We start from the raw sequence: 72089 nt of genomic DNA, 5'->3' as shown, positions 1-72089 counted from the left end.
GCGATTTCAACGATTTCACTTTTTCCTATTCAGCCTACAGCTATTTCAACTATTTCACTTTTTCGAATTCAGCGTACAGCGATTTCAACGATTTCTCTTCCTTCTTATTCAGCGTACAGCGATTTCATAGATTTCTCTTCTTTCGTATTCAGCGTGCACCCATTTCAACGATTTCACTATTTCGTGTTCAGCGAACAGCGATTTCAACGATTTCTCTTGTTTCGTATTCAGCCTACAGAGATTTCATCGATTTCATTTTTTCGTATTCAGCGTACAGCGATTTCAACGATTTCTCTTCTTTCGTATTCAGCCTACAGGGATTTCAACAATTTCACTTTTTCGTATTCTGCGTTCAGCGATTTCAACGGTTTTCTCTTCTTTCATATTCAACCTACAGCGATTTCTACGATTTTATTTTTTCGTTATCTGCGTACAGCGATTTCAACAATTTCTCTTCTTTCGTATTCAATCTACAGCGATTTCAACGATATCTCTTCTTTCGTATTCAGCGTACAGCAATTTCAGCGATTTCACTTTTTCGTATTCAGCGTACAGCGATTTCAACTATTTCATTTTTTCGTATTCAGCATACAGCGATTTCAACGATTTCTTTCGTATTCAGCCTACAGTAATTTCAACGATTTCACTTTTTCGTATTCTGCGTACAGCGATTTCAACGATTTCTCTTCTTTCGTATTCAGCCTACAGCGATTTCAACGATTTCACTTTTGCATATTCAGCGTACAGCGATATCAACGATTCACTTTTTCGTATTCAGCGTACAGTGATTTCAACGATTTCTCTTTTTCGTATTCAGCGTACAGCGATTTCAACGATTTCTCCTCTTTCGTATTCAGCCTACAGCGATTTCAACGATTTCACTTTTTCGTATTCAGCGTACAGCGATTTCAACGATTTCTCTTCCTTCTTATTCAGCGTACAGCGATTTCATAGATTTCTCTTCTTTCGTATTTAGAATACAGCGATTTCAACGATTTCACTTTCTTCGTATTCAGCGTACAGCGATTTCTACGATTTCTCTTCTTTCATATTCAACCTACAGCTATTTCAACGATTTAATTTTTTCGTTATCAGCGCACAGCGATTTCAACAATTTCTCTTCTTTCGTATTCAATCTACAGCGATTTCAACGATATCTCTTCTTTCGTATTCAGCGTACAGCAATTTCAGCGATTTCACTTTTTCGTATTCAGCGTACAGCGATTTCAACTATTTCACTTTTTCGTATTCAGCATACAGCGATTTCAACGATATCTCTTTTTTCGTATTCAGCCTACAGTGATTTCAACGATTTCACTTTTTCGTATTCTGCGTACAGCGATTTCAACGATTTCTCTTCTTTCGTATTCAGCCTACAGCGATTTCAACGATTTCACTTTTACATATTCAGCGTACAGCGATATCAACGATTCACTTTTTCGTATTCAGCGTACAGTGATTTCAACGATTTCTCTTTTTCGTATTCAGCGTACAGCGATTTCAACGATTTCTCTTTCGTATTCAGCCTACAGCGATTTCAACGATTTCACTTTTTCGTATTCAGCGTACAGCGATTTCAACGATTTCTCTTCCTTATTCAACATACAGCGATTTCATAGATTTCTCTTCTTTCGTATTTAGCCTACAGCGATTTCAACGATTTCACTTTCTTCGTATTCAGCGTACAGCGATTTCAACGATTTCTCTTTCGTATTCAGCCTACAGCGATTTTAACGATTTCACTTTTTCGTATTCAGCGTACAGCGATTTAAACGATTTGTCTTCTTTCGTATTCAGTCTACAGTGATTTCAACGATTTCACGTTTTACTATTCAGCGTACAGCGATTTCAACGATATCTCTTCTTTCGTATTCAGCCTACAGCGATTTCAACGATTTCACTTTTTTCGTATTCAGCGTACAGCGATTTCCATGATTTCTCTTCTTTCGTATTCAGCGTACAGCGATTTCAACGATTTCACTTTTTCGTATTCAGCGTACAGCGATTTCAACTATTGCTATTTCGTAATCAGCCTACAGCGATTTCAACGATTTCACTTTTTCGTATTCAGCGTACAGCAATTTCAACGATTTCTCTTCTTTCGTATTCAGCCAACAGCGATTTCAACGATTTCACTTTTTCGTATTCAGCGTACTACGATTTCAACGATTTCTCTTCTTTCCTATTCAGCGTACAGCGATTTCATAGATTTCTCTTCTTTCGTATTGAGCCCACAGCGATTTCCTCGATATCACTTTTTCGTATGCAGTCTACAGCGATTTCAACTATTTCACTTTTTCGAATTCAACGTACAGCGATTTCAACGATTTCTCTTCTTCCGTATTCAGCCTACAGCGATTTCAACGATTTCACTTTTTCGTATTCAGATTACAGCGATTTCAACGATTTCTCTTCTTTCGTATTCAGCCTACAGCGATTTCAACGATTTCAATTTCTTCGTAGTCAGCGTACAGCGATTTCAACGATTTATCATCTTTCGTATTCAGCCAACAGCGATTTCAACTATTTCACTTTTTCGTATTCAGCGTGCAACGATTTCAACGATTTCTCTTCTTTCGTATTCTGCCTACAGCCATTTCAACGATTTCACTTTTTCGTATTCAGCGTACAGCGATTTCAACGATTTCTCTTCTTTTGTATTCAGGCTACAGGGATCTCAACGATTTCACTTTTTCGTATTCTGCGTACAGCGATTACAACGGTTTCTCTTCTTTCGTATTCAGCCTACAGCGATTTCAACGATTTCATTTTTTCGTATTCAGCGTACAGTGATTTCAACAATTTCTCTTCTTTCGTATTCAGTCTACAGCGATTTCAACGATTTTCTTCTTTCGTATTCAGCGTACAGCGATTTCAACTATTTCACTTTTTCGTATTCTGCGTACAGCGATTTCAAAGATTTTTCTTCTTTCGTATTCAGGCTACAGCGATTTCAACGATTTCATCTTTTCGTATTCAGCGTGAAGAGATTTCAACGATTTCTCTTTCGTATTCAGCGTACAGCGATTTCAACTATTTCACAGTTTTGTATTCAGCATACATCGATTTCAACGATTTCTCTTCTTTCGTAATCAGCCTACAGGGATTTCAACGATTTCACTTTTTCGTATTGTGCGTACAGCGATTTCAACGATTTCTCTTCTTTCGTTTTCAGCCTACAGCGATTTCACCGATATCACTTTTTCGTATTCAGCGTACAGCGATTTCAACGATTTCACTTTTTCGTATTCAGCGTACAGCGATTTCAACGATTTCTCTTTTTCGTATTCAGCGTACAGCGATTTCAACGATTTCTCTTCTTTCGTATTCAGCCTACAGCGATTTCAACGATTTCACTTTTTCGTTTTCAGCGTAAAGCATTTTCAACGATTTCTCTTCTTTCGTATTCAGCCTACAGCGATTTCAACGATTTAACTTTTTCCTATTCTACTACAGCGATTTCAACGATTTCTCTTCTTTAGTATTAAGCCTACAGGGATTTCAATGATTTCACTTTCTCGTATTCTACGTAAAGCGATTTCAACTGTTTCTCTTCTTTCGTATTCAGCCTACAGCGAATTCAACGATTTCTTTTCTTTGCTATTCAGCGTATAGCGATTTCATAGATTTCTCTTCTTTCGTATTCAGCGTACAGCGATTTCAACGATTTCATTTTTTCGTATTCAACCTACAGCGATTTCAACGATTTCTCTTCTTTCGTATTCAGCCTAGAGCGATTTCAACGATTTCACTTTTTTCGTACTCCAAGTACAGCGATTTCAACGATTTCAATTTCTTCGTATTCAGCGTACAGCGATTTCAACGATTTCTCTTTCGTATTCAGCCTACAGCGATTTCAACGATTTCACTTTTTCGTATTCAGCGTACACCGATTTCAACTGTTTCTCGTTTTTCGTATTCAGCCTACAACGATTTCAAAGATTTCACATTTTCGTATTCAGCGTACAGCGATTTCAACGATTACTCTTTCGTATTCAGCCTACAGCGATTTAAACCATTTCACTTTTCCGTATTCAGCGTACAGCGATTTTAACTATTTCTCTTCTTTCGTATTCAGCCTACAGCGATTTCAACGATTTCACTTTTTCGTCTTCAGCCTACAGCGATTTCAACGATTTCTTTTTAGCATTCAGCCTACAGCGATTTCAACGATTTCACTTTTTCGTATTCAGCGTACAGCGATTTCAACGATTTCCCTTCTTTCCTATTCAGGGTACAGCGATTTCAACGATTTCACTTTCTCGTATTCAGCCTACACCGATTTCACACATATCACTTTTTAATATTCAGCGTACAGCGATTTCAACGATTTCTCTGCTTTCGAATTCAGCCTTCAGCGATTTCAACTATTTCACTTTTTCTTATTCAGCGTACAGCGATTTCAACGACTTCTCTACTTTCGTATACAGCCTACAGCGGTTTCAACGATTTCACTTTTTCCAATTCAGCGTATAGCGATTTCAACGAATTCTCTGCTTTCGTATTCAGCCAACAGCGATTTCAAATATTTCACTTTTTCGTAATCAGCGTACAGCGATTTCAACGAATTCTTTTCTTTCGTATTCAGCCTACAGCGATTTCAACGATTTCTCTTCTTTCGTATTCAGCCTACAGCGATTTCAAAGATTTCACTTTTTCGTATTCAGTGTACAGCGATTTCAACGATTTCTCTTCTTTCATTTTCAGCCTACAGCGCTTTCTACGATTTCACTTTTTTCGTATTCAGCGTAGAGCGATTTCTACGATTTCTCTTCTTTCGTATTCAGCCTACAGCGTTTTCAACGATTTCACTTTTTCCAATTCAGCGTACAGTGATTTCCACTATTTCTATTCTTTCGTATTCAGCCTACAGAGATTTCAACGATTTCACATTTTCGTATTCAGCGTACAGCGATTTCAATTATTTCTCTTCTTTCGTATTCAGCGTGCACCCATTTCAACGATTTCACTATTTCGTGTTCAGCGAACAGCGATTTCAACGATTTCTCTTGTTTCGTATTCAGCCTACAGAGATTTCATCGATTTCATTTTTTCGTATTCAGCGTACACCGATTTCAACAATTTCTCTTTCGTATTCAGTCTACAGCGATTTCAATGATTTCTCTTCTTTCGTATTCAGCCTACAGCGATTTCAACGATCTCACTTTTTCGTATTCTGCGTACAGCCCTTTCAACGATTTCTCTTCTTTCGTATTCAGCCTACAGGGATTTCAACGATTTCTCTTTTTCGTATTCTGCATACAGCTATTTTAAAGATTTCTCTTCTTTCATATTCAGCCTACAGCTATTTCAACGATTTTACTCTTTCTTATTCAGCGTACAGAGATTTCAACGATTTATCTTCTTTCGTATTAAGCCAACAGCGATTTCAACGATTTCACTTTTTCGTATTCATCGTACAGCGATTTCAACAATTTCCCTATTTACGTATTCAGCCTACAGCGATTTCAATGATTTCACTTTTTCGTATTCAGCGTACAGCGATTTCAACAATTTCACTTTCTCCGTATTCGGCGTACAGAAATTTCAACTATTTCACTTTTTCGTAATCAGCGTACAGCGATTTCAACGATCTCTCCGCTTTCGTATTCAGCCTACAGCGATTTCAACGATTTCTCTTCTTTCGTATTCAGCCTACAGCGATTTCAACGATTTCACTCTTTCGTATTCAGCATACAGCGATTTCAACGATTTCATTTCTTTCGTTTTGAGCTTACAGCGATTTCAACGATTTCACTTTTTTCCTATTCAGCGTACAGCGATTTCAACGATTTCTCTTCTTTCGAATTCAGCCTACAGCGATTTCAACGATTTCACTTTTCGTATTCAGCGTACAGCGATTTCAACTATTTCTCTTCTTTCGTAATCAGCATACAGCGATTCAACGATTTCACATTTTCGTATTCAGCGTACAGCGCTTTCACCGATTTCTTTTCTTTCGTATTCAGCCTACAGCGATTTCAACGATTTCTCTTCTTTCGAATTCAGTGTGCAGCCATTTCAACGATTTCACTATTTCGTATTCTGCGTACAGCGATTTCTACGATTTCTTTTTTTCATATTCAGCCTACAGCGATTTTTAACAATTTCATTTTTTCGTATTCAGCGTACAGCGCTTTCACCGATTTCTCTTCTTTCGTATTCAGCCTACAGCGATTTCAACGATTTCTCTTCTTTCGAATTCAGCGTGCAGCCATTTCAACGATTTCACTTTTTCGTATCCAAAGTACAGCGATTTCAACAATTTTACTTTTTCGTATTCAGCGTACAGTGATTTAAACGATTTCTCTTCTTTCGTATTCAGCCTACAGGGAATTCAAAGATTTCACTTTTTCGTATTCAGCGTACTGCGATTTCGACGATTTCTCTTCTTTCGTATTCAGCCTACAGCGATTTCAACGATTTCACTTTTTCGTATTCAGCGTACAGCGATTTCAACGATTTCTCTTCTTTCGTATTCAGTCTACAGCGATTTCAACAATTTCACTTCTTCGTATTCAGCGTACAACGATTTCAACGATCTCTCTTCTATCGTATTCGGCCTACAGCGATTTCTACGATTTCACTTTTTCGTATTCTGCGTACAGCGATTTCAACGATTTCTCTTCTTTCGTATTCAGCCTACAGCGATTTCAACGATTTCACTTTTTCGTATTCAGATTACAGCGATTTCAACGATTTCACTTTTTCGTTTTCAGCGTAAAGGATTTTCAACGATTTCTCTTCTTTCGTATTCAGCCTACAGCGATTTCAAAGATTTCACTTTTTCGTATTCTGCGTTCAGCGATTTCAACGGTTTCTCTTCTTTCATATTCAACCTACAGCGATTTCAACGATTTAATTTTTTCGTTATCAGCGTACAGCGATTTCAATAATTTCTCTTCTTTCGTATTCAATCTACAGCGATTTCAACGATATCTCTTCTTTCGTATTCAGCGTACAGCAATTTCAGCGATTTCACTTTTTCGTATTCAGCGTACAGCGATTTCAACTATTTCACTTTTTCGTATTCATCATACAGCGATTCCAACGATTTCTCTTCTTTCGTATTCAGCCTACAGTGATTTCAACGATTTCACCTTTTCGTATTCTGCGTACAGCGATTTCAACGATTTCTCTTCTTTCGTATTCAGTCTACAGCGATTTCAACGATTTCACTTTTACATATTCAGCGTACAGCGATATCAACGATTCACTTTTTCGTATTCAGCGTACAGTGATTTCAACGATTTCTCTTTTTCGTATTCAGCGTACAGCGATTTCAACGATTTCTCTTCTTTCGTATTCAGCCTACAGCGATTTCAACGATTTCACTTTTTCGTATTCAGCGTACAGCGATTTCTACGATTTCTCTTCTTTCATATTCAACCTACAGCGATTTCAACGATTTAATTTTTTCGTTATCAGCGTACAGCAATTTCAACAATTTCTCTTCTTTCGTATTCAATTTACAGCGATTTCAACGATATCTCTTCTTTCGTATTCAGCGTACAGCAATTTCAGCGATTTCACTTTTTCGTATTCAGCGTAAAGCGATTTCAACTATTTCACTTTTTCGTATTCAGCATACAGCGATTTCAACGATTTCTCTTCTTTCGTATTCAGGCTACAGTGATTTCAACGATTTCACTTTTTCGTATTCTGCGTACAGCGATTTCAACGATTTCTCTTCTTTCGTATTCAGACTACAGCGATTTTAACGATTTCACTTTTACATATTCAGCGTACAGCGATATAAACGATTCACTTTTTCGTATTCAGCGTACAGTGATTTCAACGATTTCTCTTTTTCGTATTCAGCGTACAGCGATTTCAACGATTTCACTTTTTCGTTTTCAGCGTAAAGCATTTTCAACGATTTCTCTTCTTTCGTATTCAGCCTACACGATTTCAACGATTTAACTTTTTCGTATTCAGCGTACAGCGATTTCAACGATTTCTCTTCTTTCGTATTAAGCCTACAGGGATTTCAATGATTTCACTTTCTCGTATTCTACGTAAAGCGATTTCAACTATTTCTCTTCTTTCGTATTCAGCCTACAGCGAATTCAACGATTTCTCTTCTTTCCTATTCAGCGTATAGCGATTTCATAGATTTCTCTTCTTTCGTATTCAGCGTACAGCGATTTCAACGATTTCATTTTTTCGTATTCAGCCTACAGCGATTTCAACGATTTCTCTTCTTTCGTATTCAGCCTACAGCGATTTCAACGATTTCACTTTTTTCGTACTCCAAGTACAGCGATTTCAACGATTTCAATTTCTTCGTATTCAGCGTACAGCGATTTCAACGATTTCTCTTCTTTCGTATTCAGCCTACAGCGATTTCAACGATTTCACTTTTTCGTATTCAGCGTACAGCGATTTCAACTATTTCTCTTCTTTCGTATTCAGCCTACAGCGATTTCAACGATTTCACTTTTTCGTCTTCAGCCTACAGCGATCTCAACGATTTCTTTTTAGCATTCGGCCTACAGTGATTTCAACGATTTCACTTTTTCGTATTCAGCGTACAGCGATTTCAACGATTTCTCTTCTTTCCTATTCAGGATACAGCGATTTCAACGATTTCACTTTCTCGTATTCAGCCTACACCGATTTCACATATATCACTTTTTAATATGCAGCGTACAGCGATTTCAACGATTTCTCTGCTTTCGTATTCAGCCTACAGCGATTTCAACTATTTCACTTTTTCTTATTCAGCGTACAGCGATTTCAACGACTTCTCTTCTTTCGTATACAGCCTACAGCGGTTTCAACGATTTCACTTTTTCCCATTCGGCGTTTAGCGATTTCAACGAATTCTCTGCTATCGTATTCAGCCTACAGCGATTTCAACTATTTCACATTTTCGTAATCAGCGTACAGCGATTTCAACGAATTCTTTTCTTTCGTATTCAGCCTACAGCGATTTCAACGATTTCTCTTCTTTCGTATTCAGCCTACAGCGATTTCAAAGATTTCACTTTTTCGTATTCAGTGTACAGCGATTTCAACGATTTCTCTTCTTTCGTTTTCAGCCTACAGCGATTTCAACGATTTCACTTTTTTCGTATTCAGCGTAGAGCGATATCAACGATTTCTCTTCTTTCGTATTCAGCCTACAGCGTTTTCAACGATTTCACTTTTTCCAATTCAGCGTACAGCGATTTCCACTATTTCTCTTCTTTCGTATTCAGCCTACAGGGAATTCAAAGATTTCACTTTTTCGTATTCAGCGTACTGCGATTTCAACGATTTCTCTTCTTTCGTATTCTGCCTACAGCCATTTCAACGATTTCACTTTTTCGTATTCTGCGTACAGCGATTTCAACGATTTCTCTTCTTTTGTATTCAGGCTACAGGGATCTCAACGATTTCACTTTTTCGTATTCTGTGTACAGCGATTACAACGGTTTCTCTTCTTTCGTATTCTGCCTACAGCGATTTCAACGATTTCATTTTTTCGTATTCAGCGTAGAGTGATTTCAACAATTTCTCTTCTTTCGTATTCAGTCTACAGCGATTTCAACGATTTTCTTCTTTCGTATTCAGCGTACAGCGATTTCAACTATTTCACTTTTTCGTATTCAGCGTACAGCGATTTCAAAGATTTTTCTTCTTTCGTATTCAGCCTACAGCCATTTCAACGATTTCACCTTTTCGTATTCAGCGTGAAGAGATTTCAACGATTTCTCTTTCGTATTCAGCGTACAGCGATTTCAACTATTTCACAGTTTTGTATTCAGCATACATCGATTTCAACGATTTCTCTTCTTTCGTAATCAGCCTACAGGGATTTCAACGATTTCACTTTTTCGTATTGTGCGTACAGCGATTTCAACGATTTCTCTTCTTTCGTTTTCAGCCTACAGCGATTTCACCGATATCACTTTTTCGTATTCAGCGTACAGCGATTTCAACGATTTCACTTTTTCGTATTCAGCGTACAGCGAATTCAACGATTTCTCTTTTTCGAATTCAGCGTACAGCGATTTCAACGATTTTTCTTTCGTTTTCAGCCTGCAGCGATTTCAACGATTTCACTTTTTCGTTTTCAGCGTAAAGCATTTTCAACGATTTCTCTTCTTTCGTATTCAGCCTACAGCGATTTCAACGATTTAACTTTTTCGTATTCAGCGTACAGCGATTTCAACTATTTCTCTTCTTTCGTATTAAGCCTACAGGGATTTCAATGATTTCACTTTCTCGTATTCTACGTAAAGCGATTTCAACTGTTTCTCTTCTTTCGTATTCAGCCTACAGCGAATTCAATGATTTCTCTTCTTTCCTATTCAGCGTATAGCGATTTCATAGATTTCTCTTCTTTCGTATTCAGCGTACAGCGATTTCAACGATTTCATTTTTTCGTATTCAGCCTACAGCGATTTCAACGATTTCTCTTCTTTCGTATTCAGCCTACAGCGATTTCAACGATTTCACTTTTTTCGTACTCCAAGTACAGCGATTTCAACGATTTCAATTTCTTCGTATTCAGCGTACAGCGATTTCAAAGATTTCTCTTCTTTCGTATTCAGCCTACAGCGATTTCAACGATTTCACTTTTTCGTATTCAGCGTACACCGATTTAAACTGTTTCTCGTCTTTCGTATTCAGCCTACAACGATTTCAACGATTTCACATTTTCGTATTCAGCGTACAGCGATTTCAATTATTTCTCTTCTTTCGTATTCAGCGTGCACCCATTTCAACGATTTCACTATTTCGTGTTCAGCGAATTGCGATTTCAACGATTTCTCTTGTTTCGTATTCAGCCTACAGAGATTTCATCGATTTCATTTTTTCGTATTCAGCGTACACCGATTTCAACAATTTCTCTTTCGTATTCAGTCTACAGCGATTTCAATGATTTCTCTTCTTTCGTATTCAGCCTACAGCGATTTCAACGATCTCACTTTTTCGTATTCTGCGTACAGCCCTTTCAACGATTTCTCTTCTTTCGTATTCAGCCTACAGGGATTTCAACGATTTCTCTTTTTCGTATTCTGCATACAGCTATTTTAAAGATTTCTCTTCTTTCATATTCAGCCTACAGCTATTTCAACGATTTTACTCTTTCTTATTCAGCGTACAGAGATTTCAACGATTTATCTTCTTTCCTATTAAGCCAACAGCGATTTCAACGATTTCACTTTTTCGTATTCATCGTACAGCGATTTCAACAATTTCCCTATTTACGTATTCAGCCTACAGCGATTTCAATGATTTCACTTTTTCGTATTCAGCGTACAGCGATTTCAACAATTTCACTTTCTCCGTATTCGGCGTACAGAAATTTCAACTATTTCACTTTTTCGTAATCAGCGTACAGCGATTTCAACGATCTCTCCGCTTTCGTATTCAGCCTACAGCGATTTCAACGATTTCTCTTCTTTCGTATTCAGCCTACAGCGATTTCAACGATTTCACTCTTTCGTATTCAGCATACAGCGATTTCAACGATTTCTTTTCTTTCGTTTTCAGCCTACAGCGATTTCAACGATTTCACTTTTTTCCTATTCAGCGTACAGCGATTTCAACGATTTCTCTTCTTTCGGATTCAGCCTACAGCGATTTCATCGATTTCACTTTTCGTATTCAGCGTACAGCGATTTCAACTATTTCTCTTCTTTCGTAATCAGCATACAGCGATTTCAACGATTTCACATTTTCGTATTCAGCGTACAGCGCTTTCACCGATTTCTCTTCTTTCGTATTCAGCCTACAGCGATTTCAACGATTTCTCTTCTTTCGAATTCAGCGTGCAGCCATTTCAACGATTTCACTATTTCGTATTCAGCGTACAGCGATTTCTACGATTTCTTTTTTTCATATTCAGCCTACAGCGATTTTTAACAATTTCATTTTTTCGTATTCAGCGTACAGCGCTTTCACCGATTTCTCTTCTTTCGTATTCAGCCTACAGCGATTTCAACGATTTCTCTTCTTTCGAATTCAGCGTGCAGCCATTTCAACGATTTCACTTTTTCGTATCCAGCGTACAGCGATTTCAACAATTTTACTTTTTCGTATTCAGCGTACAGTGATTTAAACGATTTCTCTTCTTTCGTATTCAGCCTACAGGGAATTCAAAGATTTCACTTTTTCGTATTCAGCGTACTGCGATTTCGACGATTTCTCCTCTTTCGTATTCAGCCTACAGCGATTTCAACGATTTCACTTTTTCGTATTCAGCGTACAGCGATTTCAACGATTTCTCTTCTTTCGTATTCAGTCTACAGCGATTTCAACAATTTCACTTCTTCGTATTCAGCGTACAACGATTTCAACGATCTCTCTTCTATCGTATTCGGCCTACAGCGATTTCTACGATTTCACTTTTTCGTATTCTGCGTACAGCGATTTCAACGATTTCTCTTCTTTCGTATTCAGCCTACAGCGATTTCAACGATTTCTCTTTTTCGTATTCAGCGTACAGCGATTTCAACGATTTTTCTTTCGTATTCAGCCTACAGCGATTTCAACGATTTCACTTTTTCGTATTCAGCGTACAGCGATTTCAACGATTTCTCTTCTTTCGTATTCAGCCTACAGGGATATCAACGATTTCACTTTTTCGTATTCTGCGTTCAGCGATTTCAACGGTTTCTCTTCTTTCATATTCAACCTACAGCGATTTAAACGATTTAATTTTTTCGTTATCAGCGTACAGCGATTTCAACAATTTCTCTTCTTTCGTATTCAATCTACAGCGATTTCAACGATATCTCTTCTTTCGTATTCAGCGTACAGCAATTTCAGCGATTTCACTTTTTCGTATTCAGCGTACAGCGATTTCAACTATTTCACTTTTTCTTATTCATCATACAGCGATTTCAACGTTTTCTCTTCTTTCGTATTCAGCCTACAGTGATTTCAACGATTTCACTTTTTCGTATTCTGCGTACAGCGATTTCAACGATTTCTCTTCTTTCGTATTCAGCCTACAGCGATTTCAACGATTTCACTTTTACATATTCAGCGTACAGCGATATCAACGATTCACTTTTTCGTATTCTGCGTACAGTGATTTCAACGATTTCTCTTTTTGGTATTCAGCGTACAGCGATTTCAACGATTTCTCTTCTTTCGTATTCAGCCTACAGCGATTTCAACGATTTCACTTTTTCGTATTCAGCGTACAGCGATTTCAACGATTTCTCTTCCTTATTCAGCGTACAGCGATTTCATAGATTTCTCTTCTTTCGTATTTAGCCTACAGCGATTTCAACGATTTCACTTTCTTCGTATTCAGCGTACAGCGATTTCTACGATTTCTCTTCTTTCATATTCAACCTACAGCGATTTCAACGATTTAAATTTTTCGTTATCAGCGTACAGCGATTTCAACAATTTCTCTTCTTTCGTATTCAATCTACAGCGATTTCAACGATATCTCTTCTTTCGTATTCAGCGTACAGCAATTTCAGCGATTTCACTTTTTCGTATTCAGCGTACAGCGATTTCAACTATTTCACTTTATCGTATTCAGCATACAGCGATTTCAACGATTTCTCTTCTTTCGTATTCAGCCTACAGTGATTTCAACGATTTCACTTTTTCGTATTCTGCGTACAGCGATTTCAACGATTTCTCTTCTTTCGTATTCAGCCTACAGCGATTTCAACGATTTCACTTTTACATATTCAGCGTACAGCGATATAAACGATTCACTTTTTCGTATTCAGCATACAGTGATTTCAACGATTTCTCTTTTTCGTATTCAGCGTACAGCGATTTCAACGATTTCTCTTCTTTCGTTTTCAGCCTACAGAGATTTCAACGATTTCACTTTTTCGTTTTCAGCGTAAAGCATTTTCAACGATTTCTCTTCTTTCGTATTCAGCCTACAGCGATTTCAACGATTTAACTTTTTCGTATTCAGCGTACAACGATTTCAACGATTTCTCTTCTTTCGTATTAAGCCTACAGGGATTTCAATGATTTCACTTTCTCGTATTCTACGTAAAGCGATTTCAACTATTTCTCTTCTTTCGTATTCAGCCTACAGCGAATTCAACGATTTCTCTTCTTTCCTATTCAGCGTATAGCGATTTCATAGATTTCTCTTCTTTCGTATTCAGCGTACAGCGATTTCAACGATTTCATTTTTTCGTATTCAGCCTACAGCGATTTCAACGATTTCTCTTCTTTCGTATTCAGCCTACAGCGATTTCAACGATTTCACTTTTTTCGTACTCCAAGTACAGCGATTTCAACGATTTCAATTTCTTCGTATTCAGCGTACAGCGATTTCAACGATTTCTCTTCTTTCGTATTCAGCCTACAGCGATTTCAACGATTTCACTTTTTCGCATTCAGCGTACAGCGATTTCAACTATTTCTCTTCTTTCGTTTTCAGCCTACAGCGATTTCAACGATTTCACTTTTTTCGTATTCAGCGTAGAGCGATATCAACGATTTCTCTTCTTTCGTATTCAGCCTACAGCGTTTTCAACGATTTCACTTTTTCCAATTCAGCGTACAGCGATTTCCACTATTTCTCTTCTTTCGTATTCAGCCTACAGGGAATTCAAAGATTTCACTTTTTCGTATTCAGCGTACTGCGATTTCAACGATTTCTCTTCTTTCGTATTCTGCCTACAGCCATTTCAACGATTTCACTTTTTCGTATTCTGCGTACAGCGATTTCAACGATTTCTCTTCTTTTGTATTCAGGCTACAGGGATCTCAACGATTTCACTTTTTCGTATTCTGTGTACAGCGATTACAACGGTTTCTCTTCTTTCGTATTCAGCCTACAGCGATTTCAACGATTTCATTTTTTCGTATTCAGCGTACAGTGATTTCAACAATTTCTCTTCTTTCGTATTCAGTCTACAGCGATTTCAACGATTTTCTTCTTTCGTATTCAGCGTACAGCGATTTCAACTATTTCACTTTTTCGTATTCAGCGTACAGCGATTTCAAAGATTTTTCTTCTTTCGTATTCAGCCTACAGCGATTTCAACGATTTCACCTTTCCGTATTCAGCGTGAAGAGATTTCAACGATTTCTCTTTCGTATTCAGCGTACAGCGATTTCAACTATTTCACAGTTTTGTATTCAGCATACATCGATTTGAACGATTTCTCTTCTTTCGTAATCAGCCTACAGGGATTTCAACGATTTCACTTTTTCGTATTGTGCGTACAGCGATTTCAACGATTTCTCTTCTTTCGTTTTCAGCCTACTGCGATTTCACCGATATCACTTTTTCGTATTCAGCGTACAGCGATTTCAACGATTTCACTTTTTCGTATTCAGCGTACAGCGAATTCTACGATTTCTCTTTTTCGAATTCATCGTACAGCGATTTCAACGATTTTTCTTCTTTCGTATTCAGCCTGCAGCGATTTCAACGATTTCACTTTTTCGTTTTCAGCGTAAAGCATTTTCAACGATTTCTCTTCTTTCGTATTCAGCCTACAGCAATTTCAACGATTTAACTTTTTCGTATTCAGCGTACAGCGATTTCAACGATTTCTCTTCTTTCGTATTAAGCCTACAGGGATTTCAATGATTTCACTTTCTCGTATTCTACGTAAAGCGATTTCAACTGTTTCTCTTCTTTCGTATTCAGCCTACAGCGAATTCAATGATTTCTCTTCTTTCCTATTCAGCGTATAGCGATTTCATAGATTTCTCTTCTTTCGTATTCAGCGTACAGCGATTTCAACGATTTCATTTTTTCGTATTCAGCCTACAGCGATTTCAACGATTTCTCTTCTTTCGTATTCAGCCTACAGCGATTTCAACGATTTCACTTTTTTCGTACTCCAAGTACAGCGATTTCAACGATTTCAATTTCTTCGTATTCAGCGTACAGCGATTTCAAAGATTTCTCTTCTTTCGTATTCAGCCTACAGCGATTTCAACGATTTCACTTTTTCGTATTCAGCGTACACCGATTTCAACTTTTTCTCGTCTTTCGTATTCAGCCTACAACGATTTCAACGATTTCACTTTTTCGTATTCTGCGTACAGCGATTTCAACGATTACTCTTCTTTCGTATTCAGCCAACAGCGATTTAAACCATTTCACTTTCTCGTATTCAGCGTACAGCGATTTCAACTATTTCTCTTCTTTCGTATTCAGCCTACAGTGATTTCAACGATTTCACTTTTTCGTCTTCAGCCTACAGCGATCTCAACGATTTCTTTTTAGCATTCAGCCTACAGCGATTTCAACGATTTCACTTTTTCGTATTCAGCGTACAGCGATTTCAACGATTTCTCTTCTTTCCTATTCAGGGTACAGCGATTTCAACGATTTCACTTTCTCGTATTCAGCCTACACCGATTTGACATATATCACTTTTTAATATTCAGCGTACAGCGATTTCAACGATTTCTCTGCTTTCGTATTCAGCGTACAGCGATTTCAAAGATTTCTCTTCTTTCGTATTCAGCCTACAGCGGTTTCAACGATTTCACTTTTTCCAATTCAGCGTATGGCGATTTCAACGATTTCTCTGCTTTCGTATTCAGCCTACAGCGATTTCAACTATTTCACTTTTTCGTAATCAGCGTACAGCGATTTCAACGATTTCTTTTCTTTCGTATTCAGCCTACAGCGATTTCAACGATTTCTCTTCTTTCGTATTCAGCCTACAGCGATTTCAAAGATTTCACTATTTCGTATTCAGTGTACAGCGATTTCAACGATTTCTCTTCTTTCGTTTTCAGCCTACAGAGATTTCAACGATTTCACTTTTTTCGTATTCAGCGTAGAGCGATTTCAACGATTTCTCTTCTTTCGTATTCAGCCTACAGCGTTTTCAACGATTTCACTTTTTCCAATTCAGCGTACAGCGATTTCCACTATTTCTCTTCTTTCGTATTCAGCCTACAGTGATTTCAACGATTTCACATTTTCGTATTCAGCGTACAGCGATTTCAATTATTTCTCTTCTTTCGTATTCAGCCTACAGCGATTTCAACGATTTCTCCTCTTTCGTATTCCGCGTACAGCGTTTTCAACGATTTACCTTGTTTCGAATTCAGCGTGCACCCATTTCAACGATTTCACTATTTCGTGTTCAGCGAACAGCGATTTCAACGATTTCTCTTGTTTCGTATTCAGCCTACAGCGATTTCTTCGATTTCATTTTTTCGTATTCAGCGTACACCGATTTCAACAATTTCTCTTCTTTCGTATTCAGTCTACAGCGATTTCAACGATTTCTCTTCTTTCGTATTCAGCCTACAGCGATTTCAACGATCTCACTTTTTCGTATTCTGCGTACAGCCCTTTCAACGATTTCTCTTCTTTCGTATTCAGCCTACAGGGTTTTCAACGATTTCACTTTTTCGTATTCTGCATACAGCTATTTTAAATATTTCTCTTCTTTCATATTCAGCCTACAGCTATTTCAACGATTTTACTCTTTCTTATTCAGCGTACAGAGATTTCAACGATTTATCTTTCGTATTCAGCCAACAGCGATTTCAACGATTACACTTTTTCGTATTCAGCGTGCAGCAATTTCAACGATTTCTCTTCTTTCGTATTCAGCCAACAGCGATTTCAACGATTTCACATTTCGTATTCAGCGTACAGCGATTTCAACGATTTCCCTTCTTTCCTATTCAGCGTACAGCGATTTCATAGATTTCTCTTCTTTCGTATTCAGCCTACAGCGATTTTAACGATTTCACTTTTTCGTATGCAGCCTACAGCTATTTCAACTATTTCACTTTTTCGAATTCAGCGTACAGCGATTTCAACGATTTCTCTTCCGTATTCAGCCTACAGTGATTTCAACGATTTCACTTTTTCGTATTCAGCGTGCAGCGATTTCAACGATATGTCTTCTTTCTTATTCAGCCTACAGCGATTTCAACGATTTCCCTTTTTTCGTATTCCAAGTACAGCGGTTTCAGAGATTTCTCTTCTTTCGTATTCAGCCTACAGCGATTTCAACGATTTCACTTTTTCGTATACAGCGTACAGCGATTTCAACGATTTCTCTTCCTTGAAATTCAGCCTACAGCGATTTCAACGATTTCACCTTTTCGTATTCAGCGTACAGCGATTTCAACGATTTCTCTTTCGTATTCAGCCCACAGCGGTTTCAACGATTTCACTTTTTTCGTATTCCAAGTACAGCGATTTCAACGATTTCTCTTCTTTCGTATTCAGCCTACAGCGATTTCAACGATTCCACTTTTTTGTATTCAGCGTACAGCGATTTCAACGATTTCTCTTCTTTCGTATTCAGCCTACAGCGATTTCAATGATTTCACTAATTCGTATTCTGCGTACAGCGATTTCAAAGATTTCTCTTGTTTCGTATTGAGACTACAGCGATTTCAACGATTTCATTTTTTCGTATTCAGCGTACAGCGATTTCAACGATTTCTCTTCTTTCGTATTCAGCCTACAGCGAATTCAACGATTTCTCTTCTTTCCTATTCAGCGTACAGCGATTTCATAGATTTCTCTGCTTTCGTATTCAGCGTACAGCGATTTCAACGATTTCATTTTTTCGTATTCGGCGTACAGCGATTTCAACTATTTCACTTTTTCGTATTCTGCGTACAGCGATTTCAACGATTTCTCATTTTCGTATTCAGCGTACAGCGATTTCAACGATATCTCTTTCGTATTCAGCCTACAGCGATTTCAACGATTTTACTTTTTCGTATTCAGCGTACAACGATTTCAACGATTTCTCTTCTTTCGTATTCAGCCTACAGCGATTTCAACGATATAACTTTTTCGTATTCAGCGTACAGCGATTTCAACGATTTCTCTTTTTGTATTCAGCCTACAGCGATTTCAACGATTTCACTTTCTCCGTATTCAGCGTACAGCGATTTCAAAGATTTCTCTTCGTTCGTATTTAGCGTACAGCGATTTCATAGATTTCTCTTCTTTCGTATTCATCCTACAGCGAATTCATCGATTTCACCTTTTTCGTATTCAGCGTACAGCGATTTCATCGATTTCTCTTCTTTCGTATTCAGCCTAAAGCGATTTCAACGATTTGTCTTCTTTCGTATTCAGCCTACAGCGATTTCAACGATTTCACTTTTTCGTATTCAGCGTACAGCGATTTCAAGGAATTCTCTTTTATATTTATTCAGCCTACAGTGATTTCAATGCCTTTTTCCTGTTCAGCGTACAGCGATTTCAACGATTTTTTTCGTATTGAGCATACAACGATTTCAACTATTTATTTTCGTATTCACCATACAGCGATTCGTACTATTTTTTTCCAATTCATCGTTCAGCGATTTCAACTATTTTTTTTCGCCCGTTCACAATTCCTTCCATTGGATCATTCAGTATACAGTTCTTTTTAGCCAGTGACCCAGGCAATTATTTTTTCTTCCTGATCATTTTCAGCATCATTCTTTCTTCACCCTTTTGTTTCCAACACAGCTTCATTTCTTATTCTGTCTGTCTATTTGACACCATCCATTCTTCTCCTTATCCATATCCCAAATGACTCTGGTCTCTAGTCTTCACTTCGTCGTAATCTCTAAGTTTCTTCCCTATACATAAACATAGTCCACACAAAGCACTTCACTAGCCTCGGTACTCGTTGTTTTTCCAGAGTTCCGTAGAATTTTCTTTTTCTCTATTATAAGTTTAATGGAATTATAAATGCAACTAATTATATAAGAAAAGAATTTGCTTTCCTAAAGGATTGTATAATTCTGCTGACTCACTTAGTCTTTGTATTCATTTACTATGCACTATCTTCTACTCTATTAAATTAGATATTATATCTTTGTAATATGTACAGTATTACTACTCTTTTATACTTCAGGATATATTTTTCTTGTTTTTATATAGTTTGAAAATAAAAAAAGTAAAGAACAATTGGCGAGGTAAGGTCGGCTATAGGGGAGGAGGAGGCCGAAATAGGAGTATTAATACTCTACAATTTAAATAATATTTCGTGTTAGTTTTAATAATAATAATGATAATGTATGTATGTATTTATTCACACTGCAATGGGTATATACCCGGTGGCAATGGTAACTAATTACACTCAATAATTACAATAATAAACTTATTAACAAAAAATATATTTAATAATAATACTAATAATTAATACTAATAATAATAATCATCATAATAATAACAAAAACAACAATAACAGGGAATATACTAAATTAAATGAAACGATCAGTTAAAATAACATTTGAAATATTCTAATTTGTATTTTAGAACTGAGATCGAACTAAAACCCACAAGTATATGCTCATATCTGCACAAGTACCTTCAACATTACACTCATTTCGCTGTCAACTCACTCACTTCACTGGAACTACAACACATTTCACTGATTCTATCCAGATTTCACTAACACTTAAAAAACATTTCACTGTTCAAATTCTTTGCACTGCCACTATAAACTATAAAGCTTCACTGACAGGAACACGTTTCACTTACACAGCACACTTCACTGACACGACATACTTCTTCACTGATGCAGCACACTTCACTGACACAACATAATTCTTCACTGATACAACACTTCAATAACAACATATCATTTACACCCTTTAAATACTGTGTATAATTGCCGCATATTAGTAAGTTCGTTAAGGCTATTTTTAAAGTAATAATAATAATGATAATACTATTATTAATAAAAATAATAATAATAATAATAATAATAATAATTTTAGGGAACGGCCTGGGAACGCTATGAAAATTCTCAGGGAATGTTGGGTGAAGAAGATTTTAATTCTGTAGGTAGCCTATCCTACATTGCTGTTAATCCTAATATTCTTCACAGTTCGTCAGAAATAGTGGCTGTCCTCGAAAATTATTCATACTTCTTCCCTGTTACTCGTAATTCGTAATTATCCGTCACCCATTATAATTACTCATTATTTTATTTTATTCATCGTAGTCATCCTGTATTACTTGTCAACGTATGTCATCGTCATCAGACATTATTCTTCACCATAGGTCGTCATACCTCATTATACATCTTCATAGGTTATTTGCCGCAATTCATCGTAAGTTATCCGCCACAATTCTTCATAGTCATCCCCGTAACTCGTCAATATTGGTCATCAACCACCATTCATCTGTCAGGCTCCAGTATTCGCCGTACTAGATCATTACAAACTATAGTTAATCTGTAATCCTCCATTATCCGTCATAATATATCTTAACTCGTCATTGTCATCCTCCTCATCGTCATAGCGGAACAACAATCACAGTTCATCATTGGCATCCTTTATTATTCGTCATTTCAAATTGTTGTTTAGCCAACAGTCCTAAAACAGATCCGAACATCATTAGGCAAAATTCATCAGGTAATTAATCCAAGAGATAATGGGGTAGAATGGCAAGTTCATTTCCCCTTCCATTGCATACATCGCTGATTAGTTATATTTTACACTAAACGGACTATTATTTTTAGTAGATTATTTTACGACGCTTGATCAACTTCTTAGGTTATTTAGCGTCGGAATGAGATGAAGATGATAATGCCGGTGAAATGAGTCCGGGGTCCAGCACTGAAAGTTACCCAGCATTTGCTCATATTGGGTTGAGGGAAAACCCCGGAAAAAAAAAATCAACCAGATAATTTGCCCCGACAAGGAATCGAACACGGTCCACATGGTTTCACGGCCAGACGCGCTGACCGTTACTCCACAGATGTGGACTCACACTATTATGAGACACAAGTAATATAAATCGTCATCCTTCGTTGGTATCCTCCAAAATTAGTTAGTTTGTCGTCCTCGTACCAAAGATATAACATAGAAGGACGTCCAACTCAATTTACGAATTGCATTCAGCGTTCAGGGCTTTGTACGTTATGTTTCGTATTCAGCGTACAGCGCTTTCAACGATTTCTCTTCTTTCGTATTCCTCGTACAGAGTTTTCAACAATTTCTCTTTTTTTTCGTATTCTGCATGCAGCGATTTCAACGATTTCACTATTTCCTATTCAGCGTACAGCGATTTCTACGATTTCTCTTGTTCCGTATTCAGCCTACAGCGATTTCAACGATTTCATTTTTTTCGTATTCAGCGTAAACTGATTTCAACAATTTCTCTTCTTTCGTATTCATGTCTACAGTGATTTCAACGATTTCTCTTCTTTCGAATTCAGCGTACAGCGTTTTCAACGATTTCACTTTTTCGTATTCAGCGTACAGCGATTTCAACTATTTCACTTTTTCGTATTCTGCGTACAGCGATTTCAACGATTTCTCTTCCTTCGTATTCAGCCTACAGGGATTTCAACGATTTCACTTTTTCGTATTCTGCGTACAGCGATTTCAAAGATTTCTCTTGTTTCGTATTCAGACTACAGCGATTTCAACGATTTCATTTTTCGTATTCAGCGTACAGCGTTTTCAAATATTTCTCTTCTTTCGTATTCAGCCTACAGCGAATTCAACGATTTCTGTTCTTTCCTATTCAGCGTATAGCGATTTCAGAGATTTCTCTTCTTTCGTATTCAGCGTACAGCGATTTCAACGATTTCATTTTTTCGTATTCAGCGCACGGCGATTTCAACTATTTCACTTTTTCGTATTCAGCGTACAGCGATTTCAACGATTTCTCTTCTTTTGTATTCAGCCTACAGCGATTTCAACGATTTCACTTTCACCGTATTCAGCTTACAGCGATTTCAACGATTTCTCTTCTTTCGTATTCAGCCTACAGCGATTTCAACTATTTCACTTTTTCGTATTCAGCGTACAGTGATTTCAACGATTTCTCTTCTTTTGTATTCAGCCTACAGCGATATCAACGATTTCACATTTTCGTATTCAGGATACAGCGATTTCAACGATTTCTCCTCTTTCGTATTCAGCCTACAGCGATTTCAAATATTTCACTTTTTTCGTTTTCAGCGTACAGCGGTTTGAACGATTTCTCTTCTTTCCTATTCAGCGTACAGCGATTTCATAGATTTCTCCTCTTTCGTATTCAGTTTAGAGCGATTTCAACGATTTCTCTTCTTTCGTATTCTGCATTCAGCGATTTCAACGATTTCACTTTTTCGTATTCAGCGTAGAGCGGTTTCAACTATTTCATTTTTTCGTATTCTACTTGCAGTGATTTCAACGATTTCTCTTCTTTCGTATTCAGCCTGCAGGGATTTCAACGATTCCACTTTTTCGTATTCTGCGTATAGCGATTTCAACGATTTCTCTTCTTTCGTATTCAGCCTACAGCAATCTCAATGATTTCTCTTCTTTCGTATTTGGCCTACAGCGATTTCAACGATATCACTTTTTCGTATTCGGCGTACAGCGATTTCAACGTTTTCTCTTGTTTCGTATTCAGCCTAGAGCGATTTCAACGATTTCACTTTTTCGTATTCAGCGTACAGCGATTTCTACGATTTCTCTTCTTTCGTATTCAGCCTACAGCGATTTCAATGATTTCTCATTTTCGTATTCAGCGTACAGCGATTTCAACGATTTCTCTTCTTTCGTATTCAGCCTACAGCGATTTCAACGATTTCACTTTGTCGTATTCAGCGTACAGCGATTTCAAGTATTTCTCTTCTTTCGTATTTAGCCCTCAGATATTTCAATGATTTCACTTTTTCGTATTCAGCCTACAGCGATTTCAACGATTTCTTTTTCGCATTCAGCCTACAGCGATTTCAACGATTTCACTTTTTCGTATTCAGCGTACAGCGATTTCAACGGTTTCTGTTCTTTCCTATTCAGCGTACAGCGATTTCATAGATTTCTCTTCTTTCGTATTCAGCCTCCAGCGATTTCAACGATTTCGCTTTTTCGTATTCAGCCTACACCGATTACACATGTATCACTTTTTAATATTCAGCGTACAGCGATTTCAACAATTTCTCTTATTTCGTATTCAGCCTACAACGATTTCAACGATTTCACTTTTCGTATTCTGCGTACAGCGATTTCAACGACTTCTCTTCTTTCGTATTCAGCCTACAGCGATTTCAACGTTTTCACTTTTTCCAATTCAGCGTACAGCGATTTCAACGATTTCTCTGCTTTCGTATTCAGCCTACAACGATTTCAACTATTTCACTTTTTCGTAATCAGCGTACAGCGATTTAAACGATTTCTTTTCTTTCGTATTCAGCCTACAGCGATTTAAAGGATTTCTCTTTCGTATTCAGCCTACAGTGATTTTAACGATTTCACTTTTTCGTATTCAGCGTACAGCGACTTCAACGATATCTCTTCTTTCGTTTTCAGCCTACAGCGATTTCAACGATTTCACTTTTTTCGTATTCAGCGTACAGCGATTTCAACGATTTCTCTTCTATCGTATTCAGCCTACAGGGATTTCAACGATTTCACATTTTCGTATTCAGCGTACAGCGATTTCCACTATTTTTCTTCTTTCGTATTCAGCCTACAGAGATTTCAACGATTTCACATTTTCGTATTCAACGTACAGCGATTTCAACGATTTCTCTTCTTTCGTATTCAGCCTACAGCGATTTCAACGATTTCTCTTCTTTCGTATTCCGCGTACTGCGTTTTCAACGATTTATCTTTTTTCGTATTCAGCGTGCAGCCATTTCAACGATTTCACTATTTCGTGTTCAGCGAACAGCGATTACTACGATTTCTCTTGTTTCGTATTCAGGCTACAGCGATTTCATCGATTTCATTTTTTCGTATTCAGCGTACACCGATTTCAACAATTTCTCTTCTGTCGTATTCAGTCTACAGCGACTTCAACGACTTCTCTTCTTTCGTATTCAGCCTACAGCGATTTCAACTATTTCTCTTCTTTCGAATTGAGCCTAGAGCGATTTCAACGAGTTCACTTTTTCGTATTCAGCGTACTGCGATTTGAACGATTTCTCTTCTTTCGTATTCAGCTTACAGCGATTTCAACGATTTCACTTTTTCGTATTCAGCGTACAGCGATTTCAACGATTTCTCTTCTTTCGTATTCAGCCTACAGCGATTTCAACGATATCACTTTTTCGTATTCAGCGTACAGCGATTTCAACGATTTCTCTTGTTTCGTATTGAGCCTACAGCGATTTCTACGATTTCTTTGTTTCATCTTCAGCTTACAGCCATTTCAAGGATTTCTCTTCTTTCGTATTTAGCCTACAGTAATTTCAACGATTTCACGTTTTAGTATTCAGCGTACAGCGATTTAAACGATATCTCTTCTTTCGTATTGAGCCTACAGCGATTTCAACGATTTCACTTTTTTCGTATTCTGCGTTCCGCGATTTCCACGATTTCTCTTCTTTCGTATTCTGTCTACAGCGATTTCAACGATTTTACTTTTTCGTATTCAGCGTACAGCGATTTCAACTATTGCTCTTCTTTCCTATTCAGCGTACAGCGATTTCATAGATTTCACTTCTTTCGTATTCAGCCTACAGCGATTTCAACGATTTCACTTTTTCGTATGCAGCCTACAGCGATTTCAACTATTTCACTTTTTCGAATTCAGCGTACAGCGATTTCAACGATTTCTCTTGTTCCGTATTCAGCCTACAGCGATGTCAACGATTTCACTTTTTGGTATTCAGCGTACAGCGATTTCAACGATTTGTCTTCTTTCGTATTCAGCCTAAAGCGATTTCAACGATTTCCCTCTTTTCGTATTCCAAGTACAGCGATTTCAAAGATTTCTCTTCTTTCGTATTCAGCCTACAGCGATTTCAAGGATTTCACTTTTTCGTATTCAGCGTACAGCGATTTCAACGATTTCTCTACATTCGTATTCAGCCTACAGCGATTTCAACGGTTTCACTTTTTCGTATTCAGCGTACAGCGATTTCAACGATTTCTCTTATTTCGTATTCAGCCTACAGCGATTTCAACGATATCACTTTTTCGTATTCAGCGTACCGCGATTTCAACGATTTCTCTTGTTTCGTATTGAGCATACAGCGATTTTAACGATTTCGGTGTTTCATCTTCAGCGTACAGCCATTTCAAGGATTTCTCTTCTTTCGTATTTAGCCTACAGTGATTTCAACGATTTCACGTTTTAGTATTCAGCGTACTGCGATTTGAACGATTTCTCTTCTTTCGTATTCAGTCTACAGCGATTTCAACGATTTCATTTTTTCGTATTCAGCGTACAGCGATTTCAACTATTGCTCTTCTTTCGTATTCAGCCTACACCGATTTCAACGATTTCACTTTTTCGTATTCAGCAAACAGCAATTTCAGCGATTTCTCTACTTTCTTATTCAGCCAACAGCGATTTCAACGATTTCACTTTTTCGTATTCAGCGTACAGCGATTTCAACGATTCCTCTTCTTTCCTATTCAGCGTACAGCGATTTCATAGATTTCACTTCTTTCGTATTCAGCCTACAGCGATTTCAACGATTTCACTTTTTCGTATGCAGCCTACAGCGATTTCAACTATTTCACGTTTTCGAATTCAGCGTACAGCGATTTCAACGATTTCTCTTCTTCCGTATTCAGCCTACAGCGATGTCAACGATTTCACTTTTTCGTATTCAGCGTACAGCGATTTCAACGATTTGTCTTCTTTCGTATTCAGCCTAAAGCGATTTCAACGATTTCCCTTTTTTCGTATTCCAAGTACAGCGATTTCAAAGATTTCTCTTCTTTCGTATTCAGCCTACAGCGATTTCAACGATTTCACTTTTTCGTATTCAGCGTACAGCGATTTCAACGATTTCTCTACTTTCGTATTCAGCCTACAGCGATTTAAACTATTTCACTTTTACGAATTCAGCGTACAGCGATTTCAACGATTTCTCTTCTTTCGTATTCAGCCTACAGAGATTTCAAGGATTTCACTTTTACGAATTCAACCAACAGCGATTTCAACGATTTCTCTTCTTTCCTATTCAGCGTACAGCGATTTTAACGATTTCAATTTTTCGTATGCTGCCTACAGCGATTTCAACTATTTCACTTTTTCGAATTCAGCGTACAGCGATTTCAACGATTTCTCTTCTTCCGTATTCACCGTACAGCGATTTCAACGATTTCACTTTCTCGTATTCAGCGTACAGCGATTTCAACGATATATCTTCTTTCGTATTCAGCCTACAGCGATTTCAACGATTTCCCTCTTTTCGTATTCCAAGTACAGCGATTTCAAAGATTTCTCTTCTTTCGTATTCAGCCTACTGCGATTTCAACGATTTCACTTTTTCGTATTCAGCGTTCAGCGATTTCAACGATTTCTCTTCTTTCAAATTCAGCCTACAGCGATTTCAACGATTTCACCTTCTCGTATTCAGGGTACAGCGATTTCAACGATTTCTCTTCTTTCGTATTCAGCCTACAGTGATTTCAACGATTTCATTCAGCCTACAACGAATTCAACGATTTCACTTTTTTGTATTCAGCGTACAGCGATTTCAACGATTTCTCTTCTTTCGTATTCAGCCTACAGCGATTTCAATGATTTCACTTTTTCGTATTCTGCGTACAGCGATTTCAAAGATTTCTCTTGTTTCGTATTGAGACTACAGCGATTTCAACGATTTCATTTTTTCGTATTCGGCGTACAGCGATTTCAACTATTTCACTTTTTCGTATTCTGCGTACAGCGATTTCAACGATTTCTCTTTTTCGTATTCAGCGTACAGCGATTTCAACGATTTTTCTTTCGTATTCAGCCTACAGCGATTTCAACGATTTCACTTTTTCGTATTCAGCGTACAGCGATTTCAACGATATCTCTTTCGTAATTTCAACGATTTCTCTTTTTGTATTCAGCCTACAGCGATTTCAACGATTTCACTTTCTCCGTATTCAGCGTACAGCGATTTCAAAGATTTCTCTTCGTTCGTATTTAGCGTACAGCGATTTCATCGATTTCTCTTCTTTCGTATTCAGCCTAAAGCGATTTCAACGATTTGTCTTCTTTCGTATTCAGCCTACAGCGATTTCAACGATTTCACTCTTTCGTATTCAGCGTACAGCGATTTCAAGGAATTCTCTTTTATATTTATTCAGCCTACAGTGATTTCAATGCCTTTTTCGTGTTCAGCGTACAGCGATTTCAACGATTTTTTCCGTATTGAACATACAACGATTTCAACTATTTATTTTCGTATTCACCGTACAGCGATTCGTACTATTTTTTTTCCAATTCATCGTTCAGCGATTTCAACTATTTTTTTTCGCCCGTTCACAATTCCTTCCAGTGGATCATTCAGTATACAGTTCTTTTTAGCCAGTGACCCAGGCAATTATTTTTTCTTCCTGATCATTTTCAGCATCATTCTTTCTTCACTTTTTCTTTCCAACACAGCTTCATTTCTTATTCTGTCTGTCTATTTGACACCATCCATTCATCTCCTTATCCATATTCCAAATGACTCTGGTCTCTTGTCTTCACTTCGTCGTAATCTCTAAGTTTCTTCCCTATACCTAAACATAGTCCACACAAAGCACTTCACTAGCCTCGGTACTCGTTGTTTTTCCAGAGTTCCGTAGAATTTTCTTTTTCTCTATTATAAGTTTAATGGAATTATAAATGCAACTAATTATATAAGAAAAGAATTTGCTTTCCTAAAGGATTGTATAATTCTGCTGACTTACTTAGTCTTTGTATTCATTTACTATGCACTATCTTCTACTCTATTAAATTAGATATTATATCTTTGTAATATGTACAGTATTACTACTCTTTTATACTTCAGGATATATTTTTCTTGTTTTTATATAGTTTGAAAATAAAAAAAGTAAAGAACAATTGGCGAGGTAAGGTCGGCTATAGGGGAGGAGGAGGCCGAAATAGGAGTATTAATACTGTACAATTTAAATAATATTTCGTGTTAGTTTTAATAATGATAATGTATGTATGTATTTATTCACACTGCAATGGGTATATACCCGGTGGCAATGGTAACTAATCACACTCAATAATTACAATAATAAACTTATTAACAAAAAATATATTTAATAATAATACTAATAATTAATACTAATAATAATCATCATCATAATAATAACAAAAACAACAATAACAGGGAATATACTAAATTAAATGAAACGATCACTTAAAATAACATTTGAAATATTCTAATTTGTATTTTAGAACTGAGATCGAACTAAAACCCACAAGTATATGCTCATATCTGCACAAGTACCTTCAACATTACACTCATTTCGCTGTCAACTCACTCACTTCACTGGAACTACAACACATTTCACTGATTCTATCCAGATTTCACTAACACTTAAAAAACATTTCACTGTTCAAATTCTTTGCACTGCCACTATAAACTATAAAGCTTCACTGACAGGAACACGTTTCACTTACACAGCACACTTCACTGACACGACATACTTCTTCACTGATGCAGCACACTTCACTGACACAACATAATTCTTCACTAATACAACACTTCAATAACAACATATCATTTACACCCTTTAAATACTGTGTATAATTGCCGCATATTAGTAAGTTCCTTAAGGCTATTTTTAAAGTAAGAATAATAATGATAATAATATTATTAATAAAAATAATAATCATAATAATAATAGTAATAATAATAATAATAATAATAATAATAATAATAATAATTTTAGGGAACGGCCTGGGAACGCGATGAAAATTCTCAGGGAATGTTGGGTGAAGAAGATTTTAATTCTGTAGGTAGCCTATCCTACATTGCTGTTAATCCTAATATTCTTCACAGTTCGTCAGAAATAGTGGCTGTCCTCGAAAATTATTCATACTTCTTCCCTGTTACTCGTAATTCGTAATTATCCGTCACCCATTATAATTACTCATTATTTTATTTTATTCATCGTAGTCATCCTGTATTACTTGTCAACGTATGTCATCGTCATCAGACATTATTCTTCACCATAGGTCGTCATACCTCATTATACATCTTCATAGGTTATTTGCCGCAATTCATCGTAAGTTATCCGCCACAATTCTTCATAGTCATCCCCGTAACTCGTCAATATTGGTCATCAACCACCATTCATCTGTCAGGCTCCAGTATTCGCCGTACTAGATCATTACAAACTATAGTTAATCTGTAATCCTCCATTATCCGTCATAATATATCTTAACTCGTCATTGTCATCCTCCTCATCGTCATAGCGGAACAACAATCACAGTTCATCATTGGCATCCTTTATTATTCGTCATTTCAAATTGTTGTTTAGCCAACAGTCCTAAAACAGATCCGAACATCATTAGGCATCATTCATGAGGCAATTAATCCAAGAGATAATAGGGTAGAATGGCAAGTTCATTTCCCCTTCCATTGCATACATCGCTGATTAGTTATATTTTACACTAAACGGACTATTATTTTTAGTAGATTATTTTACGACGCTTGATCAACTTCTTAGGTTATTTAGCGTCGGAATGAGATGAAGATGATAATGCCGGTGAAATGAGTCCGGGGTCCAGCACTGAAAGTTACCCAGCATTTGCTCATATTGGGTTGAGGGAAAACCCCGGAAAAAAAAAATCAACCAGATAATTTGCCCCGACAAGGAATCGAACACGGTCCACATGGTTTCACGGCCAGACGCGCTGACCGTTACTCCACAGATGTGGACTCACACTATTATGAGACACAAGTAATATAAATCGTCATACTTCGTTGGTATCCTCCAAAATTAGTCAGTTTGTCGTCCTCGTACCAAAGATATAACATAGAAGGACGTCCAACTCAATTTACGAATTGCATTCAGCGTTCAGGGCTTTGTACGTTATGTTTCGTATTCAGCGTACAGCGCTTTCAACGATTTCTCTTCTTTCGTATTCCTCGTACAGAGTTTTCAACAATTTCTCTTTTTTTTTCGTATTGTGCATGCAGCGATTTCAACGATTTCACTATTCCGTATTCAGCGTACAGCGATTTCTACGATTTCTCTTGTTCCGTATTCAGCCTACAGCGATTTCAACGATTTCATTTTTTTCGTATTCAGCGTAACTGATTTCAACAATTTCTCTTCTTTCGTATTCATGTCTACAGTGATTTCAACGATTTCTCTTCTTTCGAATTCAGCGTACAACGTTTTCAACGATTTCACTTTTTCGTATTCAGCGTACAGCGATTTCAACTATTTCACTTTTTCGTATTCTGCGTACAGCGATTTCAACGATTTCTCTTCCTTCGTATTCAGCCTACAGGGATTTCAACAGTATCACTTTTTCGTATTCTGCGTACAGCGATTTCAACTATTTCTCTTCTTTCGTATTCAGCCTACAGCGATTTCAACGATTTCACTTTTTCGTATTCTGCGTACAGCGTTTTCAAAGATTTCTCTTGTTTCGTATTCAGACTACAGCGATTTCAACGATTTCATTTTTCGTATTCAGCGTACAGCGTTTTCAACTATTTCTCTTCTTTCGTATTCAGCCTACAGCGAATTCAACGATTTCTCTTCTTTCCTATTCAGCGTATAGCGATTTCAGAGATTTTTCTTCTTTCGTATTCAGCGTTCAGCGATTTCAACGATTTCATTTTTCGTATTCAGCGTACGGCGATTTTAACTATTTCACTTTTTCGTATTCAGCGTACAGCGATTTCAACGATTTCTCTTCTTTTGTATTCAGCCTACAGCGATTTCAACGATTTCACTTTCACCGTATTCAGCTTACAGCGATTTCAACGATTTCTCTTCTTTCGTATTCAGCATACAGCGATTTCAACTATTTCACTTTTTCGTATTCTGCGTACAGTGATTTCAACGATTTCTCTTCTTTCGTATTCAGCCTACAGCGATATCAACGATTTCACTCTTTCGTATTCAGCGTACAACGATTCAACGATTTCTCTTCTTTCGTATTCAGCCTACAGCGATTTCAACGATTTCACTTTTCGTATTCAGCGTACAGCGATTTCAAAGATTTCTGTTCTTTCGTATTCAGCCTACAGCGAATTCAACGATTTCACTTCTTCGTATTCAGCGTACAGCGAATTCAACGATTTCTCTTTCGTATTGAGTCTACAGCGAATTCAACGATTTCACTTTTTCGTATACAGCGTACAACGATTCAACAATTTCTCTTCTTTCGTATTCAGTCTATAGCTATTTCAACGATTTCTCTTCTTTCGTATTCAGCGTACAGCGATTTCAACGATTTCATTTTTTCTTATTCACCGTACAGCGATTTCAACTATTTCACTTTTTCGTATTCGGCGTACAGCGATTTGAACGATTTCTCTTCTTTCGTATTCAGCCCGCAGGGATTTCAACGATTTCACTTATTCGTATTCTGCGTACAGCGATTTCAACGATTTCTCCTCTTTCTTATTCAGCCTACAGCGTTTTCAACGATTTCACTTCTTTGTATTCAGCGTACAGCTATTTCAACGATTTCTCTTCTTTCTTATTCAGCCTACAGCGATTTCAACGATATCACTTTTTCGTATTCAGCTTACAGCGATTTCAACGTTTTCGCTTGTTTCGTATTCAGCCTACAGCGATTTCAACGATTTCTCTTCGTATTCAGCGTAAAGCGATTTCAACGATTTTCCTTCTTTCGTATTCAGCCTACAGCGATTTCTACGATTTCACTTTTTCGTATACAGCGTACAGCGATATCAACGATTTCACTTTTTCGTATTCATCCTACAGCGATATCAACGATTTCTCTTCTTTCGTATTCAGCCTACAGCGATTTCAACGATTTCACTATTTTTGTAATCTGCGTACAGCGATTTCCACGATTTATCTTCTTTCGTATTCAGCCTACAGCGATTTCAACGATTTCACTTTTTCGTATTCAGCGTACAGCGATTTCAACTATTTCTCCTCTTTCGTATTCAGCCTACAGCGATTTCAACGATTTCACTTTTTCGTATTCAGCGTACAGCGATTTCAACGATTTCTCTTCTTTCGTATTCAGCCTACAGCGATTTCAACGATTTCACTTTATCGTATTCGGCGTACAGCCATTTCATAGATTTCTCTTCTTTCGTATTCAGCCTACAGCGATTTCTACTATTTACTTTTTCGTATTCAGCTTACAGCGATTTCAACGTTTTCTCTTAATTCGTATTCAGCCTACAGCGATTTCAACGATTTCACTTCTTCGTATTCGGCGTAAAGCGATTTCAACGATTTCTCTTCTTTCGTATTCAGCCTACAGCGATTTCAACGATTTCACTTTATCGTATTCGGCGTACAGCCATTTCATAGATTTCTCTTCTTTCGTATTCAGCCTACAGCGATTTCAACGATTTCATTTTTTCGTAATCAGCGTACAGCGATGTCAACTATTTCTCTGTTTTCGAAATCAGCCTACAGCGATTTCAACGATTTCACTTTTTCCAATTCAGCGTACAGCGATTTCAACTATTATCTTCTTTCGTATTAGGCCTACAGCGATTTCAACGATTTCACTTCTTCGTATTCAGCGTACAGCGATTTCAACGATTTATCTTCTTTCCTATTCAGCGTACAGCGATTTCATAGATTTCTCTTTCGTATTCAGCGTACAGCGATTTCAACGATTTTCCCTTCTTTCGTATTCAGCCTACAGCGATTTCAACAATTTCACTTTTTCGTATTCAGCTTAGAGCGATTTCAAAGATTTCTCTTCTTTCGTATTCACCATACAGCGATTTCAACGATTTCACTTTTTCGTATTCAGCGTACAGCGATTTCAACGATTTGTCATCTTTCGTATTCAGCCTACAGCGATTTCATAGATTTCCCTTCTTTCGTATTCAGCCTACAGCGATTTCAACGTTTTAATTTTTTCGTATTCAGCCTACAGCAATTTCAACTATTTCACTTTTTCGAATTCAGCGTACAGCGATTTGAACGATTTCTCTTCTTTCGTATTCAGCGTACAGAGATAACAACGATTTCTCTTCTTTCGTATTCAGCCTACAGCGATTTTAACTATTTCACTTTTTCGTATTCAGCGTACAGCGATTTCCACGATTTCTCTTCTTTCGTATTCAGCCTACAGCGATTTCAACGATTTCGCTTTTTCGTATTCAGCGTACAGCAATTTCAACTATTTCTCTTTCGTATTCAGCCTACAGCGATTTCAACGATTTCACTTTTTCGTATTCAGCGTACAGCAATTTCAACGATATCTCTTTAGTATTCAGCCCACAGCGATTAAACGCTTTCCCTTTTTCGTATTCGGCCTACAGCGATTTCAAAGATTTCACTTCTTCGTATTCAGCCTAGAACTATCTCAACTATTTCACTTTTTCGAATTCAGCGTACAGTGATTTCAACGATTTCTCTTCTTTCGTATTCAGCCTACAGCGATTTCAACGATTTCACTTTTTCGTATTCAACGTACAGCGATTTCAACGATTTCTCTTCTTTCGTATTGAGCCTACAGCGATTTCAACGTTTTCACTTTTTCGTATTCAGCCTACAGCGATTTCAAAGATTTCACTTTTTCGTATTCTGCGTAGAGCGATTTCAACGATTTCTGTTCTTTCGTTTTCAGCCTACAGCGATTTCAACGATTTCACATTTTAGTATTCAGCGTACAGCGATTTCAACGATTTCTCTCCTTTCGTATTCAGTCTACAGCGAATTCAACGATTTCATTTTTTCGTATTCAGCGTACAGCGATTTCAGCAATTTCTCTTCTTTCGTATTCAGTGTACAGCGATTTCAACGATTTCTCTTCTTTCCTATTCAGCGTACAGCGATTTCAACGATTTCTCTTTTTCGTATTCTGCGTACAGCCATTTCAACTAATTCACTTTTTCGAATTCGGCGTACAGCGATTTCAACGACTTCTCTTCTTTCGTATTCAGCCTACAACGATTTCAACTTTTTCACTTGTTCGTATTCAGCGTACAGCGATTTCAACGATTTCTCTTCTTTCGTATTCAGCCTACAGCGATTTCAACGATTTCACTTTTTCGTATTCAGCTTACAGCGATTTCAACGTTTTCTCTTATTTCGTATTCAGCCTACAGCGATTTCAACGATTTCACTTCTTCGTATTCGGCGTAAAGCGATTTCAACGATTTATCCTCATTCGTATTCAGCCTACAGCGATTTCAACGATTTCACTTTTTCGTATTCGGCGTACAGCGATATCAACGATTTCACTTTTTCGAATTCAGAGTACAGCGATTTCAACGATTTTCCTTCTTTCGTATTCAGCCTACAGCGATTTCAACGATTTCATATTTTAGTATTCAGCGTACAGCGATTTCAACGATTTCTCTTCTTTCGTATTCAGCCTACAGTGATTTCAACGATTTAATTTTTTCGTATTCAGCGTACAGCGATTTCAACAATTTCTCTTCTTTCGTATTCAGCCTACAGAGATTTCAACGATTTCACTTTTTCGTATTCTGCGTACAGCCATTTCAACGATTTCTCTTCTTTCCTATTCAGCCTACAGCGATTTCAACGATTTCACTTCTTCGTATTCAGCCTACAGCGATTTCAAAGATTTCTTTTTTTCGTATTCAGCTTACAGCGATTTCAACGTTTTCTCTTGTTTCGTATTCAGCCTACAGCGATTTGAACGATTTCTCTTCTTTCCTATTCAGCGTACAGCGATTTCATAGAATTCCCTTCTTTCGTATTCATCCTACAGCGATTTCAACGATTTCTTTTTTTCGTATTCAGCCTACAGAGATTTCAACTATTTCACTTTTTCGAATTCAGCGTACAGCGATTTCAACGATTTCTCTTCTTTCGTATTCAGCCTACAGGGATTTGATCGATTTCACTTTTTCGTATTCTACGTACAGCAATTTCAACTGTTTCACTTTTTCGTATTCGGCGTACAGCGATTTCAACAATTTCACTTTTTCGTATTCAGCGTACAGCGATTTCAACGATTTCTTTTCTTTCCTATTCAGCGTACAGCGATTTCATAGATTTCTCATCTTTCGTATTCAGCCTACAGCGATTTCAACAATTTCACTTTTTCGTATTCAGCCTAGAGCGATTTCAACTATTTCACTTTTTCGAATTCAGCGTATAGCGATTTCAACGATTTCTCTTCTTTCGTATTCAGCCTACAGCGATTTCAACGATTACACTTTTTCGTATTCAGCGTAAGGCGATTTCAACGATTTCTCTTCTTTCGTATTCAGCCTACTGCGATTTCAACGATTTCACTTTTTTCGTAATCCAAGCGCAGCGATTTCAACGATTGCTCTTCTTTCGTATTCAGCCTACAGCGATTTCAACGATTTCTCTTTTTCGTATTCAGCGTACAGCGATTTCTACGATTTCTCTTGTTTCGTATTCAGCCTACAGCGATTTCAACGATTTCATTTTATCGTTTTCAGCGTACAGCGATTTCTACGATTTCGCTTCTTTCGTATTCAGCCTTCAGCGATTTCAATGGCTTCACTTTTTCGTATTCAGCGTACGATTTCAACTATTTCACTATTTCGTATTCGGCGTACAGCGATTTCAACCATTTCTCTTCTTTCGTATTCAGCCTACAATGATTTCAACGATTTCACTTTTTCGTATTCTGCGTACAGCGATTTCTACGATTTCTCTTCTTTCGTATTCAGCCTACAGCGATTTCAACGATTTCACTTTTTCGTATTCAGCGTACAGCTATTTCAACGATTTCTCTTCTTTCGTATTCAGCCTACAGCGATTTCAACGATTTAACTTTTTCGTATTCAGCGTACAGCGATTTCAACGATTTCTCTTGTTTCGTATTGAGCCTACAGCGATTTCAATGATTTCATTTGTTCATATGCAGCGTACAGCGATTTCAACGATTTCTCTTCTTTCGTATTCAGCCTACAGCGATTTCAACTATTTCTCTTCTTTCGTATTCAGCGTACAGCTATTTCAACGCTTTCACTTTTTCGTATTCAGCGTACAGCGATTTCAACGATTTCTCTTCTTTCCTATTCAGCGTACAGCGATTTCATAGATTTCTCTTCTTTCGTATTCAGCCTACAGCGATTTCGACGATTTCACTTCGTATTCAGCCTAGAGCGATCTCAACTATTTCACTTTTTCGAATTCAGCGTACAGTGATTTCAATGATTTCTCTTCTTTCGTATTCAGCCTACAGCGATTTCAACGATTTCACTTTTTCGTATTCAACGTACAGCGATTTCAACGATTTCTCTTCTTTCGTACTGAGCCTACAGCGATTTCAACGTTTTCACTTTTTCGTATTCAGCGTACAGCGATTTCAACGACTTCTCTTCTTTCGTATTCTCCCTACAGCGATTTCAACTATTTCACTTTTTCGTATTCAGCCTACAGCGATTTCAACGATTTCACTTTTTCGTATTCAGCGTACAGCGATTTCAACGACTTCTCTTCTTTCGTATTCTGCCTACAGCGATTTCAACTATTTCACTTTTCGTATTCAGCCTACAGCGATTTCAACGATTTCACTTTTTCGTATTCAGCGTACAGCGATTTCAACGATATCTGTTCTTTCGTATTCAGCCTACAGCGATTTCAACGATTTCACTTTTTCGTATTCTGCGTATAGCGATTTCAACGATTTCGCTTCTTTCGTATTCAGTCTACAGCGAATTCAAAGATTTCACTTTTTCGTATTCAGCGTACAACGATTTCTCTTCTTTCGTATTCAGCCTACAGAGATTTCTACTATTTACTTTTTCGTATTCAGCGTACACCGATTGCAACGATTTCTCTTCTTTCGTATTCAGCCTAGAGCGATTTCAAGGATTTCATTTTTTCGTATTCAGCGTACAGCGATTTCAACAATTTCTCTTCTTTCGTATTCAGTCTACAGCGTTTTCAACGATTTCTCTTCTTTCCTATTCAGCGTACAGCAATTTCAACGATTTCACTTTTTCGTATTCCGCGTACAGCCATTTCAACTATTTCACTTTTTCGAATTCTGCGTACAACGATTTCAACGACTTCTCTTCTTTCGTAATCAGCCTACAGCGATTTCAACGATTTCACTTCTTCGTATTCAGCGTAAAGCGATTTCAACGATTTCTCCTCTTTCGTATTCAGCCTACAGCGATTTCAACGATTTCACTTTACCGTACTCGGCGTACAGCGATATCAACGATATCACTTTTTCGTTTTCAGATTACAGCGATTTCAACGATTTTTCTTCTTTCGTATTCAGCCCACATTGATTTCAACGATTTCACATTTTAGTATTCAGCGTACAGCGATTTCAACGATTTCTCTTTCGTATTCAGCCTACAGCGATTTCAACGATTACACTTTTTCGTATTCAGCGTACAGCGATTTCAACGATTTCTCTTCTTTCGTATTCAGCCTACAGAGATTTCATCGATTTAATTTTTTCGTATTCAGCGTACAGCGATTTCAACAATTTCTCTTCTTTCGTATTCAGCCTACAGAGATTTCAACGATTTCACTTTTTCGTATTCTGCGTACAGCCATTTCAACGATTTCTGTTGTTTCCTATTCAGCCTACAGCGATTTCAAAGATTTCACTTCGTATTCAGCGTACAGCGATTTCAAGGATTTCTCTTCTTTCGTATTCAGCCTACAGCGATTTCAACGATTTCACTTTTTCGTATTCAGCTTACAGCGATTTCAACGTTTTCTCTTGTTTCGTTTTCAGCCTACAGCGATTTCAACGATTTCTCTTCTTTCCTATTCAGCGTACAGCGATTTCATAGACTTCCCTTCTTTCGTAATCAGCCTACAACGATTTCAACGATTTCTTTTTTTCGTATTCAGCCTAAAGAGATTTCAACTATTTCACTTTTTCGAATTCAGCGTACAGCGATTTCAACGATTTCTCTTCTTTCGTATTCAGCGTACAGGGATTTCAACGATTTCACTTTTTCGTATTCTACGTACAGCAATTTCAACTATTTCACTTTTTCGTATTCAGCGTACAGCGATTTCCACGATTTCTCTTCTTTCGTATTCAACCTACAACGATTTCACTTTTTCGTATTCAGCCTACAGCGATTTCAACGATTTCTCTTCTTTCGTATTCAGCGTACAGCGATTTCAACGATTTCTCTTCTTTCGTATTCAGCGTACAGGGATTTCAACGATTTCACTTTTTCGTATTCTACGTACAGCGATTTCAACTATTTCACTTTTTCGAATTCAGCGTACAGCGATTTCAACATTTTCTCTTCTTTCGTATTCAGCCTACAGCGATTTCAACGATTACACTTTCTCGTATTCAGCATACAGCGATTTCAACGATTTCTCTCCTTTCGTATTCAACCTACTGCGATTTCAACGATTTCACTTTTTTCGTATTCCAAGCGCAGGGTTTTCAACGATTGCTCTTCTTTCGTATTCAGCCTACAGCGATTTCAACGATTTCTCTTTTTCGTATTCAGCGTACAGCGATATCTACGATTTCTCTTGTTTCGTATTCAACCTAGACCGATTTCAACGAATTCATTTTTTCGTATTCGGAGTACAGCGATTTCAACGATTTCTCTTCTTTCGTATTCAGCGTACAAGGATTTCAACGATTTCACTTTTTCGTATTCTGCGTACAGCGATTTCTACGATTTCTCTTCTTTCGTATTCAGCCTACAGAGATTTCAACGATTTCCCTTTTTTCGTATTCCAAGTACAGCGATTTCAAAGATTTCTCTTCTTTCGTATTCAGCCTACTGCGATTTCAACGATTTCACTTTTTCGTATTCAGCGTTCAGCGATTTCAACGATTTCTCTTCTTTCAAATTCAGCCTACAGCGATTTCAACGATTTCACCTTCTCGTATTCAGCGTACAGCGATTTCAACGATTTCTCTTCTTTCGTATTCAGCGTGCAGCGATTTCAACGATTTCACTTTTTCGTATTCGGCGTACAGCGATTTCAACGATTTCTGTTCTTTCGTATTCAGCCTACAGTGATTTCAACGATTTCACTTTTTCGTATTCAGCGTACAGCGATTTCAACGATTTCTCTGTTTCGTATTGAGCCTACAGCGATTTCAACGATTTCATTTTTTCGTATGCAGCGTACAACGATTTCAACGATTTCTCTTCTTTCGTATTCAGCGTACAGGGATTTCAACGATTTCACTATTTCGTATTCAGCGTACAGCGATTTCAACTATTTCACTTTTTCGTATTCAGCGTACAGCGATTTCAACGTTTTCTTTCCTTTCGTATTCAGCCTACAGCGATTTCAACGATTTCACGTTTTAGTATTAAGTTACAGCGATTACAGCGATTTCTCTTATTTCGTATTCAGCCTACAGCGTTTTCAACTATTTCACTTTTTCCTATTCAGCGTACAGCGATATGAACGATTTCTCTTCTTCGTATTCAGCCTACAGCGACGTCAAGGATTTCACTTTTTTCGTATTCAGCGTACAGCAATTTCAACGATTTCTCTTCTTTCGTATTCAGCCTTCAGCGATTTCAATGGCTTCACATCTTCGTATTCAACGTACAGCGATTTCAACGATTTCTCTTCTTTCCTATTCAGCGTACAGCGATTTCAACGATTTCTCTTCTTTCGTATTCAGCATACAGCGATTTCAACGATTTCACTTTTTCGTATTCAGCGTACAGCGATTTCGACAATTTTCCTTCTTTCGTATTCAGACTACAGTGATTTCAACGAATTCACATATTCGTATTCAGCGTACAGCGATTTCAACGATTTCTCTTCTTTCCTATTCAGCGTACAGCCATTTCATAGATTTCTCTTCTTTCGTATTCAGTCTACAGCGAATTCAACGAATTCACTTTTTCGTATTCAGCGTACAACGATTCAACGTTTTCTCTTCTTTCGTATTCAGCCTACAGCGATTTCCACGATTTCACCTTTTCGTATTCAGCGTACAGCGATTTCAACGATTTCTCTTCTTTCCTATTCAGCGTACAGCGATTTCATAGATTTCTCTTCTTTCGTATTCAGCCTACAGCGATTTCAACGATTTCACTTCTTCGTATCCAGCCTAGAGCGATCTCAACTATTTCACTTTTTCGAATTCAGCGTATAGTGATTTCAACGATTTCCCTTCTTTCGTATTCTGCCTACAGCGATTTCAACGATTTCACTTTTTCGCATTCAGTGTACAGCGATTTCAACGATTTCTCTTCTTTTGTATTCAGCCTTCTGCGATTTCAACGATTTCACTTTTTTCGTATTCCAAGCGCAGCGATTTGAACGATTGCTCTTCTTTCGTATTCAGCCTACAGCGATTTCAACGATTTCACATTTTCGTATTCAGCGTACAGCGATTTCAACGATTTCTCTTCTTTCGTATTGAGCCTACAGCGAATTCAACGTTTTCACTTTTTTGTATTCAGCCTACAGCGATTTCAACAATTTCTCTTTCGTATTCAGCTTACAGCGATTTCAACGATTTCACTTTTTCGTATTCAGCGTACAGCAATTTCAACGATTTCTCTTTCATATTCAGCGTACAGCGATTTCATAGATTTCTCTTCTTTCGTATTCAGCCTACAGTGATTTCAACGATTTCACTTTTTTCGTATTCAGCGTACAGCGATTTCAACGATTTCTCTTCTTTCGTATTCTGCCTACAGCGATTTCAACTATTTCACTTTTTCGTATTCAGCCTACAGCGATTTCAACGATTTCACTTTTTCGTATTCAGCGTACAGCGATTTCAACGATTTCACTTTTTCCATTCAGCGTACAGCGATTTCAGCGATTTCTCTTCTTTCGTATTCAGCCTACAGCGATTTCAACTATTTCACTTTTTCGTATTCAGCGTACACCGATTGCAACGATTTCTCTTCTTTCGTATTCAGCCTAGAGCGATTTCAACGATTTCACATTTTCGTATTCTGCGTACAGCCATTTCAACTATTTCACTTTTTCGAATTCGGCGTACAGCGATTTCATCGACTTCTCTTCTTTCGTATTCAGCCTACTACGATTTCAACTTTTTCACTTGTTCGTATTCAGCGTACAGCGATTTCAACGATTTCTCTACTTTCGTATTCAGCCTACAGCGATTTCGACGATTTCACTTTTTCGTATTCAGCTTACAGCGATTTCAACGTTTTCTCTTGTTTCGTATTCAGCCTACAGCGATTTCAACGATTTCAATTCTTTCGTATTCAGCCTTCAGCGATTTCAATGGCTTCACATCTTCGTATTCAACGTACAGCGATTTCAACGATTTCTCCTCTTTCGTATTCAGCCTACAGCGGTTTCAACGATTTCACTTTTTCGTATTCTGAGTACAGCGATTTCAACGATTTTTCTTCTTTTGTATTCAGGCTACAGCGATTTTAACGATTTCACATTTCAGTATTCAGCGTACGCGATTTCAACGATTTCTCTTCTTTCGTATTCAGCCTACAGGGATTTCAACTATTTCACTTTTTCGTATTCTGCGTACAGCGATTTCAACGGTTTCTCTTCTTTCGTATTCAGCCTAAAACGATTTCAACGATTTCATTTTTTCGTATTCAGCGTACAGCGATTACAACAATTTCTCTTCTTTCGTATTGAGCCTACAGCGATTTCAACGATATCTCTTCTTTCGTATTCAGCGCACAGCGATTTCAACGATTTCACTTTTTCGTAATCGTCGTACAGCGATTTCAACTATTTCACTTTTTCCTATTCGGCGTACAGCGATTTCAACGATTTCTCTTATTTCGTATTCAGCCTACATGATTTCAACGATTTCACTTTTTCTTAATCTGCGTACAGCGATTTCAACGATTTCTCTTATTTCGTATTCAGCCTGCAGCGATTTCAACGATTTCACTTTTTCGTATTCAGCGTACAGCGATTTCAACGATTTCTCTTCTATCGTATTCAGCCTACAGCGATTTCAACGATTTCACTTTTTCGTATTCAGCTTATAGGTAATTTCAACGTTTTCTCTTGTTTCGTATTCAGCCTACAGCGATTTCAACGATTTCACATTTTAGTATTCAGCGTACAGAGATTTCAACAATTTCTCTTCTTTCGTATTGAGCCTATAGCGATTTCAACGATTTCTCTTCTTTCGTATTCTGCGCACAGCGATTTCAACGATTTCACTTTTTCGTATTCGTCGTACAGCGATTTCAAATATTTCACTTTTTCGTATTCAGCGTACAGCGATTTCAACGATATCTCATATTTCGTATTCAGCCTACAATGATTTCAACGATTTCACTTTTTCTTAATCTGCGTACAGCGATTTCAACGATTTCTCTTCTTTCGTATTCAGCCTGCAGCGATTTCAACGATTTCACTTTTTCGTATTCAGCGTAGAGCGATTTCAACGATTTCTCTTCTTTCATATTCAGCCTACAGCGATTTCAACGATTTCACTTTTTCGTATTCAGCTTACAGGGATTTCAACGTTTTCTCTTGTTTCGTATTCAGCCTACAGCGATTTCAACGATTTCTCTTCGTATTCAGCCTACAGCTATTTCAACGATTTCACTTTTTCGTATTCAGCGTACAGCGATATCAACGATTTCACATTTTCGTATTCAGCGTACAGCGATTTCAACGATTTCTCTTCTTTCCTATTCAGCGTACAGCGATTTCATAGATTTCTCTTCTTTCGTATTCAGCCTACAGCGATTTCAACGATTTCACTTTTTCGTATTCAGCTTACAGCGATTTCAACGTTTTCTCTTATTTCGTATTCAGCCTACAGCGATTTCAACGATTTCACTTCTTCGTATTCGGCGTAAAGCGATTTCAACGATTTATCCTCATACGTATTCAGCCTACAGCGATTTCAACGATTTCAGTTTTTCGTATTCGGCGTACAGCGATATCAACGATTTCACTTTTTCGAATTCAGAGTACAGCGATTTCAACGATTTTCCTTCTTTCGTATTCAGCCTACAGCGATTTCAACGATTTCACATTTTAGTATTCAGCGTACAGCGATTTCAACGATTTCTCTTCTTTCGTATTCAGCCTACAGTGATTTCAACGATTTAATTTTTTCGTATTCAGCGTACAGCGATTTCAACAATTTCTCTTCTTTCGTATTCAGCCTACAGAGATTTCAACGATTTCACTTTTTCGTATTCTGCGTACAGCCATTTCAACGAATTCTCTTTCCTATTCAGCCTACAGCGATTTCAACGATTTCACTTCTTCGTATTCAGCCTACAGCGATTTCAAAGATTTCTTTTTTTCGTATTCAGCTTACAGCGATTTCAACGTTTTCTCTTGTTTCGTATTCAGCCTACAGCGATTTGAACGATTTCTCTTCTTTCCTATTCAGCGTACAGCGATTTCATAGACTTCCCTTCTTTCGTATTCATCCTACAGCGATTTCAACGATTCCTTTTTTTCGTATTCAGCCTACAGAGATTTCAACTATTTCACTTTTTCGAATTCAGCGTACAGCGATTTCAACGATATCTCTTCTTTCGTATTCAGCCTACAGGGATTTGAACGATTTCACTTTTTCGTATTCTACGTACAGCAATTTCATCTATTTCACTTTTTCGTATTCGGCGTACAGCGATTTCAACAATTTCACTTTTTCGTATTCAGCGTACAGCGATTTCAACGATTTCTTTTCTTTCCTATTCAGCGTACAGCGATTTCATAGATTTCTCATCTTTCGTATTCAGCCTACAGCGATTTCAACAATTTCACTTTTTCGTATTCAGCCTAGAGCGATTTCAACTATTTCACTTTTTCGAATTCAGCGTATAGCGATTTCAACGATTTCTCTTCTTTCGTATTCAGCCTACAGCGATTTCAACGATTACACTTTTTCGTATTCAGCGTACAGCGATTTCAACGATTTCTCTTATTTCGTATTCAGCCTACTGCGATTTCAACGATTTCACTTTTTTCGTAATCCAAGCGCAGCGATTTTAACGATTGCTCTTCTTTCGTATTCAGCCTACAGCGATTTCAACGATTTCTCTTTTTCGTATTCAGCGTACAGCGATTTCTACGATTTCTCTTGTTTCGTATTCAGCCTACAGCGATTTCAACGATTTCATTTTATCGTTTTCAGCGTACAGCGATTTCTACGATTTCGCTTCTTTCGTATTCAGCCTTCAGCGATTTCAATGGCTTCACTTTTTCGTATTCAGCGTACGATTTCAACTATTTCACTTTTTCGTATTCGGCGTACAGCGATTTCAACCATTTCTCTTCTTTCGTATTCAGCCTACAATGATTTCAACGATTTCACTTTTTCGTATTCTGCGTACAGCGATTTCTACGATTTCTCTTCTTTCGTATTCAGCCTACAGCGATTTCAACGATTTCACTTTTTCGTATTCAGCGTACAGCGATTTCAACGATTTCTCTTCTTTCGTATTCAGCCTACAGCGATTTCTACGATTTCACTTTTTCGTATTCAGCGTACAGCGATTTCAACGATTTCTCTTGTTTCGTATTGAGCCTACAGCGATTTCAATGATTTCATTTTTTCATATGCAGCGTACAGCGATTTCAACGATTTCTCTTCTTTCGTATTCAGCCTACAGCGATTTCAACGATTTCTCTTCTTTCGTATTCAGCGTACAGCTATTTCAACGCTTTCACTTTTTCGTATTCAGCGTACAGCGATTTCAACGATTTCTCTTCTTTCCTATTCAGCGTACAGCGATTTCATAGATTTCTCTTCTTTCGTATTCAGCCTACAGCGATTTCGACGATTTCACTTCGTATTCAGCCTAGAGCGATATCAACTATTTCACTTTTTCGAATTCAGCGTACAGTGATTTCAATGATTTCTCTTCTTTCGTATTCAGCCTACAGCGCTTTCAACGATTTCACTTTTTCGTATTCAACGTACAGCGATTTCAACGATTTCTCTTCTTTCGTATTGAGCGTACAGCGATTTCAACGTTTTCACTTTTTCGTATTCAGCGTACAGCGATTTCAACGATTTCACTTTTTCGTATTCAGCGTACAGCGATTTCAACGACTTCTCTTCTTTCGTATTCTGCCTACAGCGATTTCAACTATTTCACTTTTCGTATTCAGCCTACAGCGATTTCAACGATTTCACTTTTTCGTATTCAGCGTACAGCGATTTCAACGATATCTGTTCTTTCGTATTCACCCTACAGCGATTTCAACGATTTCACTTTTTCGTATTCTGCGTATAGCGATTTCAACGATTTCGCTTCTTTCGTATTCAGTCTATAGCGAATTCAACGATTTCACTTTTTCGTATACAGCGTACAACGATTTCTCTTCTTTCGTATTCAGCCTACAGCGATTTCTACTATTTACTTTTTCGTATTCAGCGTACACCGATTGCAACGATTTCTCTTCTTTCGTATTCAGCCTAGAGCGATTTCAAGGATTTCATTTTTTCGTATTCAGCGTACAGCGATTTCAACAATTTCTCTTCTTTCGTATTCAGTCTACAGCGATTTCAACGATTTCTCTTCTTTCCTATTCAGCGTACAGCGATTTCAACGATTTCACTTTTTCGTATTCTGCGTACAGCCATTTCAACTATTTCACTTTTTCGAATTCTGCGTACAACGATTTCAACGACTTCTCTCCTTTCGTAATCAGCCTACAACGATTTCAACTTTTTCACTTGTTCGTATTCAGCGTACAGCGATTTCAACGATTTCTCTTCTTTCGTATTCAGCCTACAGCGATTTCAACGATTTCACTTTTTCGTATTCAGCATACAGCGATTTCAACGTTTTCTCTTGTTTCGTATTCAGCCTACAGCGATTTCAACGATTTCACTTCTTCGTATTCAGCGTAAAGCGATTTCAACGATTTCTCCTCTTTCGTATTCAGCCTACAGCGATTTCAACGATTTCACTTTTCCGTACTCGGCGTACAGCGATATCAACGATATCACTTTTTCGAATTCAGATTACAGCGATTTCAACGATTTTTCTTCTTTCGTATTCAGCCTACATTGATTTCAACGATTTCACATTTTAGTATTCAGCGTACAGCGATTTCAACGATTTCTCTTTCGTATTCAGCCTACAGCGATTTCAACGATTACACTTTTTCGTATTCAGCGTACAGCGATTTCAACGATTTCTCTTCTTTCGTATTCAGCCTACAGAGATTTCAACGATTTAATTTTTTCGTATTCAGCGTACAGCGATTTCAACAATTTCTTTTCTTTCGTATTCAGCCTACAGAGATTTCAACGATTTCACTTTTTCGTATTCTGCGTACAGCCATTTCAACGATTTCTGTTGTTTCCTATTCAGCCTACAGCGATTTCAACGATTTCACTTCGTATTCAGCGTACAGCGATTTCAAGGATTTCTCTTCTTTCGTATTCAGCCTACAGCGATTTCAACGATTTCACTTTTTCGTATTCAGCTTACAGCGATTTCAACGTTTTCTCTTGTTTCGTTTTCAGCCTACAGCGATTTCAACGATTTCTCTTCTTTCCTATTCAGCGTACAGCGATTTCATAGACTTCCCTTCTTTCGTAATCAGCCTACAACGATTTCAACGATTTCTTTTTTTCGTATTCAGCCTACAGAGATTTCAACTATTTCACTTTTTCGAATTCAGCGTACAGCGATATCAACGATTTCTCTGCTTTCGTATTCAGCGTACAGGGATTTCAACGATTTCACTTTTTCGTATTCTACGTACAGCAATTTCAACTATTTCACTTTTTCGTATTCAGCGGACAGCGATTTCCACGATTTCTCTTCTTTCGTATTCAACCTACAACGATTTCACTTTTTCGTATTCAGCCTACAGCGATTTCAACGATTTCACTTTTTCGTATTCAGCCTAGAGCGATTTCAACTATTTCACTTTTTCGAATTCAGCGCACAGCGATTTCAACATTTTCTCTTCTTTCGTATTCAGCCTACAGCGATTTCAACGATTACACTTTCTCGTATTCAGCATACAGCGATTTCAACGATTTCTCTCCTTTCGTATTCAACCTACTGCGATTTCAACGATTTCACTTTTTTCGTATTCCAAGCGCAGGGTTTTCAACGATTGCTCTTCTTTCGTATTCAGCCTACAGCGATTTCAACGATTTCTCTTTTTCGTATTCAGCGTACAGCGATATCTACGATTTCTCTTGTTTCGTATTCAACCTAGAGCGATTTCAACGAATTCATTTTTTCGTATTCAGAGTACAGCGATTTCAACGATTTCTCTTCTTTCGTATTCAGCATACAGCGATTTCAACGATTTCACTTTTTCGTATTCAGCGTACAGCGATTTCGACAATTTTCCTTCTTTCGTATTCAGACTACAGTGATTTCAACGAATTCACATATTCGTATTCAGCGTACAGCGATTTCAACGATTTCTCTTCTTTCCTATTCAGCGTACAGCCATTTCATAGATATCTCTTCTTTCGTATTCAGTCTACAGCGAATTCAACGAATTCACTTTTTCGTATTCAGCGTACAACGATTCAACGATTTCTCTTCTTTCGTATTCAGCCTACAGCGATTTCCACGATTTCACCTTTTCGTAATCAGCGTACAGCGATTTCAACGATTTCTCTTCTTTCCTATTCAGCGTACAGCGATTTCATAGATTTCTCTTCTTTCGTATTCAGCCTACAGCGATTTCAACGATTTCACTTCTTCGTATCCAGCCTAGAGCGATCTCAACTATTTCACTTTTTCGAATTCAGCGTACAGTGATTTCAACGATTTCCCTTCTTTCGTATTCTGCATACAGCGATTTCAACGATTTCACTTTTTCGCATTCAGTGTACAGCGATTTCAACGATTTCTCTTCTTTTGTATTCAGCCTTCTGCGATTTCAACGATTTCACTTTTTTCGTATTCCAAGCGCAGCGATTTGAACGATTGCTCTTCTTTCGTATTCAGCCTACAGCGATTTCAACGATTTCACTTTTTCGTATTCAGCGTACAGCGATTTCAACGATTTCTCTTCTTTCGTATTGAACCTACAGCGAATTCAACGTTTTCACTTTTTCGTATTCAGCCTACAGCGATTTCAACAATTTCTCTTTCGTATTCAGCCTACAGCGATTTCAACGATTTCACTTTTTCGTATTCAGCGTACAGCAATTTCAACGATTTCTCTTTCATATTCAGCGTACAGCGATTTCATAGATTTCTCTTTCGTATTCAGCCTACAGCGATTTCAAAGATTTCACTTTCTTCGTATTCAGCGTACAGCGATTTCAACGATTTCATTTCTTTCGTATTCTGCCTACAGCGATTTCAACTATTTCACTTTTTCGTATTCAGCCTACAGCGATTTCAACGATTTCACTTTTTCGTATTCAGCGTACAGCGATTTCAACGATTTCACTTTTTCCATTCTGCGTACAGCGATTTCAGCGATTTCTCTTCTTTCGTATTCAGTCTACAGCGAATTCAACGATTTCACTTTTTCGTGTTCAGCGTACAACGATTCAACGATTTCTCTTCTTTCGTATTCAGCCTACAGCGATTTCAACTATTTCACTTTTTCGTATTCAGCGTACACCGATTGCAACGATTTTCTCTTCTTTCGTATTCAGCCTAGAGCGATTTCAACGATTTCACTTTTTCGTATTCTGCGTACAGCCATTTCAACTATTTCACTTTTTCGAATTCAGCGTACAGCGATTTCAACGATTTCTCTTCTTTCGTATTCAGCCTACAGCGATTTCGACGATTTCACATTTTCGTATTCAGCTTACAGCGATTTCAACGTTTTCCCTTGTTACGTATTCAGCCTACAGCGATTTCAACGATTTCAATTCTTCGTATTAAGAGTAAAGCGATTTCAACGATTTCTCCTCTTTCGTATTCAGCCTACAGCGGTTTCAACGATTTCAATTTTTCGTATTCTGAGTACAGCGATTTCAACGATTTTTCTTCTTTCGTATTCAGGCTACAGCGATTTTAACGATTTCACATTTCAGTATTCAGCGTACGCGATTTCAATGATTTCTCTTCTTTCGTATTCAGCCTACAGGGATTTCAACTATTTCACTTTTTCGTATTCTGCGTACAGCGATTTCAACGGTTTCTCTTCTTTCGTATTCAGCCTAAAACGATTTCAACGATTTCATTTTTTCGTATTCAGCGTACAGCGATTACAACAATTTCTCTTCTTTCGTATTGAGCCTACAGCGATTTCAACGATATCTCTTCTTTCGTATTCAGCGCACAGCGATTTCAACGATTTCACTTTTTCGTAATCGTCGTACAGCGATTTCAACTATTTCACTTTTTCCTATTCAGCGTACAGCGATTTCAACGATTTCTCTTATTTCGTATTCAGCCTACATGATTTCAACGATTTCACTTTTTCTTAATCTGCGTACAGCGATTTCAACGATTTCTCTTATTTCGTATTCAGCCTGCAGCGATTTCAACGATTTCACTTTTTCGTATTCAGCGTACAGCGATTTCAACGATTTCTCTTCTATCGTATTCAGCCTACAGCGATTTCAACGATTTCACTTTTTCGTATTCAGCTTATAGGGATTTCAACGTTTTCTCTTGTTTCGTATTCAGCCTACAGCGATTTCAACGATTTCACATTTTACTATTCAGCGTACAGAGATTTCAACAATTTCTCTTCTTTCGTATTGAGCCTATAGCGATTTCAACGATTTCTCTTCTTTCGTATTCTGCGAACAGCGATTTCAACGATTTCACCTTTTCGTATTCGTCGTACAGCGATTACAAATATTTCACTTTTTCGTATTCAGTGTACAGCGATTTCAACGATTTCACATATTTCGTATTCAGCCTACAATGATTTCAACGATTTCACTTTTTCTTAATCTGCGTACAGCGATTTCAACGATTTCTCTTCTTTCGTATTCAGCCTGCAGCGATTTCAACGATTTCACTTTTTCGTATTCAGCGTAGAGCGATTTCAACGATTTCTCTTCTTTCATATTCAGCCTACAGCGATTTCAACGATTTCACTTTTTCGTATTCAGCTTACAGGGATTTCAACGTTTTCTCTTGTTTCGTATTCAGCCTACAGCGATTTCAACGATTTCTCTTCGTATTCAGCGTACAGCGATTTCAACGATTTCACTTCTTTCGTATTCAGCCTACAGCTATTTCAACGATTTCACTTTTTCGTATTCAGCGTACAGCGATATCAACGATTTCACATTTTCGTATTCAGCGTACAGCAATTTCAACGATTTCTCTTTCATATTCAGCGTACAGCGATTTCATAGATTTCTCTTCTTTCGTATTCAGCCTACAGCGATTACAACAATTTCTCTTCTTTCGTATTGAGCCTACAGCGATTTCAACGATATCTCTTCTTTCGTATTCAGCGCACAGCGATTTCAACGATTTCACTTTTTCGTAATCGTCGTACAGCGATTTCAACTATTTCACTTTTTCCTATTCAGCGTACAGCGATTTCAACGATTTCTCTTATTTCGTATTCAGCCTACATGATTTCAACGATTTCACTTTTTCTTAATCTGCGTACAGCGATTTCAACGATTTCTCTTATTTCGTATTCAGCCTGCAGCGATTTCAACGATTTCACTTTTTCGTATTCAGAATACAGCGATTTCAACGATTTCTCTTCTATCGTATTCAGCCTTCAGCGATTTCAACGATTTCACTTTTTCGTATTCAGCTTATAGGGATTTCAACGTTTTCTCTTGTTTCGTATTCAGCCTACAGCGATTTCAACGATTTCACATTTTACTATTCAGCGTACAGAGATTTCAACAATTTCTCTTCTTTCGTATTGAGCCTATAGCGATTTCAACGATTTCTCTTCTTTCGTATTCTGCGAACAGCGATTTCAACGATTTCACTTTTTCGTATTCGTCGTACAGCGATTACAAATATTTCACTTTTTCGTATTCAGCGTACAGCGATTTCAACGATTTCTCATATTTCGTATTCAGCCTACAATGATTTCAACGATTTCACTTTTTCTTAATCTGCGTACAGCGATTTCAACGATTTCTCTTCTTTCGTATTCAGCCTGCAGCGATTTCAACGATTTCACTTTTTCGTATTCAGCGTAGAGCGATTTCAACGATTTCTCTTCTTTCATATTCAGCCTACAGCGATTTCAACGATTTCACTTTTTCGTATTCAGCTTACACGGATTTCAACGTTTTCTCTTGTTTCGTATTCAGCCTACAGCGATTTCAACGATTTCTCTTCGTATTCAGCGTACAGCGATTTCAACGATTTCACTTCTTTCGTATTCAGCCTACAGCTATTTCAACGATTTCACTTTTTCGTATTCAGCGTACAGCGATATCAACGATTTCACATTTTCGTATTCAGCGTACAGCGATTTCATAGATTTCTCTTCTTTCGTATTCAGCCTACAGCGATTTCAACGATTTCACTTTCTTCGTATTCAGCGTACAGCGATTTCATAGATTTCTCTTCGTTCGTATTCAGCCTACAGCGATTTCAACGATTTCACTTTTTCGTATTCAGCGTACAGCGATTTCAACGATTTCTCTTCTTTCGTATTCAGTCTACAGCGAATTCGGCGATTTCACTTTTTCGTATTCAGGGTACAACGATTGAACGATTTCTCTCCTTTCGTATTCAGCCTACAGCGATTTCAACTTTTTCACTTTTTCGTATTCAGCGTACACCGATTGCAACGACTTCTCTTCATTCGTATTCAGCCTAGAGCGATTTCAACGATTTCATTTTTTCGTATTCAGCGTACAGCGATTTCAACAATTTCTCTTCTTTCGTATTCAGTCTACAGCGATTTCAACAATTTCTCTCCTTTCCTATTCAGCGTACAACGATTTCAACGATTTCACTTTTTCGTCTTCTGCGTACAGCCATTTCAACTATTTCACTTTTTCGAATTCGGCGTACAGCGATTTCAACGACTTCTCTTCTTTCGTATTCAGCCTACAACGATTTCAACTTTTTCACTTGTTCGTATTCAGCGTACAGCGATTTCAATGATTTCTCTCCTTTCGTATTCAGCCTACAGCCATTTCAACGATTTCACTTTTTCGTATTCAGCTTACAGCGATTTCAACGTTTTCTCTTGTTTCGTATTCAGCCTACAGCGATTTCAACGATTTCTCTTCTTTCCTATTCAGCGTAAAGCGATTTCATAGACTTCCCTTCTTTCGTATTCAGCCTACAGCGATTTCAACGATTTCTTTTTTTCGTATTCAGCCTACAGAGATTTCAACTATTTCACATTTTCGTATTCTACGTACAGCAATTTCAACGATTTCACTTTTTCGTATTCGGCGTACAGCGATTTCAACAATTTCACATTTTCGTATTCAGCGTACAGCGATTTCAACGATTTCTCTTCTTTCCTATTCAGCGTACAGCGATTTCATAGATTTCTCATCTTTCGTATTCAGCCTACAGCGATTTCAACGATTTCACTTTTTCGTATTCAGCCTAGAGCGATTTCAACTATTTCACTTTTTCGAATTCAGCGTACAGCGATTTCAACGATTTCTCCTTTTTTGTATTCAGCCTTCTGCGATTTCAACGATTTCACTTTTTCGTATTCAGCGTAGAGCGATATCAACGATTTCTCTTCTTTCATATTCAGCCTACAGCGATTTCAACGATTTCACTTTTTCGTATTCAGCTTACAGGGATTTCAACGTTTTCTCTTGTTTCGTATTCAGCCTACAGCGATTTCAACGATTTCTCTTCGTATTCAGCGTACAGCGATTTCAACGATTTCTCTTCTTTCGTATTCAGCCTAGCGATTTCAACGATTACACTATTTCGTATTCAGCGTACAGTGATTTCAACGATTTCTCTTCTTTCGGATTCAGCCTACTGCGATTTCAACGATTTCACTTTTTCGTATTCAGCCTAGAGCGATTTCAACGATTTCACTTTTTCGCATTCAGCGTACAGCGATTTCAACGATTTCTCCTTTTTTGTATTCAGCCTTCTGCGATTTCAACGATTTCACTTTTTTCGTATTCCAAGCGCAGCGATTTGAACGATTGCTCTTCTTTCGTATTCAGCCTACAGCGTTTTCAACAATTTTACTTTCTCGTATTCAACGTACAGCGATTTCAACGATTTTTCTTTTTTCGTATTGAGCCTACAGCGAATTCAACGTTTTCACCTTTTCGTATTCAGCCTACAGCGATTTCATCGATTTCTCTTTCGTATTCAGCTTACAGCGATTTCATAGATTTCTCTTCTTTTGTATTCAGCCTACAGCGATATCTACGATTTCACTTTCTTCGTATTCAGCGTACAGCGATTTCAACGATTTCTCTTCTTTCGTATTCTGCCTACAGCGATTTCAACTATTTCACTTTTTCGTATTCAGCCTACAGCGATTTCAACGATTTCACTTTTTCGTATTCAGCGTACAGCGATTTCAACAATTTCTCTTCTTTCGTATTCAGTCTACAGCGAATTCAACGATTTCACTTTTTCGTGTTCGGCGTACGATTCAACGATTTCTCTTCTTTCGTATTCAGCCTACAGCGATTTCAACTATTTCACTTTTTCGTATTCAGCGTACACCGATTGCAACGATTTCTCTTCTTTCGTATTCAGCCTAGAGCGATTTCAACGATTTCACTTTTTCGTATTCTGCGTACAGCCATTTCAACTATTTCACTTTTTCGAATTCGGCGTACAGCGATTTCAAAGACTTCTCTTCTTTCGTATTCAGCCTACAACGATTTCAACGATTTCACTTTTTCGTATTCAGCGTACAGCGATTTCAACGATTTCTCTTCTTTCGTATTTAGCCTACAGCGATTTCAACGTTTTCTCTTTTTTCGTATTCAGCCTACAGCGATTTCAACGATTTCTCTTCGTATTCAGCGTACAGCGATTTCAACGATTTCACTTCTTTCGTATTCAGCCTACAGCTATTTCAACGATTTCACTTTTTCGTATTCAGCGTACAGCGATTTCAACGATTTCAGTTTTTCGTATTCGGCGTACAGCGATTTCAACGATTTCTCTTCTTCGTATTCAGCCTACAGCGATTTCAACGATTTCACATTTTCGTATTCAGCGTACAACGATTTCTCTTCTTTCCTATTCAGCCTACAGCGATTTCAACGATTTCACTTTTTTCGTATTCCAAGTACAGCGATATCAACGACTTCTCTTCTTTCGTATTCAGCCTACAACGATTTCAACGATTTCACTTTTTCGTATTCAGCGTACAGCGGTTTCAGCTATTTCTCTTTCGTATTCTGCCTACAGCGATTTCAACGATTTCACTTTTTCGTATTCAGCGTACAGCGATTTCAATGATTTCTCTTCTTTCGTATTCAGCCTACAGAGATTTCAACGATTTCACTTTTTCGTATTCAGCGTACAGCGATTTCAACGATTCCTCTTCGTATTCAGCGTACAGGAATTTCATAGATTTCTCTTCTTTCGTATTCAGCCTACAGCGATTTCAACGATTTCACATTTTCGTATTCAGCGTACAGCGATTTCAACTATTTCACTTTTTCGTATTCAGCGTACAGCGATTTCAACTATTTCTCCCCTTTCGTATTTAGCGTACAGCGATTTCAAGGATTTCTCTTCTTTCGCATTCAGTCTACAGCGAATTCAACGATTTCACTTTTTCGTATTCAGCGTACAATGATTCAACGATTTCTCTTCTTTCGTATTCAGCCTAGAGCGATTTCAACGATTTCACTTTTTCGTATTCAGCGTACAGCGATTTCAACGATTTCTCTTCTTTCATATTCAGCCTACAGCGATTTCAACGTTTTCATTTTTTCTTATTCACGTACAGCGATTTCAACAATTTCTCTTCTTTCGTATTCAGCCTACAGCGATTTCAACGATTTCTCTTCTTTCGTATTCAGCGTACAGCGATTTCAACGATTTCACATTTTCGTATTCAGCGTACAGCGATTTCAACTATTTCACTTTTTCGTATTCAGCGTACAGCGATTTCAACGATTTCTCTTCTTTCGTATTCAGCCTACAGGGATTTCAACGATTTCACTTTTTCGTAATTTGCGTACAGCGATTTCAACGATTTATTTTCTTTCGTATTCAGCCTACAACGATTTCAACGAATTAACTTTTTCGTATTCAGCGTACATCGATTTCAACGATTTCTCTTCTTTCGTATTCAGCCTACAGCGATTTCAACGATTTCTCTTCTTACGTATTCAGCGTACAGGGATTTTAACGATTTCACTTTTTCGTATTCAGCGTACAGCGATTTCAACTATTTCACTTTTTCGTATTCAGCGTACTGCGATTTCAACGATTTGTCTTCTTTCGTATTCAGCCTACAGCGATTTCAACGATTTCACGTTTTAGTATTCAGCGTACAGGGATTTCAACGATTTCTCTTATTTCGTATTCAGCCTACAGCGATTTCAACTATTTCACTTTTTCGCATTCAGCGTACAGCGATATCAACGATTTCTCCTTTTCGTATTCAGCCTACAGCGATTTCAACTATTTCACTTTTTCGCATTCAGCGTACAGCGATATCAACGATTTCTCCTTTTCGTATTGAGCATACAGCGATTTCTACGATTTCACTTTTTCGTATGCAGCGTACAGCGATTTCAACGCTTTCTCTTCTTTCGTAGTCAGCCTACAGCGATTTCAACGATTTCACTTTTTTCGTATTCTGAGTACAGCGATTTCAACGATTTTTCTTCTTTCGTATTCAGCCTACAGCAATTTCGACGAATTCACTTTTTTGTAATCAGCGTACAGTGTTTTCAACGATTTCTCTTCTTTCGTATTCAGCCTACAGCGGTTTCAACGATTTCACTTTTTCTTATTCATCGTACAGCGATTTCAACGATTTCTCTTCTTTCGTATTCAGCCTACAGCGATTTCAACGATTTCACTTTTTCGTATTCAGCGTACAGTGATTTCAGCGATTTCTCCTCTTTCCTATTCAGCGTGCAGTGATTTCATAGATTTCTCTTCTTACGTATTCACGCTACAGCGATTTCAACGATTTCACTTTTGCGTTTTCAGCCTACTGCGATTTCTACTATTTCACTTTTTCGTATTCAGCGTAGAGCGAAATCAACGATTTCTCTTCTTTCGTATTCAGCCTACAGCGATTGCAACGATTTCACTTTTTCGTATTCAGCGTACAGCGATTTCAACGATTTCTCTTGTTTCGTATTGAGCCTACAGCGATTTCAACGTTTTCATTTTTCGTATTCAGCGTACAGCGATTTCAACGATTTCTCTTCATTCGTATTCAGCCTACAGCGATTTCAACGATTTCTCTTCTTTCGTATTCAGCGTACAGGTATTTCAACGATTTCACTTTTTCATATTCAGCGTACAGCGATTTCAACTATTTCACTTTTTCGTATTCAGCGTACAGCGATTTCTACGATTTCTCTCCTTTCGTATTCAGCCTACAGCGATTTCAACGATTTCACGTTTCAGTATTCATCTTACAGCGATTACAACGATTTCTCTTATTTCGTATTCAGCCTACAGCGATTTCAACTATTTCACTTTTTCGCATTCAGCGTACAGCGATATCAACGATTTCCCCTTTTCGTATTCAGCCTACAGCGATTTCAACTATTTCACTTTTTCGCATTCAGCGTACAGCGATATCAACGATTTCTCCTTTTCGTATTGAGCATACAGCGATTTCAGCGATTTCACTTTTTCGTATGCAGCGTACAGCGATTTCAACGCTTTCTCTTCTTTCGTAGTCAGCCTACAGCGATTTCAACGATTTCACTTTTTTCGTATTCAGAGTACAGCGATTTCAACGATTTTTCTTCTTTCGTATTCAGCCTACAGCAATTTCAACGAATTCACTTTTTTGTAATCAGCGTACAGTGTTTTCAACGATTTCTCTTCTTTCGTATTCAGCCTACAGCGGTTTCAACGATTTCACTTTTTCTTATTCAGCGTACAGCGATTTCAACGATTTCTCTTCTTTCGTATTCAGCCTACAGCGATTTCAACGATTTCACTTTTTCGTATTCAGCGTACAGTGATTTCAACGATTTCTCCTCTTTCCTATTCAGCGTGCAGTGATTTCATAGATTTCTCTTCTTACGTATTCACGCTACAGCGATTTCAACGATTTCACTTTTGCGTTTTCAGCCTACTGCGATTTCTACTATTTCACTTCTTCGTATTCAGCGTACAGCGAAATCAACGATTTCTCTTCTTTCGTATTCAGCCTACAGCGATTGCAACGATTTCACTTTTTCGTATTCAGCGTACAGCGATTTCAACGATTTCTCTTGTTTCGTATTGAGCCTACAGCGATTTCAACGTTTTCATTTTTCGTATTCAGCGTACAGCGATTTCAACGATTTCTCTTCATTCGTATTCAGCCTACAGCGATTTCAACGATTTCTCTTCTTTCGTATTCAGCGTACAGGGATTTCAACGATTTCACTTTTTCATATTCAGCGTACAGCGATTTCAACTATTTCACTTTTTCGTATTCTGCGTACAGCGATTTCAACGATTTCTCTCCTTTCGTATTCAGCCTACAGCGATTTCAACGATTTCACGTTTCAGTATTCATCTTACAGCGTTTACAACGATTTCTCTTATTTCGTATTCAGCCTACAGCGATTTCAACTATTTCAATTTTTTTCTATTCAGCGTACAGAGATATGAACGATTTCTCTTTTTCGTATTCAGCCTACAGCGATTTCAACGATTTCACTTTTTTCGTATTCTGCGTACAGCGATTTCCACGATTCCTCTTTCGTATTCGGCCTACAGCGATTTCAACGATTTCACTTTTTCGTATTCAGCGTACAGCGATTTCAACTATTTCTCCTCTTTCGTATTCAGCCTACAGTGATTTAAACGATTTCACTTTTTCGTATTCAGCGTACAGCGATTTCAACGATTTCTCTTTTTTCCTATTCAGCCTTCATCGATTTCAGTGGCTTCACTTTTTCGTATTCAACGTACAGCGATTTCAACGATTTCTCTTTTTTCCTATTCAGCGTACAGCGATTTCAACGATTTCTCTTCTTTCGTATTCAGCATGCAGCGATTTCAACGGTTTCACTTTTTCGTATTCAGCCTAAAGCGATTTCAACGATTTCACTTATTCGTATTCAGCGTACAGCGATTTCAACGATTACCCTTCTTTCGTATTCAGACTACAGCGATTTCAACGATTTCACATTTTCGTATTCAGCGTACAGCGATTTCAACGATTTCTCTTCTTTCCTATTCAGCGTACATCCATTTCATAGATTTCTCTTCTTTCGTATTCAGCCTACAGCGATTTCAACTATTTCATTATGTCGTATTCAGCGTACAGCGATTTCAAAGATTTCTCTTCTTTCGTATTGAGCCTACAGAGATTTCAACGATTTCACTTTTTCGTATTCGGCGTACAGCGATTTCAACGATTGCTCTTTCATATTCAGCCTACAGGGATTTCAACGATTTCACTTTTTCGTATTCTGCGTACAGCGATGTCAACGGATTCTCTTCTTTCGTATTCAGCCTACAGCGATTTCAACGATTTCATTTTTTCTTATTCACGTACAGCGATTTCAACAATTTCTCTTCTTTCGTATTCAGCCTAGAGCGATTTCAACGATTTCACTTTTTCGTATTCTGCGTACAGCGATTTCAACTATTTCTCTTCTTTCGTATTCAGCCTACAGCGATTTCAACGATTTCAATTTTTCGTATTCAGCGTACAGCGATTTCAACGATTTCTCTTTCGTATTCAGCCTACAGGGATTTCAACGATTTCACTTTTTCGTAATCTGCGTACAGCGATTTCAACGATTTATCTTCTTTCGTATTCAGCCTACAACGATTTCAACGAATTAACTTTTTCGTATTCAGCGTACAGCGATTTCAACGATTTCTCTTCTTTCGTATTCAGCCTACAGCGATTTCAACGATTTCTCTTCTTTCGTATTCAGCGTACAGGGATTTTAACGATTTCACTTTTTCGTATTCAGCGTACAGCGATTTCAACTATTTCACTTTTTCGTATTCAGCGTACAGCGATTTCAACGATTTGTCTTCTTTCGTATTCAGCCTACAGGGATTTCAACGATTTCACGTTTTAGTATTCAGCGTACAGGGATTTCAACGATTTCTCTTATTTCGTATTCAGCCTACAGCTATTTCAACTATTTCACTTTTTCGCATTCAGCGTACAGCGATATCAACGATTTCTCCTTTTCGTATTCAGCCTACAGCGATTTCAACTATTTCACTTTTTCGCATTCTGCGTACAGCGATATCAACGATTTCTCCTTTTCGTATTCAGCATACAGCGATTTCAACGATTTCACTTTTTCGTATGCAGCGTACAGCGATTTCAACGCTTTCTCTTCTTTCGTAGTCAGCCTACAGCGATTTCAACGATTTCACTTTTTTCGTATTCAGAGAGTACAGCGATTTCAACGATTTTTCTTCTTTCGTATTCAGCCTACAGCAATTTCAACGAATTCACTTTTTTGTAATCAGCGTACACTGTTTTCAACGATTTCTCTTCTTTCGTATTCAGCCTACAGCGGTTTCAACGATTTCACTTTTTCGTAATCTGCGTACAGCGATTTCAACGATTTGTCTTCTTTCGTATTCAGCCTGCAACGATTTCAACGAATTTACTTTTTCGTATTCAGCGTACAGCGATTTCAACGATTTCTCTTCTTTCGTATTCAGCCTACAGCGATTTCAATGATTTCTCTTCTTTCGTATTCAGCGTAGAGGGATTTTAACGATTTCACTTTTTCGTATTCAGCGTACAGCGATTTCAACTATTTCACTTTTTCGTATTCAGCGTACAGCGATTTCAACGATTTGTCTTCTTTCGTATTCAGCCTACAGCGATTTCAACGATTACACGTTTTAGTATTCAGCGTACAGCGATTTCAACGATTTCTCTTATTTCGTATTCAGCCTACAGCGATTTCAACTATTTCACTTTTTCGCATTCAGCGTACAGCGATATCAACGATTTCTCCTTTTCGTATTCAGCTTACAGCGATTTCAACGATTTCACTTTTTCGTATGCAGCGTACAGCGATTTCAACGCTTTCTCTTCTTTCGTAGTCAGCCTACAACGATTTCACTTTTTTCGTATTCAGAGTACAGCGATTTCATCGATATTTCTTCTTTCGTATTCAGCCTACAGCAATTTCAACGAATTCACTTTTTTGTAATCAGCGTACAGTGATTTCAACGATTTCTCTTCTATCGCATTCAGCCTACAGAGGTTTCAACGATTTCACTTTTTCTTCAGCGTACAGCGTTTTCAACGATTTCTCTTCTTTCGTATTCAGCCTACAGCGATTTCTACGATTTCACTTTTTCGTATTCTGCGTACAGTGATTTCAACGATTTCTCCTCTTTCGTATTCAGCCTACAGCGATTTCAACGATTTCACTTTTGCGTTTTCAGCCTACAGCGATTTCTTCTATTTCACTTTTTCGTATTCAACGTACAGCGATTTCAACGATTTCTCTTCTTTCGTATTCAGCCTACAGTGATTTCAACGATTTCACATTTTTCGTATTCAGCGTACAGCGTTTTCAACGGTTTCTATCCTTTCGTATTCAGCCTACAGCGATTTCAACGATTTCACTTTTTCGTATCCAGCCTACAGCGATTTCAACTTTCACTTTTTCGAATTCAGCGTACAGCGATTGCAACGATTTCTCTTCTTTCGTATTCAGCCTACAGCGATTTCAACGATTTCTCTTTTTCGTATTCATCGTACAGCGATTTCAACGATTTTTCTCCTTTCGTATTCAGCCTACAGCGATTTCTACGATTTCAATTTTTCCGTATTCCAAGTGCAGCGATTTCAACGATTTCTCTTCTTTCGTATTCAGGCTACAGCGATTTCAACGATTTCACTTTTTCGTATTCAGCGTACAGCGATTTCAACGATTTCTCTTCTTTCGTATTCAGCCTACAGCGATTTCAACGATTTCTCTTCTTTCGTATTCAGCGTACAGGGATCTTAACGATTTCACTTTTTCGTATTCAGCGTACAGCGATTTCAACGATTTCAGTTTTTCGTATTCAGCGTACAGTGATTTCAACGATTTCTCTTCTTCGTATTCAGCCTACAGCGATTTCAACGATTTCACATTTTCGTATTCAGCGTACAACGATTTCTCTTCTTTCGTATTCAGCCTACAGCGATTTCAACGATTTCACTTTTTTCGTATTACAAGTACAGCGATTTCAACGACTTCTCTTCTTTCGTATTCAGCCTACAACGATTTCAACGATTTCACTTTTTCGTATTCAGCGCACAGCGGTTTCAGCTATTTCTCTTTTTCGTATTCAGCCTACAGCGATTTCAACGATTTCACTTTTTCGTATTCAGCGTACAGCGATTTCAATGATTTCTCTTCTTTCGTAATCAGCCTACAGAGATTTCAACGATTTCACTTTTTCGTATTCAGCGTACAGCGATTTCAACGATTTCTCTTCTTTCCAATTCAGCGTACAGCTATTTCATAGATTTCTCGTCTTTCGTATTCAGCCTACAGCGATTTCAACGATTTCACTTTTTCGTATTCAGCGTACAGCGATTTCAACTATTTCACTTTTTCGTATTCAGCGTACAGCGATTTCAACTATTTCTCCCCTTTCGTATTTAGCGTACAGCGATTTCAAGGATTTCTCTTCTTTCGCATTCAGTCTACAGCGAATTCAACGATTTCACTTTTTCGTATTCAGCGTACAACGATTCAACGATTTCTCTTCTTTCGTATTCAGCCTACAGCGATTTCAACGATTTCACTTTTTCGTATTCAGCGTACAGCGATTTCAACGATTTCTCTTCTTTCATATTCAGCCTACAGGGATTTCAACGATTTCACTTTTTCGTATTCTGCGTACAGCGATGTCAACGGATTCTCTTCTTTCGTATTCAGCCTACAGCGATTCCAACGATTTCATTTTTTCTTATTCACGTACAGCGATTTCAACAATTTCTCTTCTTTCGTATTCAGCCTACAGCGATTTCAACGATTTCTCTTCTTTCGTATTCAGCGTACAGCGATTTCAACGATTTCACTTTTTCGTAATCTGCGTGCAGCGATTTCAACGATTTATCTTCTTTCGTATTCAGCCTACAACGATTTCAACGAATTCACTTTTTCGTATTCAGCGTACAGCGATATCAACGATTTCTCTTCTTTCGTATTCAGCCTACAGCAATTTCAACGATTTCTCTTCTTTCGTATTCAGCGTACAGGGATTTTAACGATTTCACTTTTTCGTATTCTGCGTACAGCGATTTCAACTATTTCACATTTTCGTATTCAGCGTACAGCGATTTCAACGATTTGTCTTCTTTCGTATTCAGCCTACAGCGATTTCAACGATTTCACGTTTTAGTATTCAGCGTATAGCGATTTCAACGATTTCTCTTATTTCGTATTCAGCCTACAGCGATTTCAACTATTTCACTTTTTCGCATTAAGCGTACAGCGATATCACCGATTTTTCTTTTACGTATTCAGCCTACAGCGATTTCAACTATTTCACTTTTTCGCATTCAGAGTACAGCGATATCAACGATTTCTCCTTTTCGTATTCAGCATACAGCGATTTCAACGATTTCACTTTTTCGTATGCAGCGTACAGCGATTTCAACGCTTTCTCTTCTTTCGTAGTCAGCCTACAGCGATTTCAACGATTTCACTTTTTTCGTATTCAGAGTACAGCGTTTTCAACGATTTTTCTTCTTTCGTATTCAGCCTACAGCAATTTCAACGAATTCACTTTTTTGTAATCAGCGTACAGTGATTTCAACGATTTCTCTTCTTTCGTATTCAGCCTACAGCGGTTTCAACGATTTCACTTTTTCTTATTCATCGTACAGCGATTTCAACGATTTCTCTTCTTTCGTATTCAGCCTACAGCGATTTCAACGATTTCACTTTTTCGTATTCAGCGTACAGTGATTTCAACGATTTCTCCTCTTTCCTATTCAGCGTGCAGTGATTTCATAGATTTCTCTTCTTACGTATTCAGGCTACAGCGATTTCTTCGATTCCACTTTTGCGTTTTCAGCCTACAGCGATTTCTACTATTTCACTTTTTCGTATTCAGCGTACAGCGAAATCAACGATTTCTCTTCTTTCGTATTCAGCCTACAGCGATTGCAACGATTTCTCTTCTTTCGTATTCAGCCTACAGCGATTTCAACGATTTCTCTTCTTTCGTATTCAGCGTACAGGGATTTCAACGATTTCACTTTTTCGTATTCAGCGTACAGCGATTTCAACTATTTCACTTTTTCGTATTCAGCGTACAGCGATTTCAACGATTTCTCTCCTTTCGTATTCAGCCTACAGCGATTACAACGATTTCTCTTATTTCGTATTCAGCCTACAGCGATTTCAACTATTTCAATTTTTTTCTATTCAGCGTACAGCGATATGAACGATTTCTCTTTTTCGTATTCAGCCTACAGCGATTTCAACGATTTCACTTTTTTCGTATTCAGCGTACAGCGATTTCCATGAGTCCTCTTCTTTCGTATTCGGCCTACAGCGATTTCAACGATTTCACTTTTTCGTATTCGGCGTACAGCGATTTCAACTATTTCTCCTCTTTCGTATTCAGCCTACAGTGATTTCAACGATTTCACTTTTTCGTATTCAGCGTACAGGAATTTCAACGATTTCTCTTATTTCGTATTCAGCCTTCTTCGATTTCAATGGCTTCACTTTTTCGTATTCAACGTACAGCGATTTCAACGATTTCTCTTTTTTCCTATTCTGCTTACTGCGATTTCAACGATTTCTCTTCTTTCGTATTCAGCATGCAGCGATTTCAACGGTTTCACATTTCGTATTCAGCCTACAGCGATTTCAACGATTTCACTTATTCGTATTCAGCGTACAGCGATTTCAACGATTTCCCTTTCGTATTCAGACTACAGCGATTTCAACGATTTCACATTTTCGTATTCAGCGTACAGCGATTTCAACGATTTCTCTTCTTTCCTATTCAGCGTACAGCCATTTCATAGATTTCTCTTCTTTCGTATTCAGCCTACAGCGATTTCAACTATTTCACTATGTCGTATTCAGCGTACAGCGATTTCAAGGATTTCTCTTCTTTCGTATTGAGCCTACAGAGATTTCAACGATTTCACTTTTTCGTATTCAACGTACAGCGATTTCAACGATTGCTCTTCTTTCATATTCAGCCTACAGGGAATTCAACGATTTCACTTTTTCGTATTCTGCGTACAGCGATGTCAACGGATTCTCTTCTTTCGTATTCAGCCTACAGCGACTTCAACGATTTCATTTTTTCTTATTCACGTACAGCGATTTCAACAATTTCTCTGCTTTCGTATTCAGCCTACAGCGATTTCAACGATTTCTCTTCTTTCGTATTCTGCGTACAGCGATTTCAACGATTTCACATTTTCGTATTCAGCGTACAGCGATTTCAACTATTTCACTTTTTCGTATTCAGCGTACGGCGATTTCAACGATTTCTCTTCTTTCGTATTCAGCCTACAGGGATTTCAACGATTTCACTTTTTCGTAATCTGCGTACAGCGATTTCAACGATTTATCTTCTTTCGTATTCAGCCTACAACGATTTCAACGAATTCTCTTTTTCGTATTCAGCGTATATCTATTTCAACGATTTCTCTTTCGTATTCAGCCTACAGCGATTTCAACGATTTCACTTTTTTGTATTCAGCGTACAGCGATTTGAACGATTTCTCTTCTTTCCAATTCAGCGTACAGCAATTTCATAGATTTCTCTTCTTTCGTATTCAGCCTACAGCGATTTCAACGATTTCACTTTTTCGTATTCAGCGTACAGCGATTTCAACTATTTCACTTTTTCGTATTCAACGTACAGCGATTTCAACTATTTCTCCCCTTTCGTATTTAGCGTACAGCGATTTCAAGGATTTCTCTTCTTTCGCATTCAGTCTACAGCGAATTCAACGATTTCACATTTTCGTATTCAGCGTACAACGATTCAACGATTTCTCTTCTTTCGTATTCAGCCTACAGCGATTTCAACGATTTCACTTTTTCGTATTCAGCGTACAGCGATTTCAACGATTTCTCTTCTTACATATTCAGCCTACAGGGATTTCAGCGATTTCACTTTTTCGTATTCTGCGTACAGCGATGTCAACGGATTCTCTTCTTTCGTATTCAGCCTACAGCGATTTCATTGATTTCATTTTTTCTTATTCACGTACAGCGATTTCAAAAATTTCTCTTCTTTCGTATTCAGCCTACAGCGATTTCTACGATTTCTCTTCTTTCGTATTCAGCGTACAGCGATTTCAACGATTTCACATTTTCGTATTCAGCCTACAGCGATTTCAACGATTTCACTTTTTCGTATTCAGCGTACAGCGATTTCAACGATTTCTCTTCTTTCCAATTCAGCGTACAGCAATTTCATAGATTTCTCTTCTTTCGTATTCAGCCTACAGCGATTTCAACGATTTCACTTTTTCTTATTCAGCGTACAGCGATTTCAACTATTTCACTTTTTCGTATACAGCGTACAGCGATTTCAACTATTTCTCCCCTTTCGTATTTAGCGTACAGCGATTTCAAGGATTCCTCTTCTTTCGCATTCAGTCTACAGCGAATTCAACGATTTCACTTTTTCGTATTCAGCGTACAACGATTCAACGATTTCTCTTCTTTCGTATTCAGCCTACAGCGATTTCAACGATTTCACTTTTTCGTATTCAGCGTACAGTGATTTCAACGATTTCTCTTCTTTCATATTCAGCCTACAGGGATTTCAACGATTTCACTTTTTCGTATTCTGCGTACAGCGATGTCAACGGATTCTCTTCTTTCGTGTTGAGCCTACAGCGATTTCAACGATTTCATTTTTTCTTATTCACGTACAGCGATTTCAACAATTTCTCTTCTTTCGTATTCAGCCTACAGCGATTTCAACGATTTCTCTTCTTTCGTATTCAGCGTACAGTGATTTCGACGATTTCACATTTTCGTATTCAGCGTACAGCGATTTCAACTATTTCACTTTTTCGTATTCAGCGTACAGCGATTTCAACGAATTCTCTTCTTTCGTATTCAGCCTACAGGGATTTCAACGATTTCACTTTTTCGTAATCTGCGTACAGCGATTTCAACGATTTCTCTTCTTTCGTATTCACCCTACAACGATTTCAACGAATTCACTTTTTCGTATTCAGCGTACATCGAATTCAACGATTTCTCTTCTTTCGTATTCAGCCTACAGCGATTTCAACGATTTCTCTTCTTTCATATTCAGCGTACAGGGTTTTTAACGATTTCACTTTTTCGTTTTCAGCGTACAGCGATTTCAACTATTTCACTTTTTCGTATTCAGCGTACAGCGATTTCAACGATTTGTCTTCTTTCGTATTCAGCCTACAGCGATTTCAACGATTTCACGTTTTAGTATTCAGCGTACAGCGATTTCAAAGATTTCTCTTATTTCGTATTCAGCCTACAGCGATTTCAACTATTTCACTTTTTCGCATTCAGCGTACAGCGATATCAACGATTTCTCCTTTTCGTATTCAGCATACAGCGATTTCAACGATTTCACTTTTTCGTATGCAGCGTACAGCGATTTCAACGCTTTCTCTTCATTCGTAGTCAGCCTACAGCGATTTCAACGATTTCACTTTTTTCGTATTCAGAGTACAGCGATTTCAACGATTTTTCTTCTTTCGTATTCAGCCTACAGCAATTTCAACGAATTCACTTTTTTGTAATCAGCGTACAGTGATTTCAACGATTTCTCTTCTTTCGTATTCAGCCTACAGCGGTTTCAACGATTTCAATTTTTCTTATTCAGCGAACAACGATTTCAACGATTTCTCTTCTTTCGTATTCAGCCTACAGTGATTTCAACGATTTCACTTTTTCGTATTCAGCGTACAGTGATTTCAACGATTTCTCCTCTTTCCTATTCAGCGTGCAGCGATTTCATAGATTTCTCTTCTTACGCATTCAGGCTACAGCGATTTCAACGATTTCACTTTTGCGTTTTCAGCCTACAGCGATTTCTACTATTTCACTTTTTCGTATTCAACGTACAGCGATTTCAACGATTTCACTTCTTTCGTATTCAGCCTACAGTGATTTCAACGATTTCACATTTTTCGTATTCAGCGTACAGCGATTTCAACGACTTCTCTTGTTTCGTATTCAGCCTACAGCGATTTCAACGATTTCACTTTTTTGTATTCGGCGTACACCGATTTCAACGATTTCTCTTCTTTCCCATTCACCGTACAGAGATTTCATAGATTTCTCTTCTTTCGTATTCAGCCTACAGCGATTTCAACGATTTCACTTTTTCGTATTCAGCCTACAGCGATTTCAACGATTTCTCTTTTTCGTATTCAGCGTACAGCGATTTCAACGATTTCTCTCCTTTCGTATTCAGCCTACAGCGATTTCTACGTTTTCAATTTTTCCGTATTCCAAGTGTAGCGATTTCAACGATTTCTCTTCTTTCGTATTCAGCCTACAGCGATTTCAACGATTTCACTTTTTCGTATTCAACGCACAGCGTTTTCAACGATTTCTCTTCTTTCCTATTCAGCGAACAGCGATTTCATAGATTTCTTTTCATTAGTATTCAGCCAACAGCGATTTCAACGATTTCATTTTCATCGTATTCGGCGTACAGCGATTTCAACGATTTCTCTTCTCTCGTATTCAGCCTACAGCGATTTCAGCTATTTCACTTTTTCGTATTCAGCGTACAGCGATTTCAACGATTTCTCTTCTTTCGTTTTCAGCCTACAGCGATTTCAACTATTTCACTTTTTCGTATTCAGAGGACAGCGATTTCAAAGATTTCTCTTCTTTCGTATTCAGCCTACAGCCATTTCAACGATTTCACTTTTTCGTATTCAGCATACCACGATTTCAACGATTTCCCTTCTTTCGTATTCAGTCTACAGCGATTTCAAAGATTTCACTTTTTCGTATTCAGCTTACAGCGATTTCAATGATTTCTCTTCTTTCGTATTCAGCCTACAGCGATTTCAACGATTTAAATTTTTCGTATCCAGCGTACAGCGATTTCAACGATTTCTTTTCTTTCGTATTCAGCCTACAGGGATTTCAACGATTTCACTTTTTCGTATTCTGCGTACAGCGATTTCATCGGTTTCTCTCCTTTCGTATTCAGCCTACAGCGATTTCAACGATTTCATTTTTTCGTATTCAGCGTACAGCGATTTCAACAATTTCTCTTCTTTCGTATTCAGTCTACAGCGATTTCAACTATTTCACTTATTCGTATTCTGCGTACAGCGATTTCAACGATTTCTCTTCTTTCCTATTCAGCCTACAGGGATTTCAACGTTTTCACTTTTTGGTATTCTGCGTACAGCGATTTCAACGATTTCGCTTCTTTCGTATTCAGAATACAGCGATATCAACGATTTCACTTTTTCTTATTCAGCGTACAGCGATTTCAACGGTTTCTCTTCTTTCATATTCAGCCTACAGCGATTTCAACGATTTCACTTTTTCGTATTCACCTTACACCGATTTCAACGTTTTCTCTTGTTTCGTATTCAGCCTACAGCGATTTCAACGATTTCACTTTTTCGTATTCAGCGTATAGCGATATCAACGATTTCTCCCTTTCGTATTCAGCCTACAGCGATTTCAACGATTTCACTTTTTCGTATTCAGCGTACAGCGATTCTACGATTTCTCTTCTTTCGTATTCAGCCTACAGCGATTTCAACGATTTCACATTTTCGTATTCTGCGTACAGCGAATTCAACGATTTCTCTTCTTTCGTATTCAGCCTACAGCGATTGCAACGATTTCACTTTTTCGTATTCAGCGTACAGCGATTTCAACGATTTCTCTTGTTTCGTATTGAGCCTACAGCGATTTCAACGATTTCATTTTTCGTATTCAGCGTACAGCGATTTCAACGATTTCTCTTCTTTCGTATTCAGCCTACAGCGATTTCAACGATTTCTCTTCTTTCGTATTCAGCGTACAGGGATTTCAACGATTTCACTTTTTCGTATTCAGCGTACAGCGATTTCAACTATTTCACTTTTTCGTATTCATCGTACAGCGATTTCAACGATTTCTCTAATATCGTATTCAGCGTACAGCGATTTCAATGATTTCACGTTTTAGTTTTCAGCTTACAGCGATTACAACGATTTCTCTTATTTCGTATTCAGCCTACAGTGATTTCAACTATTTCAATTTTTTTCTATTCAGCGTACAGCGATATGAACGATTTCTCTTTTTCGTATTCAGCCTACAGCGATTTCAATGATTTCACATTTTTCGTATTCAGCGTACAGCGATTTCCACGATTCCTCTTCTTTTGTATTCGGCCTACAGCGATTTCAACGATTTCACTTTTTCGTATTCAGCGTACAGCGATTTCAACTATTTTTCCTCTTTCGTATTCAGCCAACAGTGATTTCAACGATTTCACTTTTTCGTATTCAGCGTACAGGAATTTCAACAATTTCTCTTATTTCGTATTCAGCCTTCATCGATTTCAATGGCTTCACTTTTTCGTATTCAACGTACAGCTATTTCAACGATTTCTCTTTTTTCCTATTCAGCGTACAGCGATTTCAACGATTTCTCTTCATTTTTATTCAGCATGCAGCGATTTCAACGGTTTCACTTTTTCGTATTCAGCCTACAGCGATTTCAACGATTTCACTTATTCGTATTCAGCGTACAGCGATTTCTACGATTTCCCTTCTTTCGTATTCAGTCTACAGGAATTTCAACGATTTCTCTTATTTCGTATTCAGCCTTCATCGATTTCAATGGCTTCACTTTTTCGTATTCAACATAAAGCGATTTCAACGATTTCTCTTCTTTCCTATTCAGCGTTCATAGATTTCTCTTCTTTCGTATTCTGCCTACAGCGATTTCAACTATTTCACTATGTCGTATTCAGCGTACTGCGATTTCAACGTTTTCTCTTCTTTCGTATTGAGCCTACAGAGATTTCAACGATTTCACTTTTTCGTATTCAGCATACAGCGATTTCAACGATTTCTCTTCTTTCGTATTCAGTCTACAGCGAATTCAACGAATTCACTTTTTCGTATTCAGCGTACGATTCAACGATTTCTCTTCTTTCGTATTCAGCCTACAGCGATTTCAACGATTTCACTTTTTCGTATTCAGCGTATAGCGATTTCAACGATTTCTGTTCTTTCTTATTCAGCGTACAGGGATTTCAACGATTTCACTTTTTCGTATTCTGCGTACAGCGATTTCAACGGTTTCTCTTCTTTCGTATTCAGCCTACAGCGATTTCAACGATTTCACTTTTTCGTATTCTGCGTACAGCGATTTCAACGGTTTCTCTTCTTTCGTATTCTGCCTAAAGCGATTTCAACGATTTCATTTTTTCGTATTCAGCGTACAGCAATTTCAACAATTTCTCTTCTTTTGTATTCAGCGTACAGCGATTTCAACGACTTCACTTTTTCGTATTCAGCGTACAGCGATTTCAACAATTTCAATTTTTCGTATTCAGCGTACAGCGATTTCAACGATTTCTCTTATTTCGTATTCAGCCTGCAATGATTTCAACGATTTTACTTTTTCATAATCTGCGTACAGCGATTTCAACGATTTCTCTTCTTTCGTATTCAGCCTGCAGCGATTTCAACGATTTCACTTTTTCGTATTCAGCGTACAGCGATTTCAACGATTTCTCTTCTTTCGTATTCAGTCTACAGCGAATTCAACGATTTCACTTTTTCGTATTCAGGATACAACGATCCAACGATTACTCTTCTTTCTTATTCTGCCTACAGCGATTTCAACGATTTCACTTCTTTCGTATTCAGCCTACAGCTATTTCAACGATTTCACTTTTTCGTATTCAGCGTACAGCGATATCAACGATTTCATGTTTTTCCTATTCAGCGTACAGCGATTTGAACGATTTCTCTTCTTCGTATTCAGCCTACAGCGATTTCAAGGATTTCACATTTTCGTATTCAGCGTACAGCGATTTCAACGATTTCTCTTCTTTCGTATTCAGCATACAGCGATTTCAACGATTTCACTTTTTTCGTATTCCAAGTACAGCGATTTCAACGAGTTCTCTTCTTTCGTATTCAGCCTACAACGATTTCAACGATTTCACTTTTTCGTATTCAGCGTACAGCGGTTTCAGCTATTTCTCTTCTTTCGTATTCAGCCTACAGCGATTTCAACGATTTCACTTTTTCGTATTCAGCCTACAGCGATTTCAATGATTTCTCTTCTTTCGTATTCAGCCTACAGCGATTTCAACGATTTCACTTTTTCGTATTCAGCGTATAGCGATTTCAACGATTTCTCTTCTTTCCAATTCAGCGTACAGCAATTTCATAGATTTCTCTTCTTTCGTATTCAGCCTACAGCGATTTCAACGATTTCACGTTTTCGTATTCAG

Source organism: Periplaneta americana, chromosome 9 (assembly GCF_040183065.1).
Source record: "Periplaneta americana isolate PAMFEO1 chromosome 9, P.americana_PAMFEO1_priV1, whole genome shotgun sequence".
NCBI lineage: Eukaryota > Metazoa > Arthropoda > Insecta > Blattodea > Blattidae > Periplaneta > Periplaneta americana.
Note: the sequence above shows the minus strand (reverse complement) of the source record.